Source organism: Neolamprologus multifasciatus, chromosome 17 (genome assembly GCF_963576455.1).
Source record: "Neolamprologus multifasciatus chromosome 17, fNeoMul1.2, whole genome shotgun sequence".
NCBI lineage: Eukaryota > Metazoa > Chordata > Actinopteri > Cichliformes > Cichlidae > Neolamprologus > Neolamprologus multifasciatus.
This window is the reverse complement of record NC_140455.1, coordinates 22,451,319-22,523,407: the sequence shown is the minus strand read 5'-3', so window position 1 is coordinate 22,523,407 and position 72,089 is coordinate 22,451,319. Positions and strand designations below refer to the sequence as shown.

Below are 72,089 nucleotides of genomic sequence, written 5' to 3'. Positions count from 1 at the left end.
AACACGGACTTTCAACTCCCGCCACAGATTTTCTATGGGGTTGAGGTCTGGAGACTGGCTAGGCCACTCCAGGACTTTCAAATGCTTCTTACGGAGCCACTCCTTTGTTGCCCGGGCGGTGTGTTTTGGATCATTGTCATGTTGGAAGACCCAGCCTCGTTTCATCTTCAAAGTTCTCACTGATGGAAGGAGGTTTTGGCTCAAAATCTCACGATACTTGGCCCCATTCATTCTGTCCTTAACACGGATCAGTCGTCCTGTCCCCTTGGCAGAAAAACAGCCCAATAGCATGATGTTTCCACCCCCATGCTTCACAGTAGGTATGGTGTTCTTGGGATGCAACTCAGTATTCTTCTTCCTCCAAACACGACGAGTTGAGTTTATACCAAAAAGTTCTACTTTGGTTTCATCTGACCACATGACATTCTCCCAATCCTCTGCTGTATCATCCATGTGCTCTCTGGCAAACTTCAGACGGGCCTGGACATGCACTGGCTTCAGCAGCGGAACACGTCTGGCACTGCGGGATTTGATTCCCTGCCGTTGTAGTGTGTTACTGATGGTGACCTTTGTTACTTTGGTCCCAGCTCTCTGCAGGTCATTCACCAGGTCCCCCCATGTGGTTCTGGGATCTTTGCTCACCGTTCTCATGATCATTTTGACCCCACGGGATGAGATCTTGCGTGGAGCCCCAGATCGAGGGAGATTATCAGTGGTCTTGTATGTCTTCCATTTTCTGATGATTGCTCCCACAGTTGATTTTTTTCACACCAAGTTGCTTGCCTATTGTAGATTCACTCTTCCCAGTCTGGTGCAGGTCTACAATTCTTTTCCTGGTGTCCTTCGAAAACTCTTTGGTCTTGGCCATGGCGGAGTTTGGAGTCTGACTGGTTGAGGCTGTGGACAGGTGTCTTTTATACAGATGATGAGGTCAAACAGGTGCCATTCATACAGGTAACGAGTGGGGGACAGAAAAGCTTCTTACAGAAGACGTTACAGGTCTGTGAGAGCCAGGGATTTTCCTTGTTTGAGGTGACCAAATACTTATTTTCCACCCTGATTTACGAATAAATTCTTTACAAATCCTACCATGTGAATTCATGGATTTTTTTTTCACATTCTGTCTCTCACAGTTGAAGTGTACCTCTGGTGCAAATTACTGACCTCTGTCATCATTTTAAGTGGGGGAACTTGCACAATCGGTGGCTGACTAAATACTTTTTTGCCCCACTGTAGCACATTTTCCAAAACCTCTCATTTGTTGTTTCAGGAATACTTACAGATAATATCAGACATTTATACGCAGAACAATCCGTGCATGAATGCATGCTGGAATGTTTATAATGATAACAATAAAACAACATTTAGAGATTAAAAAGTTTTTATATTTCAAAATAAAATGTTTCAGAGCTTTTGTAGTTGCTATTAGGTGGCCCTTTCTAGTAAAAGGTTCAGAACTGCTTTAATTTTTATGGCACAGATTCAACAAGGTGCTGAAACATTCCTCATGGATGTTGATTTTGATCTTCTGCTTCCAAAGCTGAGCTGTTGGACTGATATCTGGTGCAGAGAAAGGGCATTTTCCAAATCCTCACTCAATGTCACAGTAGAAATCAAGCCTCTTCAAACCAGACCACCATTTTCCATAGTTCTTTTGATCAGCTCATGTGAAATGTAAGTTTCTTAGTTACTTTTTTATTGCGGTCTTCTGCTGCTGTAGCCCATTTGCTTTGAGGTTCAAAGTGCTGTGAGGTCAGAGATGTTATTCTGCATACCTTGACTGTAAGAAGTGATTATCTAAGTTACTGTTGCCTTCCTATCTGTTCGAAGCAGTGACTTCTGGCATCAATGGCAATGTCTGCATGCATAAATGCATTGAGTTGCTGTGGTACAAATAATATTTAGAATACAACTTCAAATAATCATCTTGACTTGTCATCAAATGCAATCTGTTAACAAAGTGATAAGCTGTGATGGCGAGTGCAGCAGCACTGAAAAATGTTATCAAATATTTTTGCTTTAAAATCATGAGAACATGAATAGAAAAATATTTTATTTTATAATCTTCCTGTAGCAGGAAAAAAACAGAAAAAAAGCCCCAGTCAGTCAAACAGGAGAGCTGTGTCACTGTGGAAGGATTTGTGGGGTCTTTCTGGGTGAAAAGATATATGTGTCCATCACAGCAGGTGCTGTACTTTGCGCCACAGGTGTTATGTAATACAGCACCTATCCACTCTTATGTAACCGCAATCTTAGCCTTTCATTTTATTAATACCCACCCAGCCAGTGTCATGCCTGAATATCTCCTTTAATAACCTTGGGAGTGGGGAAAGGATTGATGCTAAACAACAGGACTCCTTCAAAGGAGGCGTCGTGGCTCTATTTTGTGAGTTGATGAGGGTTTAAGGATAGATCACCCCATTTTTTTCTGTCAGCAGCTGTCAATGTAGATAGACAATAAAGTGGAAGTAGCTTGATAGCACACATTCTCCAGCCCTGTCTGCGTGTGTGTGCTGTTGATTTCTGTCAATTGCACCTCAGGATTCTAATAAAGTCATACAGGCCTTGTGACTTTATTCAGGATTATGTGTTCCTGTCTCGTCTGCTCTCCTCTTATGAGATTTATCCCCAGCTATTCAGGCGAAGGGGCACATGTTATAGCATTTAACAAATGAAGATGTTGTCATCATTTCTCAGTTTTTTTTATTTATTTATTGTTTCTTTTTTATTGAGGATTATTTGAACAAGCAATTTCTGTTCTGAAATGGCTGTCTGTTGTCTGAGCCACATGATTGGAAAATGATTTCTGTCTCATTCATTACATTTTCAATTGAACATGTTTCTTCTGTCTAGCAATACTGAAACTCTGCCACTGATCATTTATTGTTATTACTAATAATGGTGAATTTTAATTCAAACATCTAGAAGGTGCTTTACAAGAAAACGAAACACATTAAAGCTGACTAAAGGACTAAAGGCTAAAACACAGAATGAGCAAGAGACAGAGTCAGCAGCTTTCATTTCCACCACCAATATTTAGAAACTGTGTGTCTCTATTGAATTTGTGCATGAATGGGGACTTTGGAGCAAAGGATCGATGCACCTGATGATTTCGTGGACTGGAATGAGACATCAGGCAATAAAGGTTCTTAAATAACTTCTGGCAAGACCTCTTAAGGCTTTGTGTGAAAATAATCTGGTAAGTCAATAAGTCAATTTAGAAGGCAGAGGATAATCAGTTTGAATAAAGATCAATCAGGGATCAATGTCAGGAGAAAGGATTCTCAACCCCAGTCAAAATCCATGAATACCAAACTCACATTAGTTCTTAAGCCACATACAGCTACATTTGATCACATCTGGGGCCAAACTAAGCATCATAAATACCTCAATTTTTCTCCCCATACTTCAGTGGAAGGAGGTACAATTACCTTCTGACATAAAGCAAATTTAATCAACCATTAATTTCCAAAGTAGATGTTGAGTGGCATAAAATGTTTCAAGAGAAATACCCTAATTTTCAGTCAGTCTACTGTCAACGTGGAGAAGCTCATCCAGCACAGCTCCCCACCACGCCAGGCCATGATGTCAGTTTGTGCACTCGTGGTATGATCCATTCTCGAAAACTTGCAGCCAAAGATTGGAAATAAATGTTTAATGTAGCATCAAAAAAATTGTTAAAAAAAATTATTTTCTTTTTTTAAAAGAAAAAAAAACCCAAAGACAATGAGCAAAACAATTTTAAAATGAACAATATGCTGTGATCAATTGAAGCGTAATCTAGCGACTGAGACCATAAACCCATCACAACAGTGTTTCCTCAGGTCATATATGAACGGAGGTGATGACACAAGAAGAGTCGCTCCCTAGAGGTCATTAAAAAGAAGGCGAGTGCTGATGTTTCCCCTGCACAGCCTTTCAACGGGCCGGGCTGAACCCACTAGTGGACCAATTCTGGCCCCTCGGCTGTATGTTTGACACCCTCCTTCAAATATTTCTAACATTGAAGCAGGATCGAATCATTGATTTCGCTCGCTTGTCTAAACTGAAGTTTTGACCTGAAAGGGCACTGGGATAGATAATGCTGACTTATTCATTGGTACACCAAACAAAGATTGTTGCACTGGTTTAATCTGTTATCAATATTTCTCTCTAGTCTGTCTTTAGCAGCTGGAAATTTTGAACATCAATTTATGGATTGGACAATCTACTGTCACTTTTCCCATGTTAGCATGCCAGCGCTATGTTCCCTTGACCGATCCTGTTGAGCTGGCAGGCACATTCTGCTCTATCCACCAGCACCTCAGCCCCACCACAAGAGATTAACACTGCGGTTTGCTCAAAATTGTGTTTAATTATAGCTCTGTGAGAAGTGGGGAGAGTCTCTCCGGTCCAGCCCGGTATCTATTGAACATCCAGGTAGCCATGACAACAGCTCAATCACAGACAAACACCAATGTATTGAGGATGTCTACACTGAAGTAATCTCTGCACAGTGTGGTGGAAATGATTAAGCGCGTGGTTTCCCCCAACAAATAAAAGATTATACAAGTACGAGTCACTCTGACAAAGAAGAAACCGAGAATAGCAGGAGACAAGCGCAACACCTGCTGCTATTATTGTCCCAATAAACATCCTAAATTAATTATTCATGTTACACAACATTCAAATGAGGATCTTGTAATATTTGGAGACTACCAAGAGAGCAAGAGTAGCGGTAGGTGAATTGAAAATGAAGCCACAGGGGGGAAAAAACTGAATTATACAGTAGCACGTTTCATTCTCATATCCTAGTACGAGTGAAAGTATTCCATCTCCCAAGATTAGTTAATCTGAAAGAGTATTCATTTGATGGAAGGTGCACACTGTGGGAGGAAAGAGCAGGTGTTGTGTCATTAGTCAGAGATGGTCATTAATGAGTATCCGTTGTTAAAGTAAAGTAAGTCTTTGGATTAATTTAATATGAGAAAGAAAAAAGGGAATAATCTACCTTCCCCCTACCTGGTGTCTGGGGAAGAGGCTTGTTGGTGAACACTTGGTGGCTGGGACTTTACTCGTGGGCTCAAGCCTGGGTCTGTGGAGGTTGTGGAGCTGCAGTCAAAGCCTTGATTGAGAGCTGGAGGAGATAATGGCTAAGTATACTTGGGATCACCACAATGCACAAATCTGATCTGACTTGTGTGGATACTCACAGGCCCTTGGTCAACCTACACTTAATGATAGGATAATGAGGAACAGCTGTTTATTCATACACCAGGACACCAGATTGGGGGGTGATGAGAGAGCTAAATGCAAAGTTTTTGATTTTCTGCTCTCTGCATTCATATTATAGCTTATTACCACAAAATGTGAGGTGATACCAAATAAATTGGACTAAACAGTGGTGTCTGGGCTCACTCTCATAAATACCCATTTGCAGGCATGGATGTGGACAGCTGTAAACATTACAGATGAACAGTCATTCCAATTATACTTTTTCCAAATCTGCACGAAGTTTGCCTAAAGGAAGCATATACAGCGCTCAAAACAATTAACTTGTGATGATGAAATGTATGCTTGACCAAAGCACACCTGCAGAGTAGTAATGCCCTTGGTAAAATGTGTGGGGAATGTCCTAACAGGAGTACAATCTGGACTGATAATGTTTCTGGTCTACTGCAGTGGAAGGGTGCTGCAGTCAGAGGGGACAGGTGATTATGATGGGTCTAATGACTGTCTCACCTTTTATAGTGACGGAGGAGACTGGTGAGGGAGGAGTGTGTAGTGGAGGAAGCCACGGAGAGAGCTGGCTCCGAGCTACAAGACAGTACCGAACCTAAAAAGAATGCTTTTAAACCACGCCAGTTTTACACTGTGTGGGTCTGGTGATTTATAGAGATGGTGATGAAAGTCTGGAGGTTTCTATGCAAGGTTTCTCTCTTTGGTTTCTCTCAAAAACACCTGGAGGTAGAGGCCAGAAACAGGAAATTCTCACCCTCTCCTTACACTCCATCCCCTGCAACCTTGACAGTGGAAATCATAAATGTAGTAATGCAACAACAAGAAGTACGACAATTAGACCTCTTTGTGTCAGTAGTCTAAATGAAACACACTTGAAGAGCCACTGCAAACCTCAGCTCACCCTTGCCAATGCCATCTCCACTGCAGTGCTTTTAATCAGAGAGATATGACCACAGACAACGCATTGATTATCGTGATTACATTGTCCTGAGGTCAGACTTGGGTGAATGTACAGTAAGGCGGAAAATCAGTCTGAACTGCAGAAGACAAACATGAAGTGTGATATTTTATGGATGCAATCAGCTTGTAGCGCGTTTGACCTGAACATGCATATGATGAAATAAAAGATGATGGAAAAGAAAACTCTACTTTTCCATAAAAGGAGACACAAAATATACAACCCCATAAAAATACAGCAATCTATTACCATTTAGTGACTATGAATACGCACATTATATCCACATAACCATGAAAATGTTTTGCATCTGACATCTCTCCAGGACGCAGGTTAGAAAAATCCCAGTTCAGAAGCTGTCTGTAAAAATATTCATCACATCTATACACATTTTTCTCATTTGGCATCTCTAAGAAACAACCTTGCTTACATGCTTTGCAATTTAGAAGAATGCATCGCCTTAATTGATATGTCTGCTAGGAGTCAGTGGGATATTTCTGCCTAGTCCATCACCCCGCCTCGCACACAAATGCACACACAACCTCTCCTCCCAATAAAATGTTTAAACAGCACCATACAAGTCGTAAAATTAAATGAAAAATTTTTTTTTTCCAAATTTGTCCATGCCCTCTAGAATGATATACAGAAGCATTTTTGGTTAAACACTCGTATCAGGACAGCATAGTTTCCTGTTACAGATTACTTTTGATAAATGTTTTGGGACTTTATTATGTGATTATAGGATAGTTGTTTGGTTTGATTTATCTCAAAAGACTGCCAGGTTAGTTAAAGGGAATTTAACAACTAGCTTAGCAGAAACAACTTTTTGCTATGCAAATATGCTCTCATCATGCACTTTATTAGGTTTTGTGTCTTTCTGGTTTTGGGCTGGACACATTTTACCTGCAGAACTTCTTTAATTTATACATTTTAGCCTGAGTTTTCTGTTCACAGCTGACAGGTCTGGTCTTCTGCTGCTGTAGCCCACCTGCTTCGAGGTTCACCGTGTTATATGCATTCAGAGATGCTCTTCTGCAAGTGTGAGTAACTGTTACATTCCTATCCGCTTGATTTACATGTGATTGGCTGGTTAGTTATTTACATTTTTTATGAGAAGCTGAACAGGTGTACCTAAAAATTGACGAGCAAGTGTGTAAATAAGCAATAGTGTAGAGAATTAACTCACACTCCCTGAGTGTTGTTTTCAAAGCGCCTCCTCTCTGTGGTTTAGTTGTGCATGCATGTTAGTACATGTGAGTATCTCCCTTTGAAACTGCTGGCCCTCCCCACAAGAGTGACCTCCTGCAGCACAGCGCAGACACTGTTGTTCAGCCCCCAAAACCAAATGTTATTTACTGAATGACGTCAACTCATTCCAGATTGGTGTGAGAGCTTCTGCTGCAGCTTTGCTTTCTTTTCTGTTTCACCATGTATGTGTTTGTATGTGAGTCCTCTCTTCTACTGTTTAACAGTGATGCAGACACAAAGAGCGCAGAGGAGGACAGAAACATCAAGCCAGGTTCACTTGGTACTTGTGTTGATGCCAGGATGACCTTACTAGAAGTATAATAAAACCTTGTAATGTCCTCTGGATTCCCATGCACTTGTTTGCCATACACCTGGGGTCATTTTTGACCCAAGGACAAAACCGAATGTCTGAAATTCATCCTAAAAAAGATCATTAAAAAAAAAACCCCACATCAACCTCTCATTACAAACAGAAAAGTAACATTACACTATTCAATATATTTGACAATGCTAGCATCTGCTAATGGTTGTGGCGTTTTTTGTTTATTTTACTTTATTTAGCCACAAATGAAGTACAATGCTGTTGCTATAAGACATATGGATATGGACATTGTGCTGTTTTGCAGTTAGAGATGACTTGAACACTTTAACACAAGCATAGATCTTTTTGTGGCCCATGGTGAAACAATTCATGCTATTGCTTTTCTTCCTCAAAATATTATCCTTAATATTCCTCGAATATTAAGGATACTTAATAAATATTTCCCATATTCATGGAAATACTTATGTATTTTTTATATGTTTGCACCAGCAAAATATAGAAAGCACCAGGTGATTTCCAAAGAGCTATTAGCTGAAAACTCTGGAAAACTCAGCATGGTGTGCAGTGGCTCCCCAGAACCCAAATCTCAACATTATTGAAGCAGTGTGAGAACAAAAGGCAGCCAACATCCAAAGAAGAGCTTTGAATGTCCTGCTGGAGCCTGGAGAACTATTCCTGAAGACCACTTAAAGAAATGAATGAGAGTTTAGACTGCATTGAAGGATAAAGACAGTCATGCCAAATATTGACTTTCAAGCTTGTTAGAATTGTAAAACCTCTGTTTTGTCTTTTATTGTCCATCCATCCATCCATCTTCATCCGCTTTATCCGGGGCCGGGTCGCGGGGGCAGCAGCCTAAGCAAAGAGGCCCAGACCTCCCTCTCCCCAGCCACCTCCTCCAGCTCATCCGGGGGAACACCAAGGCGTCTTTTATTGTGTATTTTCTTTTTGTATTCGCACATTTCAATAAATCACTGCACCTCTCTTTTTCCTAAATAAATATAAAGAAATGAGGGGCGTCCCAAGACTTTGGCAGAGTACTGTATTTATGGTAGCATAACTTTTTTCATCAACTCTTTTAAATATTTGTCCACTCCAACTGTCTCTTGTCAGCTTGTCACACAACACATATGTACAGCGGTGCAGGAAAAAACACCAGCACTTTGGAGCAGCATAAAGACTTTAGCTTTGTTGCTGATCACCTTGTCAGACACAGCATTAAAGATGAGAGGTGTGGCACGATGGTGGTGAATGCACTAAAAAGTGACCCAAACAATGCTCACCAACTGGTCCAGATGGGCGTAGACACGATTGAGCAGGTATATGATGGCGTCCTAACTTATAGTAAGTTGGTAAGCAAACTGAAGGGGATCTTAATGTGGTCTGACTATAGGTCAGAGCTGGTCACGGATGAGTCGTCCAGGGTCTTCATGATGTGGGAAGTCAATGCCACAGGTCTGTAATCCTACGTGTGTCTTCCTAGTTTCTGCGAGCTGCCCTTGCAGTGTAAATATCAAATATCTTTCCATAACTCCAAAACTCAATTTAAAGAGCTGAACACAGACAATTATACAATGGTTTCTGTCTGGTTTGATGTGAAGGGAAGAAATTGTACTTTAAACTTAAAAAATCAGACTATTTGTCAATACAAAAAAGGGGAGCTACATCGAGTAAAGACCTCATCGGTGCCTAATCTTCTGTGTAGCTCATAAATGACTGAATATGAGGTAATTAACGACCGCACTGTGAAATAAAGTTACTGGTTTGGATCAAAACCACCAGGATGTAAGATATGTGCTCTTTTATGAGGGAAAACAATCATCTCAAAGCTATACTCATCATGAAGTCTGATTTACAGGCCTGGTGGAGTGGAAACTCATTTGTTAAAAAAAAAATCCTCTATCCTTTTTTGAGAGAGCTTTTGAAATTACTCCTTTGAATCCAAAGATTACCCTTCTAACTTCTAGCCAAACACCTAGCATTAAAACTTTACCAACCATTACACTTCTTTTGTACGGCACCCTCCCCAAAAGTGCCCTTCTGCTTTGTAGCGGTTGTGCAAGAGGAATGAAAAGTCCTAATTTTGATAAGCTTGGCTTGTCCAGTAATGAGTATAATTGGAGCCATGAATCCGAATGGCCCTGGTGACCCAAGCTTCACTGCTAATGTGAATTAATTGGGACTGTAGTGAGCAGCCTCTGGTTAAGATAATGACTTCACCTGAGGGGTCCTGAGTGGCAGCGAGGCAGAGGTAATTGTTCCGAACATCCCAGTGAGGCACTCTCAGCGTGATCAGTCACCGCTTACCGGGTGCGTCGGTGTTGAGAGGGTGTGTGCACAGAGGTGAAGATAGTGGGAGACTGACTCCTTATTGCTCTGGTTTGTCATGATAGAGATGCTATAAGGTTTAGGTCAGATTGCTACCCTGGTGAAGTTTCCACCACGTGGAGCTTTCCATCTCTCTCTCTCTTTCTAAAAAATGGATCAACCATAAAACTGTATATGCGCCCCAGTTAGCACACTTAAATGAACACATTCCCATCTCCCAGAAAACAGACAGTAATTTTGACAGCATTGAAAACCTGCTGAAGATATGCAGTAAGAAGGAGCACAACATTGCTGTGCTTGCAACACTGCAGTTTTCATTTGAAGCCATTAATGGAAGGCTAACAAGAAAGACACCATATCTCAACTGGAGTACTTCACTTAGTGAACTACGAACGATAACTATGCAGCAGAGGAACTACTTTCAGCTGCTCCCTCCTTCGCAAGAGGCTACCACAGCAGGATGCGCCACGTGTTTGATTTGGCAGAGTTTTGATGGCGGATGCGAACCCCAAAAAGGATTTGTGTCTCCTCCTGGGATTCAAAGTAGGAATCTATTACTCGTTGTTCAATTCCCTTTTATTTATATAGCGCCAAATTACAACAACAGTTGCCTCAAGATGCTTAATTTTTTTTAAAAGTTTGGGTTTTTTTCTTTATTTTTAAGTTTGGCTCCGTAAACAGAAAGAAAGAGACATGAAGGAGTGGTTCAAGACTTTTCCACAGGACTGTATAAACTTGTGTAGTGTGTGAATTCTGACAGAGTAGTGTCTCAAATCAAACACAGGAAGTGTGCGCTCACCCAAACCTTACACTGTGATTGTAACATTGTAGCAAAATTCTACTAGATCGAATGTGAAAATCAAACACATGTAAAGACTATAAGGACCAAAACACAAGCATGAGAATAAGTTGTGCTGCTGGACCTTGGTGTGGCTTCAGTTTTCAAAACATTCAGCACATTATGAGCACACTTTTTGAAGATTTTTAATCCACTGTGTGGGTACTCGTGAGTTCAAGCATATTAGTACATAGTACATATTTACATCACTGTGGAACAAATAAAGCTTTGCCTCTATAATGCACTGAGCTAATTAATAGCTAGAAAAACCCACACAAAATATAGTAATGCAACCACTTTTGTTCTCCTGGGTCACAGGCGGCTCCACTGCAAGTAAGATGAGCTGTTGTCAATGAATGAGCATGTGAACAAGAAAAAGAGGCTCGACTCCACAGATTTATCGCCTCCCTTAAAATAATTTGTGGGAGAAGAAAATCTCCCCTCTCTCTACAGAGACCTGTGGTGACAAATAATACTGTGCATTTATGAGCAGGGCTACATGGAGTGACTGCATGCTGGGTAATGTTCATTATTTACACAACGATTTGCAGGCAAAACAGGAACCATATTTGTTTTTTTCTTCCTTCACATGTGAAGGTGGAGCTGCAGAGAGTGTCTGATGGTGAAAGATGCCTGACCATTGTGGATGTGGGCGCAGACCTGGCAGTTAACCTTTAAATGGCCTAATTAAACCACAGAGCCATTTAGAAATCCGTGATTAAATCAGACCAGCTCCATGAGCGGAATGACAGATGTCTTTTTACCAGGTTACCTGCAAATCGACCCTCTTTTTTTCCTTCTTTAAACACATGGCTTTTACATTGATTGTCTTCTATTTTGCAATACAGTTGATGAATTTGTGTTGATTTATTTACAGAACCTGAATTTAATCGACGGAAACCACAAAAAGACAATTCCTATCACATAAATGTACGTTTAGTAAAAACAGGCTTCAAATTTCTCCAGCAGACAGCTATTGATTTTTTAAAATTCATGTCTGTGTACTTAACCACTATGGCAGACTCTGGAGCAGTGCAGTCTGTTGCAATGAAAGGCAAAAGTTTGACTATTAGGTTTTTAAGCGGTGTTTATGATACAGACAACAGAGATGATTACTCTATTTGGTAGGTACACCTCGGTACTTGGCAATCAGTCTTCAGAAGATGGGCACTCTCTGGTAAGAAGGCATGGGCATGGTGAACAACAATGTTCAAACAACGCTCCATTAGTAGTAAGGGCCACAAAGTGTGCCAGCAAATTATCCCCCCCACCATTAAACCACCGTCACCAGCCTGAACTACAAGGCATGATGGAGCTGTGGATGCAGATTGTTTAGAGGAAATTCTGACCCTACCATTTGATTGTCACTGGAAAAATGGACAGTCATCAGACCGAGCAACGTTTTTCAAGTCTTTGATTGTCTAATTTTGTTGAGCCTGTGAGAATTGTAGCTTCAGTGTCCTGTTCTTAGCTGATAGTCTGCTTCAAGGTTGGAAGCGATGTGCAGTCAGAGATGCTCTTCTGCATACCTTAATAATTTGGGTAACTGTTTATGTGTGAGTTTGGAGATGGAGTTTTTATTATGAATGAATTATGATTTTTTTTTTTATGAATTATTATGTCTATTTTTTTTTATGTTTATGGACAACAGATGGAAATTAGCCCTTGGCTATAATCTGGTATGTTTACATTCATGTAATTTTTTTTTACATTTATGTTCATTAACATGCACTGTCCTAAATAAATAAATTAAAATTTAATTAAAATTAACTATTGCCTTCTTAGGACTGTTTCCCCTCAAAGCATTCCAACCATTGTCCTCTTACCTCTGGCAGAGGACAATAGTTGGACCACCGCTCACTACAAGTTTTCTCTTTTTCTGACCATATGGCTGTGTGGGAAAATTCCAGTAGATCAGCAGTTTCTAAAACAAACCAGCTTATCTGGCACCAACAACCACCCCACACTTAAATCCCTATTCTTCCACATTTTGATGCTCAGTTTGAACATTAGTTGGCTGCCTAAATGCATTGAGTTCCTGTTGTTTGATTGGCTAATTAGATATTTATATTTACCAGCAGTTGAAGCGTAAGTATCTTGTTTTTTGTTTTTGTTTTTTTAGGTTAAACACACTACGTGTACAAGAGCGAGTGCTTTTGTGCAGTTGCTGTTTATTTGTATGGTTAGTCATTTGTTATTTTATGACACTAATGTCTGATACTACGAGGCTGTTTGTTCAGCCATAGCAGGGGTAGTGTCCATCACTGCTGTTGTAATGAGCTCTGAATTGCTTTAATGGCTACTGATGCTGTTTATGGTGTCCTTTCAGTCATAAAAATAATAACCTGTGGGCAATCCAGAAGGCTGAAAGAATTAAGCTGATGGAAGTTTTTTCCTTTAAAATATGGCAGTAAAGTGGTCTACTTTACTCGTTTTAGAGACATCAGTTAAAGGTGATGCTGTGTCATATGTGAAGCTCAAACTCATGACCCTGATAGTGTCATGCTCCAGCAACAGTGCTTGCTGTCTGTAAGCTATTTTTCGATTTGTAGCAGTCATTCCACAAAGCAGTGTTTTTTCTTTTGAGAGAAGTGGAATTGGTAGGAAGTATTTTGTTTTCTTTGGCGCCTTAAAACAAGCTCATGGAAGCTGTTTGAATGAAAGGTCCAAAGCTCACCCCCATACCTGTGATCTGCTTTGTTCACATAGACATTTACTGTAACAGTTGGAGCATGTTTTAGTCTGATAAAGCTGTGACCTCACCAAAACATTGGAAGAGAATATGCAACAAAATAAAGTCTATTTTGGTCAGTTAAGGCTAACAAGGAATGACATGACACTTAGAGATGTGAGCGGAGAAAGTGATATGAGTAGATCTCAGATGTAACAGCGTTCATGATTTTTTTTCATGTTTAGTGCTCCTTTTAATGAAGCTCATAACATGTTTCTATCAGACAAAATAGAGCTTTAATTAAAGGTCTGACCAAACAGTTGAACATCGTAAATAATTATTAATGAATAAAAAAATCTTCCTCTCAGTGGTTTGTGTTACATGACTCTTTTATATGTTCAAGGCAAATACACTTTATCTTTGTTATTGCACTTGCAAGTAGTACACCGTGCACTTTGTCAGAAGTGTTACATCAAACACAGCAAGCTCAGAACTTAACAGAAACAACAGTTGCAGCGATTCATTCTCTAGCTGCCACATTTCGCAAGCATTTATAACTTGTTGAGCCTCTGAATGTTGTGTTTGGTGGAAAACAGACCCAAATCTGGGACTCCCAACGTTTTTTGATTTGGGAGAAGACAAAAAAAGAAGCTGCAAACTGCAAATCCAAACACTTCCGTAAAATGTCAAAAAAAGGAAAAGAAAAAACAATCACAGGAAAAATAAAAGGCAACAAAGACTGAGGGGTAGGACAAGGACACGACTATATGAACACATGAGGGTAATCAGGAAGGTGGAAACATGTAGGTAACAAGACACAACTGAAGAAAATCAAGACAAGAGATGAGCAGGGAAGTAAAACTAATCCCTAGCTCAATAGGTAGAGTGGTCGCCCCCATGATTGCAAGGTTGGGGGCTTGGATCCACTGAACGGCTACCCTGAGATACCCCTGAGCAAGGTACCGTCCTACACACTGCTACCCGAGTGCTGGATTGGTGGATGCCCACTGCTTCACTGAGTGAATGGGTTAAACGCAGAGGAGTAATTTCCCTACAGGGATTAATAAAGTAGACATTACATTACATTACAAAGGCAAATGACTACCAAAGTAAAACAGGAAGTGGGAAACAATAATTAAACTGATAATAACAGAGGCCACAACTGATAGTGTTCCACTGTGTTCATCTATCCAGGTATGCTTTGGGATCATTGTTATGATCTTTACGAAGTTCTTGCAAATCTGATACTTTCCAGATGGTATTGCATGGTGGATCAAAATCTGATGGTGTGGCGGACCACTAGAGGGCTCCACTCACACCCACTGTTGAGGAAGGTGTTCCTGTGTTTTGTGGCGCGATATGTTCAGTTGATGTTGGAGACTAATAAAGAAGGAGTGAGAACTGAGAGCTCTGTGTCGTTGATGCTTACCTCCACATTGGTGACCCCTGACTCGAGCATGCAACGGGCCGCAGATAACGCAGACTCCGCTATGGATGCATCAGCGGCCGCCGGACCTCCGCCTCCTGTTGCAGCCACGTTCGCTGTGGCGCTGAAACTGCCGGACTTTTGGCTCCATGACCCCCCGTCATGGTTCGTACACGTGGAGGCTCAGTTCGCCCTTCGCGGCATCTCAGCTGACGACACAAAGTATCACCATGTGGTGGCCTCGCTCGACCCGCTGGCCACCCGTCGCGCGATGACGCTCCTCCGGGACCCACCCGCCCAAGGGAAATACGCCGCCCTCAAAGAGCTGCTTCTTCGGCGCTATGCCCTCTCCGATGCTGAACGAGCCGAAAAGCTCCTCAACCTGTCGGGCTTGGGTGGCGGTACCGCGCTCGAGCTCATGGAGAACATGCTATCGTTGCTCGGGCCGGATGACGGTGGATTCCTCTTCGCCCACCTCTTCCTCCGCCAACTACCGGCCGCCGTGAGAGCTGTCCTCGCAAACTCCCCGCTTCTGCCTGCAAAGGATTATCGCTCCCTGGCTGAAGAAGCGGATCGCATTCTCCTGGCTAGCCGCACTTTCGACGTTCACGCCCTGGCTATGGACTCGCCGGCGGCACCTTCCACGCCTCCACCTGCCTCCCCCGGAGCATCCGCCTCCTTGCTGACGGCAGGGGTTGCTACACGCCGGCACCGCGGAAAGAGCATCTGTTTCTACCATCAGCGTTTTGGCGACAGAGCGCGTCGCTGCCTGCCGCCTTGCGCTTTCACGGCCCAGGGAAACGGACCCGCCAGCGCGCCGTAGCAGCCGCGACCGCTGGCAATACAGAAAGGCTGCTCTTCATAGAAGACTCGCGCTCCGGGAGACGTTTTCTCGTGGACTCCGGCTCCCAGAAGAGCCTCCTTCCCCCTACCGATGCCGACGGACTAGCAGCGACCTGTGGGCCGCAGCTCATCGCAGCTAATGGCTCTCCCATCAAAACGTTTGGGGAAAGGTTGGTGACTGTTTGTTTTCATGGCCGGGATTTCCAGTGGAACTTTGTTGTTGCCGCTAGCTCTGTACCCATTTTAGGTGCTGATTTTCTGTGTGCTCATGGACTGCTTGTCGATGTTGCTAACAGACGTTTAATTGATGCTCTCTCGTTTTCTTCGCTACCCTGTTTTACTCGGGCCGCCGAGCCCCTGATTCGGGCTAATGTAGTGACCTCCGGGGATGCTTTTCAGCGTTTGCTTTTAGAGTTTCCATCGCTGTCTGTCCCTAATTTCTCTAGCACGGTAACGAAGCATGGGGTTGAGCATTATATTCCCACGGTCGGGCCCCCGGTGTTCGCGCGCGCGCGCCGCCTCGACCCCGCGAAACTGTCCGTCGCTCGGGAAGAGTTTGCAGCCATGGAGCGGCTTGGCATTGTACAGCGTTCGAACAGTGCATGGGCCTCTCCACTTCACATGGTGCCCAAATCGGACGGTCGGTGGCGGCCATGCGGAGATTTCCGCCGTTTAAATAATGCCACGGAGAATGACCGTTACCCCATCCCCCACATTCAGGATTTTTCTGCCAATCTCGCCGGAACGTCGATTTTTTCTAAAATTGACTTGGTGCGGGGGTATCACCAAGTTCCCGTGCGCGCCGAAGACGTTCCTAAAACCGCTGTCATTACCCCCTTCGGCTTGTTCGAGTTTTTGCGCATGCCGTTTGGCCTGAAAGGTGCCGCCCAGACCTTTCAGCGGCTGATGGACTCCGTTTTGCGTGGGCTGCCGTTCGTTTTTGTTTATCTGGACGATATATTGGTGGCCAGCTGCTCAGCGAGCCAGCACGAGTCCCATCTGCGCCAGGTTTTCCAACGTTTGGCAGCGCACGGCCTGATTATCAACCCTTCCAAGTGCCAGTTTGGGTTGCCTGTTCTGGATTTCCTCGGGCACCGCATTTCCGCTGAAGGTGTGGTTCCGTTGCCCGACAGAGTCCAGGCTGTTTCGGCTTTTCCGCGTCCCACGTCGGTTAAAGCGTTGCAGGAGTTCTTGGGGATGATAAATTTTTACAACCGCTTTCTCCCCAGAGCTGCCCACCTGCTACAGCCACTCTATGCTGCTTTAAAAGGTAAAACAGCCAAAGATCCGGTTGACTGGCTGCCGGAACGCGTCCATGCATTTTCCGCAGCCAAGTCTGCGCTGGCTGACGCCGCCCTGCTGGCCCACCCGTTTCCGTCGGCGGAGATCGCGTTGACCACCGATGCGTCCGACGTGGCAGTGGGTGGGGTGTTGGAACAGCGGGTTTCAGGTCTCTGGCAACCGCTCACCTTTTTCAGTCGTACGCTCCGGGATGCTGAACGCAAGTACAGTGTTTTTGACAGGGAGTTGCTGGCCCTGCACCTCGCGACACGACATTTTCGTTTTTTCCTCGAGGGTCGCAACTTTACTGCGTACGTTGACCACAAACCCTTGACATTTGCAATGTCCAAGGTCTCTGACCCATGGAGCGCACGCCAGCAGCGCCAGTTGGCGGCTATTTCAGAATTTACCACAGACATTCAGCATGTGGCTGGTAAGTCCAACCACGTCGCTGACTGTCTCTCACGTGTGCTGGTTTCTCCGGTGTATGTCGGCGTCGACTACGCTGCCATGGCCGCCGAGCAACGTGCTGACCCGGACGTCCTTGCCCTTCAGTCAGCAAAAACGGGCCTCGTGCTGGAGGACACCCCGGTGTGGAACGGCGGTCCGCACCTTCTTTGCGACGTTTCCACCGGCCGCCCCCGCCCGGTGGTTCCCCTTTCGTGGCGTCATCGTGTTTTTGACTCGGTGCATGCCCTCTCTCATCCCGGCGTCCGGGCCTCAGTCAAGCTGATCAGCGCCAGGTTCGTTTGGCCGGGCCTTCGCAAGACGGTGAAAGAATGGGCAGCGGTTTGTATCCCATGCCAACGCTCGAAAATCCACCGGCACACACAGGCGCCCCTCGAACCTTTCCGTGTCCCGGGTAGGCGTTTCGATCACGTTCATGTGGACCTGGTTGGTCCCTTACCGCAGTCACAGGGTTTCACGCACCTTTTGACTGTGGTGGACCGCACGACCAGGTGGCCGGAGGCGGTACCCCTGGCGTCCACGACAGCGGTGACGGTGGCCAGGGCATTTTTGTCAACGTGGGTTTCACGTTTCGGTCCCCCGGCTGACATTACCTCGGACAGGGGCCCCCAGTTTGTTTCTGAGCTTTGGTCTGCTATGGCTGACGGCCTGGGGGTCAAGGTCCACCGCACCACAGCATACCACCCGCAAGCTAACGGGATGTGCGAACGGTTTCACCGGTCACTTAAGGCCGCGCTCCGGGCTTCCTTAACAGGTGGCGACTGGGTCGATCGTCTTCCGTGGGTTTTGCTGGGATTGCGTAGCGCGGTTAAAGAAGACCTCGGGGTTTCCCCGGCCGAACTGGTCCTCGGCCAGCCTCTCCGGGTCCCCGGGGAATTCTTACCTGAGACACCTCCCCCATGTTTCGATACCTCTTTGTTGCCTTTTCGCCCCCCAAGAGACTCATTTCCTGTTCCTGGTCCTGTGCACCACTGCCTGCCTGACACTTTTGTTCCGAGTTCGTTGGACTCTGCTCGTTTTGTTTTCGTCAGGCACGATGCTCATAGGACTCCGCTGTGTCCACCATATGACGGGCCATACAGGGTTCTTAAACCAGGCAACAAACATTTCATTTTGGACTTTGGCGGTCGGCAGGAGGTTGTCTCTGTTGACAGACTTAAGCCTGCACATGTTATGCAGGAGGATCAGGTGGTCCCGGCCCAGGCCCCTCGCCGCGCCCGCCCACCTGCCACCGGGCTGATGGATTCTGTTTTTTCCCCCAGGAGCGACCCGAAATCAACGGAGTCCGAGTCGTCTACAGCTTTTTCTGACCGCCAGTGCCAGCCTCGCTCTCGGGCTGGGTTGCCCTCTGTCAGTTCCCCACCCCCCCGGTTCAGCCGTTCCGGCCGTTTACTTAAGCGCCGGGTCCTGGACTAGTTCTGCTGGGTGTTCGGGGGGGGGGCATGTGTGGCGGACCACTAGAGGGCTCCACTCACACCCACTGTTGAGGAAGGTGTTCCTGTGTTTTGTGGCGCGATATGTTCAGTTGATGTTGGAGACTAATAAAGAAGGAGTGAGAACTGAGAGCTCTGTGTCGTTGATGCTTACCTCCACAATGGTACTTTTTTGTGTTCATAACTCATCGGTTTTGATAAGACCCCTAACAGCTGGCATGCAGCTCCAAAACACGGCAGAGCCTCCACCCTGCTTTACAGATGGCTGACGACAGTCACTGTTGTAGCTCTCTCCTGAACTCATCCTGACAATGAACAAGACATTTCAAGAAATCACAAGGTCTTGCTCCTTAGAAGCAAAATAAAAAGACCTGAGGGGTGGCTTGAGACCTTTGCACAGTACTATAGACAACAATCACTTGATCTCAGTGCATGAGATGCTAACGAGCAAAGAGTGCTCAGTCCAGTAACAACTATCCAGCTATGCTATCACAACATTAAAGCTCTACAAACACCTGCAAAAAGAAAGAAAGTATGAACAACTAGGGGCTTCTCCCCGTACTTGTTCCCAGAGAAGAAACACACAGCAAAACCCTTTTTTCCTGCAAAGATTCTGAACAGTTTTGATGCATTTTGAATGGCTTTGTGCTCAAATTTAAACTGGATTATAAAAGAAAGATCTTCTCTGTGTCCAGCAAAAAGTCAACACATAACATTTGAGGTCCAACACTGCTCATAGTTTCCATGAAAGCAAATGACGGTAAGGGTATTTTCACAGCGGGCAGTATTTCAGATTAGCAAGAAGTTAAAACTCTTAATTTTCCCTTTTAGTCATCTACTGTTGTGGCAGAAAACTTCTGAGACTTCAACACTTTGCTCCCTGTGTGCTTTCGTATTTAAACAGCTCAGTGTCTTCTCATTTCACAAATATATTGAGCATGGAGGCGCCGCTCTCAAGGGTGTGTAAACATAAGAAAATAATCCCCGTCATGTTGCCGGGACTTTAAATCTGCCAAATGGCGCTCACGGGCAAGACTTCCCAGCTTCAGCGGCTTCAAGTGTTGTGAGAATAATTAACACAGCACAAGCTTTTTACGAGCGTGCTGCAGGGGCGACCAGGGTGTCATTAAACTGTTCTATAACAAATTGATCCGGCCTCACTGATTGCACTCTCATGACTGTGGCGGTAAGATCACTCAGGAAAAAATTAAAAGTCCCTGCAAGCAGGAGCATCATCACACTCCATCCACACAACTTTAAAAAAAAAACCCAGAGAGCTACACAGCTCTTGAGACATAAATACTTTGCAAGTGTTTTTGATTATTGTCTTTCCCACAATCAGAGTGCTTGACATTCACAGAGGACTCTCTCTCATATTCTGTGCTTACGCATTCGTATTTCTAATGATGATCTGTCTCTAAAATAATTTGGGCTGTATCTTCTGTGTTGTGCTGTCTGTGTTTTGTTTTAGGCCTCAGCGCAGCGTGCTGGAAACCACCCATGTCCCTACTCATGAATGTTAATGATTAAATCATTTCTCACTTGCAGACTCTCTTAATGTCAGCCAATGTAACAGACCATGTTCTAAAAGCTTGTCTGTCGCCACAAGACTCCTCTGCCTCCAAAGCCAGAGATGGTGAACCGGTTTCCCTTTAATTCGATATAAGTTTGTTTGTTAGTGACAAAAGTCCGCCTTCTTATCTTACAAAATCTGAAACAAACGTGGAGAGACTCCACTGTACTCCGGGCTTGTTTGTAGGCTAGAGGAGTGGAACATTTTGTACCCTATGTCAAGAATAAAGACACTCTCACACTGCTGTGTTATTGGCCATTTTGCTGACATTTACCATGACATTTGACATTCTCAGACTCTGTCGCCCTGCAATTCAACACAATGTAACAACCAAAGACTAGAAATTACCATAACAGTCACAAAACACACATTTTTCCCTGCTGGAAACTGCACTGTGTGAATTTTTTTTTAAAGATTTGATATTTTTTTACATTTAAGAGCTTGGCCACAATGAAAACACCATTCCTAACAATGTGACATTACATGCTAATTCATGTTTTGTATTGCTGACTTGCACTTGTTTCCTAATCTCATTTTGTAACCTGTTATTTGCTGATATGTAATAACTCTATGAATGAGTTATACAGCTGCTGTATGAGCTGCTGTAACTTCTGTATTTCTGACTTTTACACATCTAAAATAATATTGCTGAACAAAATTAAGTGCTATGCTGAATGAACATGTGGCACAGAGAGGAATGGTATGTCTGTGCAAGATAATCTGCCCTCCCAGGGGTTAATTATGCAAGAAAATGCACAAGTACTTTAATGTAATCCATCATCTATCCACAGAAACATGATGCCTTCAAAGCCTTCGATACAGACTACAAAAGTTTTAGAGAACTAATAAATCCATGAGCCATGAAGAACAGCCATCGGATGAAAAACTTCTAATGTTATTTCAGAAAAAGTCTCCAGAAGAAGAAGGCACACTCATAAAGCCTTTTCACTGCTGCACAAGCATAATGACAATTTCCAAAGGAATTATCCACGAGTGAACAACAGCACAGATTGTTTGAAAATAGACCTCTCGGTAGCAAAAGCCCTTTAGTGTGATGTTTTACAGCTACAAAAAGACAGCGGTCTCAGGTGGTGTTCCCATCTTGTGAAAAACCAACATGTACTCCAGATCAAATGACAAAATATGTCATTTATAATTGCCCTGCAGAGACATAAGTGTTTTCTGATCCAATGCTGCTGGCAGGATGCCATCACTTGTCAGCACCTAAGAGAACTGCAAGAAATCATCTGTGTAAAACAAAAGTATCTGATCTGACACAGCTATGGCTGGAGTCTGGTTACTGCTGGGCACAGAAACAACCTCCTCTGGGTTTAGGTAAAGTAAAGTACAATACACTCCTCCTGTCACTTTATCAGGTCTACCTATTTAACAGCATTAAAGCTGGTTTACGGAGAATGTTAAAAAAAAAAAAAAGAGAATATCCATTGGGCCACAACTCTCTGGGAGAAAAAAAGTAACTTCAGCAATGCTATGGCTAATATAAATATAGTACAACTGCTCCTCTTCAGATATTATTCTCCTGCTAGGTTAAAATTATTGCCACCATCTAGAAATCAACACTGACAGTGTCTAACTCTTTTACAATCTTCACCCTTTTCATAACACCTGCACTGATCAGCAGCCTTAGTCCCTTAAATGGAAACAAATGAATTTGCTGGACATTTAACTATTTTGTTTTTTGTTTTTTCCTCCAGGGAAGGTCTTGTGCCACCAGGCTGTGCTTTTATTTATGAGCGCAGCCATTAGCTGAAAGCTTCTGATTAAAGACAGTGGATAAATTAATAAGGTGTGTTCCTGAATGCATTTGTGTAATAAAAATTACACAGCAAATAATATTTGCCTGGTGTAAAACACAGCTTTCAGTAATACATTGTTATTAAAAAAAAAAAAAAAAGATGCATGAGTCTAATGAGTCACAAGCCGGTCAAGCATGTTACTCTACTGCTGGAGACCACAGTTCATAGACTTATAACGTGAGTCACACATCTTTCTCTAACGTTACAGGATTTTGTGTAGTTGCAGATCAGAAAATATCAAAATTAATGTTTTGTAACAATCGCATAATTTGACCTGTTATTGTGTGACCAGATCACAACAAAGTAAATGTGATGGAGACAATATGTTTTTGTGGGCCTCTGTGAAAAGCGTGAAAAGTCTGTATCTCAAATAAAAACACGAACACACAAATTAGGCGCAAATCATGCAGAAAAAATACATAATCAAATTGCTCCCTTGCTAAGAAAAAACAAATAGCATAAATGCATTACATTTTTATTCTGTTTTTTCTGCGAAGGTTCAGGAAAGTCCTGAGGAGTCAGCTGAATGGGAAGAACAACATCTGTGCCATTAAACGCCTACGCCCTGCTGGTGATCAGGTACCCTGCTGGGATATTAAGCTGCCTAAAGGAGGAGATAGAAACCACTGACATCAGGCAAGATATGCATGAAGGATTTCACCCTAAATCCAGCACCGTGAGACTGTACACTAAGCAAAATACAGGAGGCTCAAGACCAGTGAGTGTTAGAACCACTGTACAGGATGAGGCAGCAAAGGTACATGTGTACATCATGAAGATGGCCACAGCTGACCACATGTTTGATGAATACCTCAGGCAGAAGAAGCCCAAAAAAGTGAGAAGCAAGGAGAAGAGCCATCACGGAAGGACAGGCCCCAGAAGTCATACCAGTGTTTGGGCAAAGTCGGACTGAAAGACAGCACAGAGGCACTAATCATGGAGGCACATGAACAAGCTCTGAGCACAAGGTCCATAGAGGCTGGGGTCTATCACACCAGACAAGACTCCAGGTGCAGACTGTGTAAAGATGCCCCTGAGACAATCCAGCACATAACAGGAGGGTGCAAGATGCTGGCAGGAAGGGCATACATGGAACTCCATGACCAAGTGGTGTAACCAACCATGAATGACAGCAACATCAGGAAGAAGGAACACGAGAAGCTGGAGAAGTACCAAGGGCTCCAAGAAGAACTTGAGAAGATATGGAGGTAACAGTGGTAATCGAAGTGCTAGGTCCAGTGACCCCCAAGCTAGGCGAGGTGAGGAACAGCATCGGAGATCTCTGTCCAGAAGAGCGCAGTTCTAAGTGCAGGACTTTCAAGTTCCTAGGTCTTTGGTAGAGGACCCGAGCTTGAAGGATAGACCGCCTACAGGGACAAGATAAATTGATAGATATTAGATTAGTTGCTAAAGCCATTGGCCCACTACTCTTACAACACCCAACACCATTAGATGTGACCATTTCATTTCATCAGATTCCTTAAAATGTAAAATTTTATTTTTAAATAAATAAAACAAAAAAAGTCCAAAATCACATGGAAACTTTTATTCCTATAGTAATAAACTTTAAATGTTATGGTTTCCTGCGGGGCCCTGTGACTCACCTTTCACTGTACCAACCCACTTAACAGTTCTTGGAAGTGCCAGAGACAAGGACATTTATTCACTAATCATTAATATTTTGTTTCTAAAAAACCCTGACACTCCTATGTACTGTTAAAACATTTTCTTCTCAGCAAGCCCTGTGCTCCTTTCAGGGGTTGACAAAAACACATTGCTAAATGTTAGAGAAGGATTTGCTCGCCTTTGTCCTCTCCAAAATCCTCTTACACTCATATATACAATATAAGAAATATTTTTTATATATGCAGTCACATTAAATGTTCCTTTACTTTCTATTTTGTCCAGTAGTCATTTTCTTGTGTGTGTGTTTAGTAAGCTGCAAAGTGCTGAAACGCATAGAACAAAGTACTGTGTGAATGGGTGAATGAAGCTTGTAGTAAAAATTGCTTTGGGGCCTCATTTAAAGGACAAAGCAGTGTGTAAGTACCAGTCCATTTACCATGTGGACTTTTGTACACAAGATCCAATCAAAATGACGGACACTGTATGAACACACAGGACTAAGGGTATAAAAATGCTGTGCAGTCCCTCATTAGAAGCCTGTTATGGCGTTATGAGGTCTTTTTGCTCTTAAGTTGTAAAATAGCAATAAAACCATAACATTCATTCTTACAACTCATATTTTCTCCTAGCCAACCTTGTTTTGACAGAATCGAGCGCAGATGTAATTATAATATAAATCACCTTTGATAAGATATCTAAAACTTGAAGAGGCACAGTCTGTGTTCTCTCTCTCTTTTCCTGCTCCTGTCTTTGTGTTTGAGAGCCTAATGCAAATGCCAATGGGGGGAAATGATGTGCGCAGTGATTACTTTTGTGTTTTCAAGTTAGCACTGACATAATCACGCACTAACCCTTCATCATCCAGTGTTCCCTCTTTTCTGTGTACCAATTAGTTACCAACAAGTGCCTTTGAAATGCAGTTTAAAGCACAGCTGATTTTCCATCTATACGCCAGTGTCCCAGCAGGCTTAGCTGCAGAACAAATACTGATTATTTCTCTCCACAATGCTACACTAGACATAAACTGAAAGACAAAGACAATCTCGCAGACAGTTTACTGATGTTGTGTGCGCTGTTGTCTTGGAGACAGCCCCTTTGGTATTTACATCCCTGATGTCAGAAGATTTGCGGTTGGAAATGGGAAATGAATGGAGGCAATAGATGGCCCTATTTTATTGAATACACAAAAGCGTATGGCAAAGGATTGCTTAACAAATTTGGCACTGTCCAGTGTAATGATTACACTAAAGGCCATGTAATTGCTGGCTGTATGCATGCGGTTTATATCAATTTAATGATACTGAATCGAATCGGCTTAGACAACTGCAGCTCAGTGCAGCAGCTGATTATTTTGCCCTCCTGTTGGTTAATTCCCAGTTATAGAGGTCTGCCAAACAGCTTTCTGCTCTGGGCACGATGCTCAAACATCTGATACATCTCTCTTATGGGGGAGTGGAGACCATTTTTAACAGGGAATGTTTTTCTACAATCAGCAACAAGTTTGAGTGGAAAGGAGTGACAACTCTCTCAAAATCATCTGGTATTTCAAGCTGTGACAGGGGGAAAAAAAGACTCTCAAACAGCCACACTAACAGCTCTGTGAGGCCTTGATGCTCAGTATGAAGAGAGCCAATCTGATGTCCAGATAATCCAAAGAGATGGATTTTATTGAACATTTAATCTGATGCTGCTGCTCAAAAAGACCTTTAAATAGCATTCAAAGGAAAAAAATTATGATTGGTTCAGGACCTCGAAGCTTCGATCAGTTGATAGTTTTACGCTTCCATCTGGCAAATTTAAACTATGTCTTTCAATTTCGATTGCTTAAGCCTGCCAACAGTTACAGCTGCACCTGCAAGCTGCTTTGCAACCCATACTGTCTTTTGATCCATGTTGCACGTCAATTGAGGTGGTAATATAACTTCTATATATAAAATATATCTGTGCCAGATATTTGTTAGCAGGAGGTCCAACCTGGCACTAGCAAAGAGTACCTAATAAAGTGGCTGGTGAGAGCATAGTAATAATGAATCAGCAGCTGTTTTGCTGGAGGTATCACTTCAAAGAATCAAATTAATAAAACTGAATTAATTTGAATTTCTAAAACACATGAACACAAGTGATGACCTGTTTATATAGTAAGGTTTACAGTAGCACTCAATCAAGTATCCTTTTTCCAATTTTTTAATGTTTACATCCATTTACGTATATATATATCAGCTTAAATGAATGAAGATACTATATTCTACACTATATGGGCAAAAATATCAGGCCTCCTAGATGTTCCACTACCAACTCTAAGCAGTATAATTGCAAAGTGGAAGCTTTAGGAACCACAGCAACTCAGTGAGGAAGTGGCAGATCACATAAATGTACAGTGTGCAATGGAGTGCTGATGAGCATAGTTGTCAACATAAACTATAGAACTTCAAACCTCCTCTTGCATTAACGTCAGCACAAAGAGTCTGCACGTCAAGGGAGCTTCAAGGCATGAGTTTCCATGGCCGAGCATCTCCTGTAGGTGTAACGTGTAGGTGGCCTGGCACTTTTGTCCATATGTTGTATGTAATCATTTTCTCCGTTCACTAGTTTAAATTATATGCTATAATGGAAGTACATATAAAGAGAGGGGGCTGCTTCAGATGTGTGTCATGTTTATACATTTTCAACTTTTCATGTGTCATGTTATGTTGCAATGCACATAAAAGAAAATGGTTAGGATGAGGCCTGAGGTGTCATTAGTTGTCACTTTATGGGAAGGGAAAAAGCTGATAAAATTGTTGCCTCTTTCATGTCACCGGGCTGGGTTAAAACGTTCAGTGTTCCTTTTCTCATTTGTAAAGATATTAAATCCCGAACTTGAATTTCCTCTCAGTCCTGTATATATGACATGTCTTAATTATCACATGGCTCTGGCTGGATGGTGAAGAGGTTTGGAATCTCTTTCCTGTTCTGGTTCATTTCCTTTGTTGATACCATCCCTTCAGGACAGCTACACCATAGTAACCATGGCTCCAAATTTCTAAATCACCCTCAGCTGTATTTGTCACTCTTTCATTACATCTGTTATTCTTCACTTCTTTCCACTGCAATTTCCCTTGGCTACAGTCTTGTGCCCCCCACTGGCATGTGAATACAGGCTCAACCTTGACTTTGCAGTGCTTTTGATGAAGATCCTTGAACATTTTCACTATTTGAATGACATGTAAATTTTATTCTGTGCCCTTTTTTTCCCCTCCAACTACTTGCGGATGAGAAAAGTGAATTTAATGGTAATTTTTCTTCATACACATGCACAACAAATAATTCAATTAAAGACTAATAACTGAGTAACTGGTCGCACTGGTAAAATTACATAACACCGCTTTTTCAATAGGTAATCTGCAATTTGAGAGTTAACTTAAAATAAATTGTAAAGAGAATAACCGGTTAGATGGTAACACTTTCTAATAAGAGTACAAATATATACTCAAGTAGCGCTAAACTAATGCGTGACTCATGCTAAAGTATGATTTAATGATTTCCTGTTGCTTACCAGTAGCAAATAAAAAAGTCTCCATATCTATATGTGAATGTTTCACACCTCAAAGGTCATCAGTTATGAGACATTAATTTACACTCAATTCACACAAGTTGATAAGCGACAACAGTATCTGGATTTCAGTTATAAAACTTTTATTTCAGACTGTATGAATTTGTCATAGACTGTATATAAAAGATGGATGGTATGGCTACGATGACATCATTAATTAGTTTTCTTGGCTTCCTTGCATTTTGAAGCCTCATTTTTAGGGTTTGAGCCACTGCCATGTTGCTCCATACTGTTGTTTTTGTTTTTTTGTTTTTTAGTAAAAAGACACAGTTCACCTTAAATTAATCTCGATCAGCCATTCCAGAAGCCAATAAAACTGCAGCCCCCTTAAAAACCAGAAAGACCCCACAGGGCCCTACCAAATCATAAATCTTCACTCTAAACAAAATACAATGGAAAGTCATGTGTTTTCTTGACAATTTTATTCAAAAAACACAGAAATTACAGGCTGTTGGCTATGAATTGCAGATGCTACCCAGTCATATTCAAAGTGATAAAGCCAACTTGTGACCTGCCTGCCACAGCAACACAAACTTCAATACAAGAGCAATACATTTAGGTTGGAGTAATGAGTAATATCAAAAACTAACCACCTCATATTGCCAGTTTTAATTGTTTTTTTATATAAATCCAGTGAGGAAGTTCAAAAATGAATTTCTCTTATTACATCGGCCCAACTGCAGTACCTTTGTGTCCCCAAATATCTTCTAGAGCATTTCTATGCCATGAAAAAGGAACTACAGCACAAACATAGTCAAGAGGTCCATTTCAGTGTGATTAATTAGTGGAGATGAGGCCGAGAGACAGACAGCTATCAGCCACGATTGCCCGTGTCAGCACACATACCAGTCAAATTGATAAATTAAACTTTAAGCTTTGATGGTACATGTTGTACTCGGCTGCAAACATGCTGTAACATGGATGTGGATGGAGTTTAATTCACCTTTAGAGTCAGCCTCATGTGGCCATTAGAGGAACTGCAACATATGGGACTTCTGCAGCTTCAGTTTTAGGGCAGATGAATGTATGTTTTTATAGAAGAGTCATGTTTTTAATCAAATTCAAGATATACACAGTAACATAAATAAACTGGGATGTACTGAGAAGGTGCTAACATGCTCACATGTCAGTCCACATTTGAGGTAACAGTGGATCATTTCTTAATGGATGATCTAAATTTGCACTTCACATTTGTTAATGGCTAGAAAATTAATGACACATCTTAGATTAATCATCATCATGAGTCGATCATTACTCAAGCATTACTGAGTATATGATACTGAATGGTTCATAGAAAAAAAAAACTACAACATGCTGTGAACAATCACAGTGCAAGTCTCAGGTGTACTAGAAGTAGTACTGATTAGAATGATTTTACAAGAAACTTAGGTTTTGAAATTAGTCAGTAGTTTAACTGACTGAATAATTGGAATAACCATAAGAACGCAAACTGGCTTTGGTGACACACACTTTTTCAAAAAATATGAATTTGATGACTGACTGGAAAAACTTTTCTGACCTTCTAATCTGTGCAAATATTCATATAAATATATAACAAAACACAAATTTTCTGTAGGTATGGGGCAGTTTGTATGTAAGCCTATTTTTCTAGCTCTGTGATGCTTTTTGAAAAGTGTTACTTTTCTTTGGCTTTGACTTAAATCTGCTGCATCTTTATAACCACAGACCGAGGGCCACAGGGGACCGGGAAGCCAACATGCGTTGGCCGAAAAGGCGGGGACATAGCGAGGTCGTCTGTCCCTCATAGAGAACACTCCAGTCATTACTCGAAAAAGTAATCCCGTTACAAACCCCGACCAACAGGACTGAGTATCAAACCGAAGCGCATCGCTATTGGACGCAGTGAGGGTTGGACTCGAGCACCCCGTTTGCTGTTATTCAAACGCAGGGAGCGCGTGCGGCCAGTCGCTCCTCGTTGCGCGCTGGATATGGATCAGGACTCTGCGCGCTTCCCCACTGTCTCCCGCGGACAGGCTGCACTCTGCGGCGCATAAAAGGTGTCCAAATGAACCGCCGCCCTCCCGGCTCCTCCGGCGTGCAATGGCTTAACAGGAGAGACATGAATGTTCGGACGGATGACAGCGTCACTCTGTGCCAAAGGGCTCTCCAAATCGTTACGGAACTTTGTCTCGCGGGACACGTAGACCGGGAGAAATGTTCGGATATATTCCCCCTTGAGAGCAACATACCAGGTAAAGGACACGCAGGTAAATAGAATAAAGTCATTATTTTATTCTCCCCAATTCTCTTAATTAATCACTTCTTTCTCTAAAGTCATGGCGCCCAGTACTTGCAGAGTTTCGAGGGGGGGTGGATGAACTAATCACCAACTACTTAAAAGTTTATTAGTCCACTATTATCCTTATTTTTACTGCGTTTTTTTAAAAACGAAAATTGTTCTGAAAGTGTCTAACTGTTACGCATCTCAGTCCACACTGACTGAAACAGCAACAGGTGGGAAACAGACCGAGAGGACGAAATGATTCTCCTCCCTTCAGCTATGTTTCCTTTGTAAATTTGCAGTATGTGAAATTTCACTCTAGTGTCAGCTTGATTGAAAAGCTGAATTTTTAAGCTGAATTAAGCTTCCTTGCATACTGTTGCACAGCGGGTGCAAACTTTGCTTTTAAATAGAAGCCAGAAGGGGAGATGTGAGTGCCAGATGTTTTTCTTTTCGTGCTGTTTTCCTGATGCTGAGTCTCCTCACTAAACTGTGGTTTTATGACCTTTATATGATCTTTCTATATCAAACAGGTGCATTTGCTGCCCCCTCTTTCTTACAGCTTGCTTTCTCTCCCTTTTTCTCCTTCTCCCTTGCATGTTTGTTGGTCATATTTTGTCTTTCGCCTGCTTCTCTCCTCCTTTCTACGTGTCACCTGTCTTTGTCCTTTGGTTGTATGTAGACATCTCTATTAGTCTCCTTGCTGTGGTCGTGGGTTTCTGTGGCCTCGCCCTGTTGGTAGTCTCTCTCTTTGTCTTTTGGAAGCTGTGTTGGCCCATCTGGAGGAGCAAGGCTCTGTCAGCCCACGCTGAAAATGTGCTCCGTGGGGGTTTCCCCGAGGCACCCCCACCCAACTCCCCGCCGGTTACTGAGTTTAAAGTGGCGGAGGTGGAAAAGAAGCAGCCGCCGGAAGTGAAGGTGAATGGACGGAGCTCTGTCAAGCTACTGGAGGCAGCCATGAAGATCAGCCAAACATCTCCAGACATTCCTGCCGAGGTCCAGACAGCTCTGAGGGAGAAGCTCAGCCAGCAGGCTAAAATCCAGAGGCAGACCACCGAGCCAACCTCCTCCTCCAGGTACCGTCACATGAACCAGTCCCTCCCTAGTCTGCTTCTGCACTCAGGCCACTTGTGCTTACAGCTAAGTGTAGCATATTAAAGATCTCTTGTTTTGTCCATCTCCCCACCCGTGTTGCAAGAAATACATTTAAAAAAACAAAAACTCACATAGAGCACAAACTGTCCTGACAGTTCGTGACAGGGCTGCTGCTGCTGTCCTCGAGGTAGTGTGGCACATGTCAGTGACTGGTTGGTGACCTTGAATAGCTGCTGCTGCTGTTGTACATCACAAAAATGAGATTCTGCAGCATTTCTGACACATCTCCTTGCTGCACTTTGAACCCTATAATCACTTGTACATGTGAGTCAAGCTGCTCTGGTAAAGACCTCAGTCATTAAACAATCAGCTCTTTCTTCTCTTTGTTTTCCAGTACTGTGTTTAAACTAGAAGGTCCATAATTAGCATGGCTGTGGGGTGGGAGCTGTCATGGTGGAAGGTTGGGTTTTTGTCAGACGCACCAGGCAGCTGTGCTCAGTTTCTCGGAGGAAGCTGGTATTGACATGCGCTTTGATTTGTTGTTAGGGCTTGTTAATTAAATGATATTGTGGCGTAGGCCTCCATGAATTATACACCCACCAGTTATGCAGACAGGACAGGTTAAAGATTACAACACCTACCTTCTCAATTCCTCTGCCTACTTTTTTGACAGCAAAAGCTAAAAGGAGCATAAAGCAAAACTAATGTTTTAGAGTTAATCGTGGCCTAAAAGAAAAGCCTAGCAGCATATACCATAATCAAGTTATAACACCAGAAAAATAGTAGATATAGTCTTGGAAAACCAGGAAATCTAACTACTGACATCTGCAAACAGTTTTATGGAAACCCAACAGTCCAAAACTGGGATTTTATTTCAGTGTCACAAAGAAAAGAAACAAATCCTCAGAGCTGAAAAGCTGGAACCAAAAAATAGAAAACAATTTGACATTTGAAACAATGACTAATTATTAAAATTATTCTAAGAATTTATGACTAACTTGGTTCAGCATCCACAATTAACATTTGCCAAGCACCAAAAGCATTTTTAGTTTGGAGATTCAGTCTTAGAAACCTTCCCTTCACACTGGCAGGTAAATGTTTAAACTAAAATAGTCACATAATAGAAACTCTACAGAGTTTCCACCGTGTTTCGGTGACCTTTACAGACGCACTTTTTTCTGTCCTCAGCTGTCGCTGTTAAAATTTGACATCCACATTATGCAAAGACCACCACCAACTCTTCCTCTGATTGACTCTGACCCTGACATTTATGTGTAACTGTGCATCTGTAACCAAGCCAAACAGTGGCAGAGCACAGGTGAAACTCTGTGGAATAAGGGTGGAAATGCAAAACAGAGGGATGAAGTTTAAGTCAAACATATATGTTTAATTTTCAACTATACTCATTAGTAAAGACAATTTTTAAAAACTATTTTTCATATTTTGCTTTGGCCTCTTTGTCTCAAGACAGCACACAGAGTTAAAAACTGAGAAATTGCAATTCTTCAAATGACCACTAGACCAAATGACCACTAATGACCACCCGTTCCAAAAGCGAGTCCGTCCCCAAAATAACAAAATACACCCTGTTACAGAAATGTTTTCGTCACTCCAAATGCTTTTTCTCCCCCATAACTATACAGAGGGTCTTTTTAATACATTTTTTTAAGGCTTACACTTATGGGCGCGAAGGCCCTAGCATGATTAGTGGTCAAAGAAAGAGAAAAAGGTATACTGGGGACAATTCTGCTATATTTGGTGTGCAGGGAAAAATGATCAATATGCTTTTTGTGACATTTTTGTTGGGTTGTTTTCTAATGTGAAATATGTGCTGTGGCTCCAAAGGGTTGGGAAACACTGATCTAAATGACACTCGAGTCTGGTTCTAAAAGGGAGTCCAATACAGGTGGCTGCAACTGACCATGATCTGCTAGATCTCAACCATGACTTTGAGTCATAAACCTCAAAGTCATGATGGATTATCCCACTAATCAAATGGCTGGATGTGTGAGCAGCGAGGAAGTTTGTGCCTCAGTTTTCACAAGTGGAATTTTAGTATTGAATGGTACTTAATAAGCCAATAAGTGTACAGTTTATATGTAGCATGCTTAGAGTTAGCTGATAACCTAGCCGTCTACTTTTTATAAGTTCACTTCTGGCTTCAAAGAAACAAAATGATGCTAGACAAAATTCTAACTGACATTATAGTGTTTGGTTTCTAGACAACTAATGAGACACAAAATACAACTTTTATCTATTGTGTGACAAACCATACACTGCAAAAGCTTGGAGTCCAAAGGTTGTTAAACTTTTTCAGGGTATTGTAGATGTTTGTAACTTTAACACTTAGGAAAACAGAGAAAGAGGAAGACAAAGGAAATGTCAATAAGCTCATATGGATTGAGTGTGTGTTGGGGGATTCAAAGAGAGATTAAGGTTGATAATACACAAAAATCATAAAGGAGAAAACAAATCTTGCTAATCAGTGTTCAGTTGGTGAATCAGGCACACTTTCCTTTTCCTCTGAGATTTGTGCTGGCGATGCTCCCCCTCTGTGCTGTTTACAATATTTCAGTGTAGTATTTAATCTTCAGCTGTGCTTCCTGTGCCACGGCTGTCAGGCTGCTGTGATTGTCTTACGGTCAGAAAGGAGGAGGGCCAGTTGCTAGGTGACAAGATCGGCGAGTCAAAGACAGACGTGGTTTTCTCAAAAGATGTCAACTTCACTGAAATTTGCAGCATTCAGGTAATTGGAATGAGGGCTCAAATCTGAGTGCTGGTGATGTGTTTTCATTTCCCCAAACCAATGCCAGTAGTGGCAAAAATCAATTTGTCACTTTGATCACTGGTGATTTAGTATCACCTGTTACCATATGGATGATAAAACCAGCTATTTTCAGCTAGGGAGTTTACTGGGATTTAAAATATGCAATATAGGGCGCTGCTTTATAGGCTGAGAGCGCCTGGCCTGGGTTCAAGTCTGACCTGCGGCCCTTTGCCACATGTCTTCCTCTCGCTCTGCCCACGCTTTCCTGTCCTTTACTCACTGTATCTGTCAAATAAAGCTGGAAAAACTGATCATCTGTCTAAAACAAGCTCCCTTTAAGCAAACCTCTGATTGGCTGCTCCTCATAAACAAAACAAAATTTAAACTGCAGGTGGGTGGGGCTTCTGCTCCAGAGCAAGACCGGGTCACAGACTTGAAATGAGCTTCAAAAGATGCTAGCACATGAGTCATACATGGAAAGCCATAACCAAGTCGCTGAACATCTGTGCCAAGTATGGCCTAGAAGTATCAAGCGCAACGCCCCCTAGGGTAGTTTGAAAATGGCCAAGCTGTTTGACTTCCAGATACAAACAGACAAACTGGTGACTGTGGTGGACCTCTACTGTGTCTGCTACCAACCAGACAAAGTAACGGTTGACAAGCAGAGGAAGCAATATAAACACCAGTAGGGATGCACCGATCGGCCTCGATACCACATTCTCTAAAGTACTCGTACTCGTTAAAAGTCCCCCGATACTGAGGACCGATACCACGGTCTGAGACCTGTCTATGTTTGAGCGGCATGTAAGGGGTTAATCACAGGCGCCGAGCGCCCGCCCCCAGGCCCCCAGTGCCCGCCCCCAGGCCCTGGCTGCAGCTCAGAGCGGGGAGAAGGCAAAGCGAGACATATCAGCCGTGTGGAACTATTTCAAAGTGAACGAAGATGCGAAAACAAAGGCAGACTGCAAATTATGCTCAGCGAAATTGTCCAGAGGAGGCTCTAAAGGTAGCGCATTTAACACAAGCAATTTAATCAAGCACCTAAAATCCCAACACAACAACGAGTACAAAGAGTTTACCCACGCTTATTTACCCACGCTTATTAGCACAGAGGAGCATAGCTGATGCTATAGCAGTGGGACGGAAAATAGTTGGGCATTTTAAACATTCCGCCTTAGCCTACTCCCGCCTCGAGGACATTCAGGGACAGCTCAACCAGCCAATAAAGAGACTGCAGCAGGACGTACAGACGCGCTGGAACAGCACGTATTACATGCTCCAGTCCCTCATTGAGCAAAAGCGAGTGCTGGGCGTGTCCGAGCATGAACTCCCTGACTATCTCAATGCTCACCAATGGGCTCTTATGGAGACGACTGTTGCCATCCTCGCCCCCTTTGAGGAACTAACTAAAAAAGTGAGCAGCTACGACGCACTAGCCTCTGATGTCATCCCAGCTGTGACTGTGCTAGTGAGACGTCTAAACAGAGAAACAGACGAACAAATTTAAAATGAAATTTTGTTTTTTTTTATAATTATTTATTCTGTAATATGTTGCATACAACATGCTTTTCATTTTAAATAAATGTTCTTAATTCCAAACCAGTCCCTTGTTTGTTTTTTGTTAAATTATAGGACTAAAGCTGTTACCTGCAAATTTAAATATTGTTTTTATTAAGTACTCGGTATCGGTATTGGCGAGTACTGAAATGCAAGTACTCGTACTCGTTTCCAAAAAAGTGGTATTGGTGCATCCCTAAACACCAGTAACACAAGAAGCTTGAGAATACCAAGGGTTGAAAGAGGAGGTAGAGAAGATGTGGAGCTTGAAGGATAAAGACCTCCCACAGGGAGATTTAAAAAAACAAAGCATATATATCTCTGGACAATATTTAGAATATCGCCATTTTGGTTCCTAGTTAATTATGCACTATTGTGAGCATCTGGTGGTAGTTTATTAAACATTTAAAGGTTTCGACACTAGATATTGTTTTTAGACTTTTTCCTGAATAGTAATAAAAACAATAACCAGCTTTTATTTCTGTGATATTTTGCTCTGATAAACCTTTTGTTCCATAAAAAAGCTGCTCTTTCATGACGCCAAACACACAACAAATGAGACATTTACCTGATGCTCTGTGATGCTCTTTTCAACAGGCACAATTCATTCAGGCGCCACCTGCCTCGTCAAAAGAATGTCACCAGTGTTGACTTCACCATGGACACAGTGCCTCTCCGCCAGTCCTCTACTGTCAGCATTGGAAGAATAAAACCTGAACTCTACAAGCAGAAGTCTGTGGACTCAGAAGAGGCCAAAGAGCCCGTAGAGACTTGTGGAAAGCTAAGCTTTTCGCTTCGTTACGACTATGAGGACCAGGCTTTGGTGGTGAGGATCCTGAAAGCTTTGGATCTGCCTGCCAAAGACTTCACAGGCACCTCTGACCCGTATGTGAAGATCTACCTGCTACCCGAGAGAAAGAAGAAGTTCCAGACTCGAGTTCATCGCAAGAATCTAAACCCCACATTCGACGAGACCTTCTGTTTCCCCGTAGTATACGATGAGCTTTGCAACCGCAAGCTGCATTTCAGCGTCTACGACTTTGACCGATTCACCAGCCATGATATGATTGGGGAGGTGGTTGTGGACAACCTCTTTGAACTCTCTGATCTTTCCAGGGAGGCGGTTGTTTGGAAGGATATTCATGCAGCAACCACAGTGAGTTGGCGTTCACACTAAAACACTGCCAAATCCTCGCATATGTGTATGTTGTTGCTATTTAAGAAATGTTGCACCAGGCCTCTGTGCTGTTACTGTGGTAGTAGTGAATGGGATTTTATACTGTTGTCAGAAATGTCTAATCAAGAAATATTATGGCAGGTGCAATGCATTGCATAATTCAAATGCTTTGGGAAATGGATTTCGCAGCCAAACACCCACACAGCATTTTCCAGAAAATGCTGGGTATTCTGCAGATGTAATTATAGAAACAGAGTAAAAATATCCAAGACCATATTTATGCAATGACTAAAACTCTATAGGTAAACAAAAAGGGTTTGCAGGCTTTGCAGCATACTGCAGATAACCTGTCCTCATATGAACTCTTTTCTAAAAATTTGTGGTTATTTAGCCCCCGAATGCATTTACTCCAGCATAACCACTTATCACAATTTGCTCAAGAGGCTGGGCTTTATTAATGAATGTGTTCCTGGTGAGAAACACTGAGCCTTTGCTTTCAGGTTCACTTTAGTGTCTGTGGGCTAAATTAGCAGCAACAGAAGAACAATAAATCTAGTTTTGCATAAAGAATTATTTAACTGGCTATTCTCTCGCTTCCTTAATATATTATAATTTTTATATTGATGCTTTCTAAAAGCACAGGCATCAAGAGCTGATAAAATTTGTTTACTTAAAACTACATTTGTTGCATCAATTTAATTTTACCCTTACCTATGAGAACTGCATGGAGACTGTGCAAGAGAAAACTGCAGTCGGGTGTGATTTCAGTGCTCATTACTTTCAACTCCAGAGGAATGCTACACTGTGTCTGCACTATCATAGACTCATAAGACGGACTAATGTAACTCTATAGACAACTTCATGTAGAGTTTGGTAATATAAATGGCATGGAGAAATTTTATATTTATATTTTTCCTCCTGTGCACATCTCATCATAGTCACTTGGATTGTGGGATTTCTTTTTTTATATTCCTATTTCTGTGTTGACACAACCAAAGGCAGCTTGGTAACTTTGGACCTGTACTAATCTTAAGGTATCTATCTGACATTTTTTATGGCACAAGTAGTATTTATAAACATTTGTGGTTATAAGGTATTGTCTAACTTCAACTCCCTTCCTATTGGTTTCTCTTAACTTTTCTGCAAGCACTTGCCAACTATTCTCCAACCGGTGCACAAACTGTGAAAAGTGCAGCTTGCTGAAACCAAAGCATATGGGAAAACATAGGTGAAATGTTTACTTTCAAAATTTCACTACAACTTGGAGAGTAGTTGCTGAGCGTTCGCAGATGAGTTTATCATGTAAACTATGGGCAGCTGCAACGGCTCGCTAACAACCAGAGCAATCTCAGTGAGGTTTTGAGTGTAGCACCTTATACCTCTTTGTGATCAATTTTGGGGAACACACGTCTCCCCCTATTTCAAGATGGTTACAGACCAGTCTATAGGTCTGTGTGACAGAGGCTTACAATAATTGAACATTTAAGCCAAACTCCAATGTTCATTCAATAGTAAGATGTAGCGTATGGGATTTCACTGGCTATAAATGTGTAGCTGCAGAGACTTGTCTAGGGCTACGTCCACACGTACCCGGGTATTTTTGAAAACGCAGATTTTTCTATGCGTTTGCACCTTTCGTCCACACGCAAACGGCGTTTTCGGTCACTGAAAACAGAGATTTCTAAAAATGCCTGCCAGGGTGGATATTTTCGAAAACTCAGTTTATGCATTTACATGTGTACGAGAAAAACGGAGAAAACGGAGAAAACGCAGCGTCAAAGGTGTGCGCCTTTTTTGACGTCACACTGTGCGCCACGTTATTGTTTCAGTGAAATTAATTTCTGCAATACTGTTACTGTTAATTGTACTCTCTGCAGTGTTTAAATGCTTACATATACAGTTACTGTCCCTCCACACATACGACTCGGTTCTGCTTCTATGCCCCATCTTTGTTTACTATTTCCCGGCGAGGCTTCTAGACTTCTGATTGGCCAACATTTCTGCATGGTTAGGAATATATCGCCACCTGTTGCTTTGGCATGTTCCTAGCAGCGTTTTCCTTTATTTCTGCGTTTACGTGTGGACGGGATCATTTTTTAAAAACAAAAACGGAAAATCTCCATTTTCAAAAATACCCGTGTACGTGTGGACTTAGCCTAAATTACACAATTAACAACTATAATGTTAAATTTCAGCAGAAAAAACAGTCTACACTTCTCTTTTTAGTAGTTATAGATAATTCATTGTGTAATCTATGACAGAATAAACAAACAAACTTAATTTTAAGAACTTCTACAAACTAACAATTAAATGAGCTGCAAAATATGTTCCTATTCCTATATCATGTTGTTACATTTTGAAATGAAAACATACGCTACTGGTATTCATTTTGCTAGCAAACAAATTGAGCCAACAACAAACGCAGCTACAATGAATCAAATAATATTGCATATACAATAGTTATTTAAAAAACATGCTAACAGGTCTATAAAGCCATCATGCCCATAATGATAAGATCATTTAGATGTTTAGCAGCTATACATTTTGCAGTCTTGATTATCTATTATTTGCTAAATAAACTGTATTGTCTATTACCAACAACAGTTGACAGATTTGTGAATGACTTTCATTTCATTGATACTTGGTCATAAACCGAAGTTTCTGAATAACTGAAATATTGGCCTGATGATGGTAAAGTCTAATACAAAGAAGATGTTGTAATGTTGATCTTGTGGTTTCTCAAGTCATTGCAAAACATGATAGTTTAATGCCGTCTATCTGTTTAAAAAAGATACTTTCCCATCAATTACCAATAAAAAAGTTAATTCTAAAGATAAATATAGTGACATATCACACTATGTATGATTTAACCTCTCCTGGCTATGATTGCCTGTATTAGAATTTTTGACCAACCACCAAAGTATTCTTGAGATGGTTTTCTTAGGACTGTTACCAAAGCCTGCAAACCGTACATTAGTACTATTTACTACTAGATTAATGCTTTAAGGTTATTGGATGAAGAAACAGTAACAAATCTGAACAGTTAATTGTTAGTTAAGTTTACCACCATAAAGAATTGAAGGACTGAGATAAATGTCAAATAGCCTGCAGAGCCATGCTAATTAAACTCTCACTATCAGCTCAATGCATATGATCTCTTTTAAAAACTGACCTGTTTACTCCTTTGCTTTGGCATTTTGTTTCACAGAATGTGGCAAATCATTTAAATTTGGTTCAATACATTCTGCTCTCTTTTCTTTTTATGCCCTCCAGGAGAGTATCGATTTGGGAGAGATCATGTACTCGTTGTGCTACCTCCCCACAGCAGGGAGAATGACCCTAACAGTCATCAAATGCAGAAACCTCAAAGCCATGGACATCACAGGCTCCTCAGGTAATCAAATAGCAAAATAGTCTTCACATCAAAAGCAAAACGTAGGAATTAATTAAATATAGTTAAGCTGAGAGAGCAAAAAGTAATAGAGAAGATATATATCCTTTATTTTTCCAGGTAAAAGTCTCTTTTATAAAAGATTCTAAGAACATAGGACACATTGGTTGTGGCTTTTAGAAATAGAGACACACACACAAGAAGAAACTAGCCCAAGCAGTGATTTATTTGCAAAAACTAATCCATGGGAAGGTCTGGGATATACAGAGACGGTCATGTAGCAGCAGCATTCAGAAGAGAGTGATGTACAAGTTTTCCAAGGTCTGTACTAAATGTAAAGAACAATGATAAATGGCATCCGGCCTCTTTAAGTATTGGCCAGGTGTGTTCATAATGAGAAGTTCCCCTGTAGGTCGCCTGACTTAGAGCACAATAAAAAATTTATTCCTGAAAAGAAACCTAATTTATTTTTTTATCTTGGACACAGGTTTTTCAATATAAAGTTTAAATGGGAAAATTCTGACCGATAATGATACCTAAATACAAGTTTCAGCCCTTTGATTATTTATGAATAAAATGAACGTAGATTTGTCTGCATTTAACAGCAACTTATGTAAAGTTAAATGATACTAAGCATCATAATAGGCAAACTACTGAAATCTGAGGGTTTTAACAAATGAAAAACACAAACAACAGAAGATTGTATCATCTGCATAAAAATGGGAGGAGGCATTTGATAAATCATTGACAGAGAAGAGTAGTGGGCCCAATATGAAGCCCTGAGGAGCACCGAGGGATACCAGGAGAAAAACCAGAAAGGCAAAAACAATGCACAAGAAACTGAAACATAAAGAGCTTAATGAAGTTTAATGTCAGAAGCCATGAAAGCTTTTGACACAATTGCAAATTATTTAATATATTTGTCTCTCAGATCCATATGTGAAGGTCTACTTGATGTGTGATGGACGGCGGTTAAAGAAACGAAAAACAACAATTAAGAAAAGCACACTTAATCCGGTGTACAACGAGGCTATCATCTTTGATATTCCCCCGGAGAATGTGGAACAAGTCAGTCTGTCCATTATGGTCATGGATTATGATCGGTGAGTTAAATACTCACTAAATACTGTTTATGTTCACATGCTTACATTAAAACGATAAAGTGAGCAGAGTAGAAGTAGCTCAAAACATATTTTTAATTTAGTCACGATCCAAAGCACATGTGTCAATGTGTGTGTTTTATGACTACCAGTGTTGGACACAATGAGGTGATTGGCGTGTGTCGTACGGGGCCAGATGCTGAAGGGCTCGGACGAGATCACTGGAACGAAATGTTGGCTTATCCACGGAAGCCCATCACGCACTGGCATGCTCTAGGAGAGGTACAAGCATGTTCTTTTCCTTACGAGTCTTACAAAGCCCGATTAAAACTTCTGAATGTGAGACTGAACTGTATAGGTGTTATAAACCATAACACAAAGCAAAGAAACCACACAGTAGACTGTCACATTTTCTAAATGTCAATCTATTCCATCTCTACAGGGAGCACATTATTTATGTCTTTTTATTTTTTATTTTATATTAGTTTAATTGAATCTTTCCAACATTGTGAAACTATAAAATCATCTGGAACGTGTAATTGTTGCTTCCCAATTTAGGGTTTACTTTTCTGATTAATTTCCAAAGTTTTAGGGAGCCTAGACGCAGCTGCAATGTTAATGAGCAGCTGTTTTCTCTTAAATTACTAATACTGCAGATTGAAAGTGCCCTCTTTGATATCTGCAAGGAAAAAGGGTTCTTATTGCATGGGGATATCTGCATCCAGGGAAAAAGGGATTGTAAACAAATACATTTTGTCTTAAAATTAGTCTTCTGTCTGTAAAAACAAACAAAGAAACAAGAAAACATAAACAACAACCTTGAAGGGATTTTGAAAAGTTTATTAGCTATTTTTCCCAAAATCTCATTGAGATGCTTAACATCTATTTCTTTGCAATACTAAGACACCAAATTTGTTTTCTAAGTGAAAACAGATGGCTTCACTTCATGAAAGCTGATCACCAAACCATTGTTACTTACATGTTGCATGTGTTCATTTAAGTCATGCAGCAAAAGGCACATGTAGTCCTTTTAATGGGGCCTGTTTTTCAGATAAGGAGTAGCTAATCCTGTACTCATAGAGAAGTTGTCAGTTTTATAGACTAGAAGGCTTTTTTTCCTTTTTACAGAGGACAGCTGTTTCACTACAGTAAATTAATATTTTACATGTTATCAATTCTTTCCCTCTTTTGTCACACCCACTCCCCACCTGGAGAATAGGAAAACACAGGTGATTACCTATTTTCAGTGGTAAACCTACATTATGATTTGGTGAAAGCTGTGATCATAGGCAAAATATATGCATTATCTATAAAGGACCTTTCTACAGGTGGTAGTTTGCACAAGCAACAAAGCAAGCAGATTTTACAATCAAGAAAATAAGAAAACTAAAGGTTAAATAACCATTTAAACAGAGAAATACAAGTGGATTAATAAAATTTTGTAACTTCAGGAAAGGCTCTTAAATAATAGAGGAAGGTATTTAAAAGACGTCACTGACTCAACTGACCTGATTTTCTCAGGCAGCTTGTTCCATTGCCCCGAGACTCTTACTGCGAAAGCTCTGCCACCTCAAGTTTTCCTCTCTCTCTCTCTCTCTCTCTCTCTCTCTCTCTATATATATATATATATATATATATAAAACATACTGAAGGTTAAAACAGGTGTAATGCGGTCACTTCTCTAGGTTCTTGTTAAAACGTCTGGTAGCTAGGCTTTGGACAGTCTGATAAATTGATTTTTTTTGTTGAAGCAGGGAAGAGGCTATTGAAATGTTGAAATAGTCGAGGTCTGAGGAGTCTTGAGTTGTGGGAAAGCCTGAAAGGATCATGTGTCAAAGCAAAAAATGGATACACAAGACTGATGTACAGTTGAGTCTATAAATATTTGGAAGGTGAAAGAGTTTTTGTATTTCCTCTGTACGCCAACTATTAAAGTGCAGGCTTTCAGCTTTAATTTAAGGGGTTTAAGAAAAGTATTCCATTAATTACAGAAATACAAAGTGTGCCATTTTCAGAGGCTAAGAAATAAATTAGAATTATTTCCATGGTTCGGAAAAGCTAAAAGCAACCAACACCTAACTAAGTCAAGAACATTCTAAAGGATGTCATGATCAAAGTCTACAGTCGAGAGAATCCTTCATAAATGAAAATACTGAGAGTTTGTGACAAGATCAAAATCATTAGTTACACTCACGATGACGGTAAAGGAACGATCCTTACATTTAAAATATTTTTTTTACTGGCCAGATTCATTTTGAGCTTCTAAAAATGAGGAATTATGTATAAAAAAAGGCTTTAAATCCTTCAGGTTAAGCTGGAAGTCTGAACATCTTGTCAGCATTTCAGTCCAAATTATAAAAATATATTTATTGTGCAAATTCTTATGGACTTCACTGTAGCCATTGAGCACCCAGTATTTTCTTTAGTAATTGCATCTTGAATTATCACATCACAATCAAGTAGCATATGTGACTAAATTGATTCTTTACATTTCTATTTAATTTGAGTTATAATCCGACATACCCTATATGTAACAAGACAAGCGAAATGATATACACTGCTTAAGGTCCAATTGCTCCAAAATGCCTATGATCACAGTGTATTTGTAGGACTAGAGAAAATACCTTCTTACCAGAGAAAGACTGGATAGCTCTTTAATGTTGCTTGTTTTGTGATGCTTTACCTTTCAGTGGCCTGGAAGAGCAGCAAGCTTTGAGAGTCAAGGTTCATGTCCTTCACCCAAACCTCCACATACACCCTGATGATCACAGGTGGAGTGCCAGCATCACCTCTGTAAGAAGCCAGATGCTTGTTTGCCGACAAGCTATGTTGCCTATCACCCTTTTGAGCGGATTGAATTCATGTTTCTATGTTTGTACTGAAATTTATTCATTTGAATGCAAGTTCTTCAAGTGCTCTACAGAGATGGCTATGCACAGCACTCACAGTCATTCAAAGTTTGTTTTTCGTACGTGTGCTTTGGAAACGTATTTGACTAACATTTACACAGACCACATGAATGGTAGGCCTCACTGCAACAAGTTGTGGTGGTTAACTTGCAGCGTTATCAGTTTTTTCAGTATCAGAGCAACATTTTTCCAGCCCTCAAGCTCTTTAGTGCGTTACCATTTTAGTTTGAAATGGCACAAAGTTTAAGGGCTATGCTGCTCAGTACCACAAAAATATTTACTTGATGAAAAACACTGAATGAATCAAGCGAGTCATGCTCTAGGTTTTATTGGGGAATGCAGGTAACTGAGCCTCTACAAGGGCTGAGAAATCTCAGTAAATATATCAGTCACAGCTGTCACAGATGTGTAAAACAGAATAGCCATCACTCTGCAGGACTCTCATATTTGGAGAAACAGTAGCTGGTTCATGTAGCATAGGTACGGAAAGATCAAATTAAAGTGTGTCTAAATGAACTTCAGACTAAATTGGTTTCTTAAAATTTGGCCACAATGAAATGACAAATTCAGCTTTATTTTTGTACACACAGAACAACCTTATTTCGTAACTGCAAACACAAGCAGCAGTATTATTTATAAACAATTAAACTTACCCTCTAATTAGTCCAGTAACACTGATATTGAAACTCCCACGTTCATTATTGTAGGGTGTTCACTTCAGAACGCATGGAGATGACCGTTGTCGTGGACTGTGAGATTTGGCAGTTCGTTCCCACTTGAATGCTCATTTTCATGCAACCACAGGCAGGTTTTGTAAACACATCTGTTTGTCCTCTGTGTAAACTTTTGATGTGCAACATTAAAAATAAAACTGTTGTTCTTTTTAAACATACAAAATGAAGCATAGTGAACAGAATAAAAAAAGTAGTGACATCTGAGGCTTCTTATATTAACAGTGATAATTAGGCAAATTAACCTATACTGGAGTACAAGAATACTGCCGCATTGTCTCCATATATCATTAATTTATAAGGTTGCTAAATTTTTCTTTGGGAGACGGTGCTTTAGCTGCAATCTTTTAGCATTTGATTGCGCTTTTAGGATCCCTGCATTATATTGACATTTTAAATCAAGTCAGTGGGAAACATTAAAGAGTTAGTATTTTAAATACTCAGACAGCTAGCATAGTTAATAAGCTAGCTGCAGCCGCTAATAGTATAAAAGATCGACATAGCTGCTGTGACTGGTTAGGAAAGTCCTGCTGTGAAGCCTCGAGGTTCACAGTATCCGGTGTTACACAGTCGCTGAGATTGCCGTTGCATTAGCCAAGGAGCATACCCTGGTTAACCTGCCTTTTTAATTAATAATTTATCAAACTATAATTTACCAAATGAACTTCATGTTTTATTCACTAAAGCTTGAAACTAGTTACTGGTCAATCAGTTGAGAAGGGCTCAGCTTAAATCCACTACTGCTCATCAAAAGAAAAGACTAGATGCATTTTGGCCATGTCCATGTTTGGGTCGGACCAAGGACACATGACAATCTGGGTAAGTGTCAGAGGATGGATATGAAGCCTGAAAAATAGTTCTGAGACTTAGAATAACCATAAATTACAGATACAATTCTAAATTCCATTTATGGGTCGGATTGTTTGGTTAAGGTCATTCTAAACAGCTGCACCTTGGCTGAACTTGTCAGAGAAACGAGGCCACTGTGGAGCTGCCTTGGCCTTACTTCTACATTCATGGTTTATACTGTCTACGGCTCCAGCTGATAAAGTCTGCAGCTGTGTCTGCAGGTGGCAGCTGTGTTTCAGGTGATAAGAAAAAAGAAAATCTTGTAAATTTAAATGGCTTGACAGGCATAATAGTCAGCAAGGAGTAGGTGTTATTGAACAGTTAATTTTAAAAAGCGCAGAAGATTAATACAAACAGTGGCTAACACACACACACACACACACACACACACACACACACACACACACACTCAAATATGTCCATGTATTATGAATATTTTTACAATATTTTATATTTTTAAGCCACATGAAATAAACCACAGAACATCATCTCAGATTTTCCTGTGAGTAATAACTAATAAGAACCCAACATAGCAAATAGAAAAAGGCTATGTACTGTTATCTTACTTGCAAATGCAGTTAATGATGCTCTTTTCCCCTTGCTCTGTCCTCAGTGTTAAAAAAAAAAGAAAGAATATTTTTACTTGTAGCATGCCTCTCACCACTACAAAAAAAAAATTAAGCACTTATCGGGGGAAATGCAAATATGTCAGAGTATTTCAGATTAAAAAGTTTGTGTTTACAGTTGTATATATCCATACTTGTCAATGGCACATTTGTTTGTATATATTGAAAAGTGAATTCTAAAAAGCTGTCGTAAACTTATGGAAATAGAGACATCACAATGTATTTCTATTGTTTGGTGATACTTTGAAGCGCTCCAACCTGTAAACGAGTGCAATTTCAACACGTTCTGTAATAGTTGTGAACAATTAGTCAAACTGGAGACCAGTGAAGCCAATTCTACCTTACCGAGTTATTCCATGTTTAGGACCTTAGAGCTTTGACCTGTAATTGTTTGAGTATATATGGACCGAGAACAACTTCGACTACTGTCATGATGTGTACAGTTTGTGATAACTTTTGTAACAATTTAAAGTAAATATTTGGGATATAATTTATTGTATCTGTTTCATATGTATTTTAAACACATAAATAAAAAAATATCAGTAAATAACAGTATGTCTCACTCTGTCTGGGCAGGAATTATATTAGTCTTCTAATGGCTAAAGAAATCAAAGTTTATAAAAGGTGTCTAAAGTAAAAGGGGGCATTCATAAAAACCATAGCCTACTTGATTTAAATTTGGAAAATCCCAATGTGCACTGTGCTCCTTGAAGTACCATTCTGACTAGAATGGAGGAGCGAGTGCAGATCGAATCTTTAAGTAACCAGAATGTGTTACAGAGAGGCATGCATATATAGCAAAAGTACTGGAGAGATTCACAAGGAAACAACCTTGAAGGGGATAGTGACCAAAGTGAAATCAGGTAGATTTATTTTTTATAATCATAGTTTTTTGTGTGTGTGAGAAAAGAAAGTTTTAAGAGGACTTTTTAAGGTCCTGTGGAAAAATGAAGTACAGCCTTCTATAAAAGCAGCAATTCTAGTTATTTGATGGTCTGGAGCATTCAGGTGTGTGTTAATACAATTCTAAGGATGAAAGACCTCAGTGAGGATCTTAGCGAAGCAGCTGTTAATGGCCATCAGTCAATGAAGGGTTATAATTTCCAAACAATTTCAGCTCCATCATTTTACAGCAAAAAAGATTATTCACAAGTGGAAAACATTCAAGACAGCTCCCAATTTTCCCAAGAGTGGACATCCCAGCAAATTCACACCAAGGTCAGGCCATGCAGTGCTCAGAGAAATTGCAAAAATCCGAAGAGCTACGTTTCAGACCCTATAGTCCATAGTTAGCATGTTAAACGTTACATTTAACCTTAGCGTGGCTTAGGTTTGCAAAGCTGCATCTGAACAAACCACCAGACCTCTGGAGCAATATCCTTTGGATACACAAGACAAAAATGGTGATATCTGTAAATTAAATAAAGCACGGTACCTTATGTGGCAAAAAAATGGAGCATATCAGCACAAACTCTTTTAACTCTATTAACTGCCAGGCACAGTAGTGGAGGGGTAATGATTTGGGCTTGCTCTGGGTTTGATTGTTCTGCAACCACAGGAGCCAGGCACCTCGCAGTCATGGAGCAGACCACGAACTCCAGTCAGATGTCGAGTCCTCTGTCCAGCAGCTAAAGCTTAGCTGAATCTGGGCCATGCAGCAGGACAATGAACCCAAACACAGCAGCAAATATACAACAGAATGTCTGAAAAAGAAAAGAATCAAGGTGTAGCAGTGACCCAGTCAAAGTCCAGAACACAGCCCGATTGAAATGTTGTGGTCTAGACCCTAAGAGAGCTGTGCATAAATGAATTCCTGCAAACTGAAACAATACTGTAAAGAAGAGTTGGCAAAACTCCTTCACAACAATGTGAGAACCTGACAGTCATACAGAGAAGAATTACTTAATAAAGTTGTTCTACAAGCTATTGCATAACAGGGTGTTGTTCTTCACTTTTTGTTTTTCACAAGACTACAGAGTGAATGCCCTCTTTGGCCTGACTGTATTTTGAGAATTCATCTTTGGAAAGAAAAGGTTCTGCAGGAACTGTGAGTTTATTGATATGTTTGCTAGAATGTAGGAATTTCAACCTGAGCTCTAAACAAGTTTTTGAAACGTTTCAAAACTGGGTCACAACTACATCACATACATACAAGACCACACACTGTCTTTATACACAGGACCAACGAGTATAGAAATTACATCTATATTGTTGCTGCATTGACTGGTAACACTAAAGTGGTCAAATTAAACTTGCTGAAGTAAATAAAGCAGAAGAAAATCTCTGAAGCCTTTGAATGATGACAGTCACGTTGCTAAGTGCTTCTCATACATAATGGACAGAGGTCATACGCACAGTACTAACTGGCACACAATGTTTGCTGACGCAAACCTGTGGCTTTCAGTGTTTCTGTTAAGGCAAAAATAAAAGCAGCTTCTTATTTTCCAGGAGTAAAAAGCAAACAGCACTGTCTACATTTAAAATGGGATGAATACACAGGATAAAATGGCTGAGTTGTTCAGAGTGCTGAACAGCATGAATAGTAGCAGTAATAGTAGTAACAGTGAATCAAAGGTTGAGAGAATAGGGGCCCTGTATCCAAACACCTGCTATTTGTGTCTGAGGTAAGTTGTGAATCACTGCTCTAATAAGAAATAATAGATAAGCACTCCAGTGAGGGATAGACGATTCTTGCCCTTAACATCTTTAAGCAAATATAAAAAGGCCTGTGAGAAAGCTGGGTCCCTCTTCCTCATGTTACTTTCGTTTGATGGTAAAACATGAAGGGGACATTTTGAGCTCTCGTGCAGCGTGACATGCAGCGCAACTTCCTTTTGATCCATAATATTAGACAGAATCAGACAAAAGGGGGTTGTTGCATTAGTTTCCTTGGCAATGAAAGCTGCCCACTCTCTGTATGCTAAACCCACATTTAGAGTGGAGTTGTAGCTTTAGTTAGCAATGCCTAATTGCTCCATGTGCTGATGCATGTAATTAAAGCTTCGCTATTTCCTGAATACTTATTTGTGCCGGGTATTTAACACCAGTGCACTATGAAGACTTAGGAGGAGATTGGACAGGCCTTGTGGCCAGCGCCAACAGTGCATCTGGAGGATTAGTCATTATTTGGGGTGAATTATCCGTCACAGTTTCATGTAGTCGGCATGGACCTTGAAAAATATAGATGAAAGCTTCTTGTTGAACTAGCACAATGCATACCTTTCCTAATATTGGTCCCTTGTGAGCGAATAATTGCCAGTGCTGAGGTTCTTCGTTAAACGTACTGAGGCTGCTTACAAAAAGCCTCCGAACTGGCAATAAAATCTCCATTTAATGAACACAATGCAACAAATTGCTGTGAAAATGTTCTGCCCAATTTTACGATTTCACTTTGTCAAGTAAGTCACATTTAGTCTCACCCTGTCCACCCATGAGTCATCTGAGAAAAACCATGTTGCATAAAACAGCCCCCCCCACCTCATTTGCAATACAACAAGAAAACAGGCAGTCAGGTCTATAAGTATGTGAGCAAATATCTCTAGTAATTTTGCTTGTGTGCACTATCACAGTGATTTCCAATTAAACTGACATGTGACACTTAAATATGATTGTTTTGGGGTGGCATAGAGGTGAAGTGGTTAGCATCGTCACTTTACAGCAAGAAGGTTCCAGGTTTGAATCCTTTGGATGGCTGGGGCTATGCAGAGCGTACATCTGTACCACTGTGGGTTCTATCCAAGTTCTCCAGCTTCCTCTTGCAGTCCAGAAACATGCATGCTAGCTTAATTGATCATTGTAAACTGGTTATTCTCTGTTAGCCCTGCAATAGATGAGATGAGATAGCCTTTATTTGTCATTTGCAGTTGCCTTGCCAACCGTACATACAATACACAAACATCACATTGGGGAGACAGGTCAGGCTAGGTAGCAAGGGGAAAAAAACATTACACAAATGTGTAACACAAAATGATAATACAGGAATGCACAGATATCAACACAACATAGCACAATAAAACACAGACTAGCAACATGGGAGAGTATTCCATTGTGTACAGCTGATCTGGGACCGCTGCAATCTTCGACTGCGCCTCCAGCTGATCCGGTGTCCACATCGGATGGGAGGTAAGCATGGGAGGAGGCGTTGGATTCGGGGTAGGGAGGGTGATAGTGAGGGCGTATCGGTGTACGTGCTTCGTGCATGTGTGTGTGTGCGCGCGGGGGTGCGTGCGTGTGTGCGCGCGTGCGTGTGTGTGTGTGTTTGTATCCCGTTTTCAGCTGAGAGAAAGTGTTACCACGCCCGGTTAAGCGTCAGTCAACAGTCTCCAGTGGACCCAGGTGGCCTGGAGGAGGTACAAAGAGTTCTGACATCATGGGAAGAAGTTGTTGTTCCAGTCAGCTTCAACCTTGGCAGGCCTTCAGCTGGCGCCAGGGGGGCCAACTGCATCCAATTTTCCAGTTGGTCTAATGTCCATCACTGGTCACCAGTTCTCTCAATTCCCATTGTTCTTCTCCAAGATGTTATCCATATTGCAGAGCCATGAGCTTCTCCAAGATCTTATCCATATTGCGTTCAAAATGCAGTCTGAGTACACAGCCCTGCCAATCATCTATCATGTCGGCCAGCCTTATGGGATTTTGAACAGCTGTAGCCGCTTCTTGTTCTTCGATAAGCTAGGTCCGAACCAGCTCCAATCAGCCCGAACTCTCTTATCATGGTTCCAAATTGATAGATGTCGTTCACTGTCCTCCATCGAGAGTGTTGCCAGACACACGACGCAACCGACCATCGAGTATCCGGCAGCAAACGTCTCCGCAGGACAATTGGGCTCTCGCAAGCCTAGCAGGGTGTCAATTCCATTACGGGACCAGTTGATCAAATCCATAATTCTTTAGGTTTTAGAGAACAAGACTGTAAAACTCTTTGAGGGTTAGAGTTAGACGAGACTAGACAAACACATAGAAGCAGCAGCAGGGAAGATAAGGGAGGGAGGGGGGAAAGATGCGTCCGCCTCCTCCAAGAGCCAAAGAGGGAGATTAATGAAGTGTCCAGGTGTACCCCACATCTGGCTCCATGACTGAAGAAAATGGATGGATGCCTATTTTTTAATACTTTGATGAAAATCCTTTGCAGTCAATGACTGTATGAAGTCTAGGGCCAGTGGACTCCAAGGAAGGCTGTATTTTGTCCATTGAGAAACCCTCTGCATTTCACGAAGGCATCTCTTAATCTAAAACTTTGATGAGGATATGCAACGTCCTAGAGAGCGTTCTTGACTTGAACAGATGTTTAAGTGGTTTTAATTAACTATGAACATAGTTCTGTCATCATGTACTTTAGTTGTCTTGTGTGGTCTTCCAGATTTTTGGTGTTGCATTGCTGGCCAGTGGATTACTTCTTTTTTTACCGGATTGATAATTTGGCCACTTCTAAAGTTTTTGCTGTCTTTCCGATTTATTTAGGTTTATTTTATTTTTTATTTTTAGCCTAATGACAGCATCCCTCACTTTACAGTACAGTGAGAAGCTGTAAAATGTAAATGTATCCATTTGAATCAACTTCATATTATGTTAGCTTCATTTGTCATGACGTAACAAGGAAACAGACCTCACTTTATCTTCATGATTACAATTCATCCAAAAACAAAAAACAAAAAACAAAACCAAAATAATACAGCAGCGTTCAGTGCCAACACATGAATAGTTATCAAAACGAATACATTTTCAGATTGTAAGAGAGACAACAAAAGTTTTGTATGGCATATGTCTGACTGTAAAAACAATCTATAATAAAAAGTGTATACAGTACAACACAGTACTGCAAAGTTATTGTGAAATCTAATATTTGTTAAGTAACAACCGGTTGTTAGAGAGTCGGGAAGGTTGACACTGTTGCTTTATATAAAATGTGGCTGGTATCACAGTCGCTGGTATTTATCTAATTTCCCACCCAGCTGAAGAAATCACTGCTCTGCTTTATACTGGTGCAATTTTCCACAGGGCATTGGATACAAAAGGTCAAAGGTTAACTCATTAATGGCAGGGTAGAGGGGGGTGCTTCTATTATAAGAACAATTACAGTTAAAGGGGTAAGTAGGCAGACAGTTATGTAATGCCACCACCCATTATAGCCTAACAGGCATTTTTATAGCTTTCGGTGCCTCCATTAAAAAATGCATGGCTCTCTGATCAGACATGTAATCCTCTCTGTAATGCATATGGTAGGAAATAATATAATTCAGGTATTAAATTGATGGTGTGAAAGAGTTCCGGCAAATTATCTATAACAATATTACAAACAAGAAGGCACGAAAGGCATCAACACAAAGCAGCAGCATTCTTGTCTGGGTATGGAGGATGTTAAGTGTTTAATTGAAGGATCACAGACATAAACTCATACTTAGCGTATTTGAGTGAATGTTGTTTCTCTTCCTCTGTTGATGATTTTTCTGTGCTGTCAAGGTTAAAGGTTTTTGTTTAATTTTTTAAAAAGAAAACACCCCACATGTCTTTTGTTTAATTAATACCTTATTTAAAATATCAAAAGCCATCTCTGATCAGAGAGGAAGGCTTGTGAAGCTTGCTTTATGATGCATTAGACGGAGGCTGCATAGAGGGAAATATATTGATGTAGGTGACTATAAATAGATGTTTTACCCCGTGGATAAAAGCAAAGGAATCTTCTCTCATTAGTCTTCCTCCTTCAGTTGATGTGTCTTGACACAAACATTCATCTCATGAATAACTGTGATGTGGATTAATATGTGGACCAGCAGTGGAACCTTTTACCCTAAACGTATGAATGTGAACGAGCCCAAAGGATAAATCTTTTACTTGTTGTGTTTTCAGAGAATACTCAAGGATAATAGACAGACTGAAAAAATATGAAGTATGAAGTCCTTGTTAACATTCACTGGTGATCTTGAGCAACAGCTCTCCAGACTACAACAGAAAAAAAATAGTTGTCGTTTCAAGTCAAACATCTGCCAAGTCTTCTTTACCCTCTACAAAATGCTGCCAATAATTGAGACCAGGGGGCACCTGGTGTCTGTGAACATCTGGAGACTGGTCACAGACTGCCTTGCAACCACCGGTCACCAGTACAAAGTGTGTATGTGGTTCATGCCCTGTCAAGGTGCGAGTGGTTGGTGGAGATTACTGGTGGAGATTACAGTATATATGGTGCTCCACCATAAATCTCTTTGTGATTGTTTTTATAGCTAGCAGATTGCTGTTGTTCTAAGACGCCGATTTGTCTGCAAACAATTGCCAACGTCTCTCCGAGTGGTTGTGAAACTGGGAAAACTGCAAAACAAACCTGTAACAGACACCATTCACCTAGAAAGTAAGGCAAAGCTTTTACTTTGAAGGTGAACATTCTTCAGCTGTGACCTCTATTGGTCAAGACCAGGGGTGGGGGAACTCCAGGCCTCAAGGTCCAGTGTTCTGCAAGCTTTAGATGTCTACTTGATGCAACACAGCTGATTTAAACAGCTTAATTACCTCCTCAACATGTCTTGAAGTTCTCCAGAGGCCTGGTAATAAATTAGTCATTTGATTCAGGTGTATTGACCCAAGGTGATATCTAAAACCTGCAGGACACCAGCTCTTGAGGCCTGGAGTTCCTTAACCCTGGTCTAGACATTGCAACAAAAATCTGCTGCTGAACCAAGAGGCTTGCAAAGTAAGACCTACCTTTACAGGCCATATTGTTATTTCAATATTTAATATATTTCATGTGTTATTCATTTGTTTTGCTGGCATTTCTTTTACAGTTTGATGTCCTCGTTTTGTAAATGGAGGGTTCGTTCACTTGAGCACACGTTTTGTGACAAACAAGGTAACACAGAGTGGCTTTGCTGTATGTGAACAGATTGTGCCCCTCAAAGGTCCATTAAATTCAACTTAGTTCAGAAAATATTGTTGCAATATCCACCTTAATGATTGTTATTAGCATTATAAGTGGAAAACAGCAGGTTGGTGTGGGTTGGGGAATAAAATGCACTCTTAGAGCTCCATCATTGTTGAGGGGCCAGAGGACCTGGCTCAAAGACAAGCATGCAAGCCCTTATGTGTATTAATAAAAAATAATGTACCTCTGTTTAAATAATACACCACCAACAGCCCATGATTTATTATTACACGGTACAAGAACACTTTTTATGAGACTGCTAAATGCTGCTTCTGTCACAGTGGGGATCGCTGGTGTGTTTGAGGTGTGGACAAAAACGCAGACACGGGAGAAAAATTAAGTATAACAGAAAGTGAGCAGTTTATTTGGGCTGATGTTAAAACAAAAAAATAAGGCAAAACAAACTGGAGAAAAACTAACCTGAAACCTAAACTGGGCAAAACTAAAACATGAAAACTGTGACATTAACATGGCCTGAACAGGAACATGAAAAACTAAGACATAAGATAAACATGAACCTGAACCAGAGTCTGCGGGAAAAACCCGAGACATGAAGAGCCGAAACTCACAGAACCATGTAGCCAGATAAACAGACAACCCAACACAGAACAGAGGAAGACGGAGGACTTAAACACACAGAAGGGTAATGAGAGGATGGGGAACAGGTGGGAACACAGCTGGGACAAATCAGACCTAACGAGACAAGGGGAAGCAAAAGTAGACACGCTGCAAACAGGACAGGGACTTTCACAATAAAACGGGAAACAGCATGGAACGTAGACATGACAACACGAACGTGACAATTAGAATGTGGAACACGCAGACATGAAATACCTGAGGAGACATGGAAAATGGGAAGAGACTAAAGCACTGACATAACAGAAAGAAAAACACAGAGGACAAGACAGGCTATACAGAGGACAGGAAAAGAGTCATAAATCACAGAGACATGGATTAAACTAAAACCTAGAATAAAAACTCAACTAAACCCAAATTAAATAATACCAAAGAACCTAATATTATGGCAATGTAACATAAAAAAAAAAAAAATCAAAAATACAAAATAAACTCAAAACGTTGGGTCGTAGACCCAACCCTGACAGCTTCAGTTTACAAATTTTTGGTTCAGATTTAAAGAAATTAATCCCAGCGAGCACACTGCCTGAGAAGGAACTAAAGAGCTTCTCTCCAATGAGATCATCTCTCCTGCTCTGCTCATATCTGATACCCTTTGGCACTGACTCCTATTATGCTATCTGTTACAGAATTAGTCTGGGAATAGTAACAAAGACATTGTGAGAAGCCACAAAAGAGACTCTAACAGGTGTGCGGCGGTACTATCATCAGCACTGCTACAGTGGCAGGAAGATGAGGTAATAACAGGTTAGGAGCAGAAGGTTCTGTGCGATCAGGCTGCTCCAGCTGCTCTGCTGATTTACATCGTGAGCAGAGGTGGAGGAGTCAGCATGAATCACCCGACGGAGGACACAGCGGAGGACGTGATCTTGAATCTAAATGCAGCTGTTTATCAAATGCCGCTCATTCCATCACAGGTACGGCTCATGCGGCAGTACAGCAATTCATAACCAGAGACGCATCCAATGTCAACATCAAACAGATGGTACAGGGATACATTTGCCAGAAAAAGATGAATAACTAGATTTACTGCCATGCGGCTGTATGCCTCCGGCAGCCAATCAAGTTGCAGTTTATATCCATGCCTGTCTAGACTCACGTTATAAAAGTCTGCTGAACGTCTGTGAAGGTATTTAACTAGTGGGAGCTACGGGTTGGCATGATAACTGACAATAACCCAGATAAAAGGAAGTTGTGTCAAACATGCAAGTATTTTTGCATTTTTCTGCATTATCTTTGCACTCTTCCAAACAATTAAGGGGTGTTACTTAGGTTACAAAGGTTGTCCCCTATCCCCACCAATGATGAAATCTTGAAGGTTGGTCTTGAATGATTCGCTGGTTTCACGAGTCACTGGTAAGTTCAAAACAATAATCTGATGAGGAAACAAATGTTGTTGAATTCCATGCCACTTTCTACATAAAAGTATTGCCCAACCGTGTTGGTTAACACAGCTCTCTCCTGCAGTGCCGCCATCTGTTGGGACTGTAGCCCCAGTTAGTGGCAGGTGGTGTTTTAATATCTCAGAATCAATTGGTGATTTACATTATATATTAATAAAATAAGAATAAATTACTTTACGGACTAATATTTATGGTGCTGGCTAGTGAGGGCAGCACATTTGAATCTTAGTTGGCTAGTTGTGCACATAATGACCCAAGTGACAATCTTTTCCTAACTCTAAGTAGGTTAAAGCTCCTAAAACTACCCAGCAGATGAAAGTAAAATGAGGGTGTACATGAAACAAAACAATGAGACAAAAGAAGCTAAACTAAGTACCTGACACTGACACCCCTCCAATTTCCTGAGGCAGATTTTGCAGAGCTTTAAAATGAGGTTTTCATCTCTTAGCGACCAAAGTTGCCAGGGACACAGCATCAAGCCCCTGATGCCAAAAGAAATGTTGCTCTTAATGGTGGCATTTTGCAAAGCAGGATTATGTGACACCTCAGCATGAGAACGCACTGGTTTGTTGTCTCCTGCCTACACCTGCCAACCATACTTTGTCACTTCACCGATGTTGGCTTAGCCTCCCGGTCCCAGATTTTCTCAACAGCTTCAAAGATCAAACTGTATTATTGTCCTTGATAATACGAGTCTCTCAAGCCATCACACTTACAATGACACGAGGAGAAGATGACTTTTGACCTGGTCCAACATTTGTACCAAATTTGAATACATTTTCTCAAGGTATTCAAGAGAACAAGATGCAGGTACGGGTGGAATACCTGAAAACATAATGAATCCACCCACGGTTTGTGCCAGCGCTACACCTACACTAGCTATTACTGCAAGCAGACAAACACAATAATGTCTGCAGGGATGGTGTTTGGTATGCTTCCTCTTGCTCAGAGTTTGCACATTGCATAACTCCCACTACACCACAATTAGGAATAATTGGCAATGTCATAATACTTAATGCAAAAAAATCAAGTAGAGCTCTGAAGCTTTTTGGATCTGTTGGAGTCTTACTAAAGAAAAGCAAATGTAAAACTGATGTGGTTCTCGTGCTGATGTTAAAGCAGTCATGAGCCAAAATAAACCAATCTTTCAATTGTGAGTCAGTGTCTCTGCTAACACTGACGAGTTGATGTGTGACTTCGGTATTATATCATGAATGAACAACCAGCTCCTACAATCCAGCGGTGAGTCACAGTTTTGACCCATGTCCTTATAAATGTGCTCGTGGGAGTTGCCACCAGGAGCTGTTAAGTAACGACATGGGTTTATATCATTAGTGTTTCATCACAATACATGCGGACAGAAGTAGGACACACAGAAGGGCACATAATACCACCACACTTTCAGTTCCCACACTTTCATTCTGTCATGTTGTGCAAGCAGTGATCTAAATGTAGACTCTCAGGTAGGCAGACGGAACAAATACTTGACCTGTATTTCGTCCACAAAGTTAATAACAAAATCCAACACTGGCTGATGCAAAGCAGGGATAGTTAACAGAAGCAACTAGCCAGCAAAACACAAGGCAGGATAAAAGATGTCACCACAAAAGATGAGGAGAGAAGTGAGACTATAAATATACAAAGGCTCATGAGGCTGATTAGGAGAACGTGTAACAGGTGGGTAAACAAACAGGAGTGAACAATCAAGGGACGACAAAAAAAGGAAGTAAAACTAAATACACACAAGGGAGAAAAGACTACCAAAATAAAACAGAAAGTCATTTAGAAAAACACACAACACAGAAACACAGAGGAAGCAGGATTTTCAATTCAAGCAATAAAATATAAACCAAAGTCTAACAATGAACAGATACTAGATTTCTAAACTAAAATCAGAAAATGAAACCAGCCAGGACATTATCTGTTGCAGAAAAAACACTCAAAACACCAAAAACAAAGATCTAACTCTGGCTCTATGATGCTGTGAACATGATTGGTGTCATAAAAAATGAAGAAGAACATGATCCAGGAGGATCAACTTTCTTGTAAAGTTTGGTAAGCAGCATTAAGCTTTTAGGGTGTTTTCTACTTGATGGAAAGCTTGCACTAAAGTACTGAAGCTTTAAAAGAAGGGTATCTTGCCATGATGTCATAAAAACAACTGAACTCAGCATGGAACGCCTCAAAACATCTTTTTAACATGGCCATGCCTCTGGTAATGCATATTACAGGACATTATGTTATTCTCTACCAGCCATGGTAAAGCTAAACTCATGAGCTGTTGTGAGTCTGTGAATTGTAGGCTCGGTTTTTTGTTCTTAGCTAACAGGAGTGGCACCTGCTGTGCTTTTCTGCTGCAGTAGCTCATTTGCTTCAACATGGTGTACCTTCAGAGATGCTATTCTACATACCTTAGTAGTAAAAAGTGGTTATTTGAGTTGCTTTTGGCTTCCTATCAGCTCAAATAAGTCCCCATTCTGATGCTCAGTTTGAACTTCAGCAGATCACCTACACTAGGTCAAGATGCCTAAATACACTGAGTTGCTACCATGTGATTGGCTAATTAGATATTTGGTTTAAGAAGCAGTTGAATAGCTTTCCCTAATAAAGTGGGCAGTGAGTGGATATATGTATATTACAGTTAGTCTTTAAAAGAGTGCTTCAAATGTGATGACCCCATATGAGCATGCGCTTTGGCAACAGTAGGAAGGAAAAATTCCCTTTTAACAGAAAGAAACCTTCGGCAGAACCAGGCTCAGTCTTCAGGAGAAAGACAAACTGTGTTAATTATTAACCATTTTCAGTGGACATGTTAAGCTCAAGAGGAGGTAGAAAGACAAGAAAAGACCAAACAAACATGGTAAAAACCAAGGGTTTTTGATATTTCTTTTTGGCAAACACACAGGACCTGCCAGACTCTGTGGCTGCACCCTGGCAGCCATGTTGAAAAGAGTCGGAGATTAAAAAAAAAACAATAATTGAATGCAAAGAGGTGTGTAAACACACAGTGAGTGAAAAAGAGGATCATGGGAAGCTCCCAGCAGCCTAGATCTACTGCAAATAGGTACAGACATAGCAAGGTATATTTAATAAAACCTTCAGTTAAACTAAAGGCAGTAGTAAAAACAAGAAAGGACTACAACAGAGGAAAGCAAACAGTGTTTGCTTTTATAAGACTGGCCATATCCTTTGAGCTTTGTGCTTTTGTTCTTCCTCTTTTTTCCTCTGTTGTATATATATGAAACCCTCTCATTATTGGCTTATATTGTATGTCATAGGAAGGTGTTTATTTACAGCAGAGCTTTTAGCCTGTAAGTGTAATAGTTATTGAATAAAACAGCCGTTTATGTTAATCAACTCCAAAAGGGCTCTTTCATTAGAAGTCTTGAGAGCCAACACATTTCTGAACAACTAGACAACCTGTAATTACTGAGAACATCATCAGTGTTCTTCAGAGACATACAGTCACAGAAATTGTCATAAAATAGAAAAATATGTTTAATTGGATATCAGCAGTGGTCAGAATACAAACAGCTACATGATAGCTGAGCCTCTCTCTCTATGAGCAATTAAGGCTCCATTCTTATTATTCCCTTACAAGCTCTACCAGAGACAGACCCTAAAGCCATATACTTATGAACTCACTGTGCAATGAAGTGCTGATAGGATGCATGGTGACATCAAATCTTTACGTGGCCAGAGGGATACAGCCGCTCGAAAACTTGCAGGATGCTGAGGAGGTACGGAGATTAATGCCCTGTCGGACAGGCTAAATCTCCTTTATACCTCTGGCTGCTACTAACTCCCACCTCAATTTGGAGGAAGCTGGAGATAAGCCCAAACTGCACTGTCTCCAGGGCAGGCTAATTTATCCACAGGCTAAAGGCATCCGGAGACCTGGAACTTGAGCAGCCAGTCCCCCTCTGGTACTCTGTTTGTGTTTGTGTGTGTGTGTGTGTGTGTGTGTGTGTGTGTGTGTGTGTGTGTGTGTGTGTGTGTGTGTGTGTTTATAACAGAATGATGAAGTGTGTTTTACCAAAAATGTAACAAAAAACCCCAACATCAACCTTCATGACCTGCACTGTTTTCTTTAAGTATGCCTAGCATGTGAAATTGCCCATGATTTTGTGAGGTGTAGGTAAGATAAGTATCCAATTCTCTGCTAATTAATAATAGACCAACCACTAAATCAACCAGCAAACTGAGGTGACTAAGGGGCTAATTTAAGTCGAGCCAGTGGATAGAACTGTTCAGAAGTTAGAACAACAAATACACTATTAAACGTAGTGCTGCATTTGAAATCAAAAAGAAATATACAATAAAACAATGAATGTAATAAAGAAACCATGTTGGACTTGCATTAGGTGGGCATAAAAAGTCCACTTTATTGGGTACATCAGTTCAACTGCTTGTTAATGCAAGTATCTAATCACCCAACCACACATAAGCAGTTCAGTTTAAGTATATACACACAATAAAGATGACCTGCTGAAGTTTAAACTGAGCATCAAAATAGGAAAGAAATCTGATTTAAATTTATACTGTGTAAAACTTTCAACCACTATATGTCGATAGATTGGAGACTGCAGTCAACTGAGTTCTGCTTTCTAACTCTTCAAAATTCAGGTGCATAATCCTAGCTACAGTGGACACTGTAGGGCAAACATGTTTTAGGCAGCTAAGAGAAATCATGAAATCGTTTTTTATAATGACTCATAAAAAAACTCATAATGGCCACAGCTAGCTGACATGTTTCTACAACTGTTTGGACCGGGTCCATATCTACCCCAGAGTTTTTCCCTCTGGAATTCTGTCAGTTCACTCTTTACCTCAGCTGTTAATGCCGAGCGAGAAGCATCCACCATTATTAACTGTGTCTTGAAGAGGCTGTTAAATTTTGTGAAAGGAATGTGACACTGGTGAATGAGTCAGAGTAGCTCACTTCTCTCTGATGATGGTGATGCTAACGTGAGTTGTTGAGGATATGCTGGACTTTTCTGTCAGTAAGACTGCTCTTCTTGCCACTGTTAGCGAGTGTTAACTGCTGTTAGCCTGTGTTAGCTTCTGTTAGCCTGTGTTAGCTGCTGTTAGCCTGTGTTAGCTGCTGTTAGCCTGTGTTAGCTGCTGTGAAGCCTGTGTTAATGAAACTGGCTTTGAAGTGGATTTAACTTTGTTTCATTCTTACAAGGTGAATGTAAGCTTATAACCAGCTGTTGTTTTGTGCCAGCTCACTGTTTGCTGTCATGAGATGGAAAACTTGCATGTCTAATTTCCTGACAATTAGTATTTGCAACAATATTGGGACTAAATAAGCATGTTTATGCAAGTTTTCCTGTTTTAGCGCACTGAGGTTAGTTCGGAAGATGAGACTTGAGGTGAGGAAGAAGGGGATAACATTTTATCCAGATGCCAGTAGCATTGTCTCTTTGATTTGTGTTTTTGTTTCTTTGGTGAAGGGAGCCCTTATACATAGGTCTGAAGGTGCAGAGACAAATTTAAATGTCCTTCCATGAAGCGTGAATGCCTTTGGCTTTTCTTTTCCTCCACCTTTGGTCTTTTACATATGTGGCTGATCTCTAGCCACATATGTAAAACGCGATTAGTCAGAAGGATGATGTCCTTCTCTGCTACTGTATTCAAATATGGTGGTGGGGGAACATGGCAGCTTAACACAAACTGCAAACCTGCTCCTATGTATTTCAATGATTAAGTATAAGTGTATTAGAATGCATACATTTGTTAGAAGACATAATCCTTTTTTCTATTAAATAGCTTCAAAAACCCAGGTTCATCCCTTCATGACCACATTGTACCCATCTTCTGAAGATGTGTGTTATCCACCAGGATAACACATCACATACCAAGATAGACTCCACAGTCATCAGTTCTTAGTCCATTTGAGATGTAGTGGAATATCCCACATTTGTTGGCTACACACAAACCTGCAGCAATTGTGTGACGCTATCATGCCAGTATAAACCAAAATCTAAAATCAAAATCTTCCAGCACTTTGTTGAATCTGTGCCACGAAGAATCATTTGTGGCATTTCTGAGGGGAAAATGGGTTTATGCATGAAACTAGTGAGGTGTATCTAAGAAAGTGTCCGATGAGTGTAAATAGCAGCGTTTCCCCTTAGCTGACATATATAAGACAAGCAACTCTTTGCTAAGAAGTTCACTACATCTGCAAGTACTTACTGTACAGAACGAAGTAGTTTTTCCTTTACTGGTACATACAGTACATTTTACAGCAGTCAGCTGTAACAGTTGATCGCCAGAGAGCATAACATTATCTTGTTATAAAACCATGCTCTCCTGGGAAGCCGTGGGTACTAGTATTCATGTGGTTGTTTGACATTGACATTCATCTTAACACTGATACTAAAGCACAAACAGTGGCCTTGGAAGAAATGGTTCAAACATCAAGTGCTCAAGAAACACAATAAAGACAAATGTTTTTTTTCCTTTGGCTTCAGCTTATGAAACATAGCTGTGACGTATGCAACACACACACACACACACACTCCGTTTTTTGCTCACGATCACGTTTTATTTATAATAACAATGCGCTGTGACAGCTCGTCCCGGTCCAGCCCGCCTCCCGCTCAACTCTGCCGTCACAGACACACAGAAGGAAAACACTCATGACACAATCGCCACCACCTGTGGCTCACCTGTCTCCCGGTACCACCCCCCTGAGCTCACCGCTCCACCCCTCCCCTGCAGCTACGCCAGGGACCACATCTCCGCCACAATAGCTATTCTCTATTTGCTGTGTTTGAATACTAAAATTATACATACACTGGTACATTAACTCTAGACTTCTTGAGCAAATTTAGATAATGCAAAAAGATGCTGTAGTTTGGTTTGTGGCCTGCATCGGGCTCCTATTACACCCAACATCTTAAATAAGAAAGAGCAGAAAAAAATAGAAAACAACCAGTCATATTCACCCACATACATACACACCAATGAGGCATCAATAAGACATGTGAGCATGTGGTTTCAAATCAGTCATTATCACTGGCTACAGGGCATAACCAAAAAACCTGTGTGTCACAATAATTGGTCAATAAACTCTCTAAATTGCACCTCCTTGCTTACTCTGTCCTGCTGCCTGTGACCTGGAATTTAGTCCCAATACGACATGCTGAAGGATGCATCAATTCGTAAAATGCACCGAGAGGACAGAGGAGAGGAGAGATGACCATGGATGGACAGGTGTTTTACCTACAGCATGTAAAAGCAGTGTGGCACACACTTTATTCACACGCTTGTCATATTTTGCCACATTATGAATATAATGAAAAATGCCCCTAAATATAAAGAAGTCAAGAACGCTGTTGCATCTAAGATCATAAATATCTCAGAGCAGCAGAAGGCTATAAGAAAACAATTTATGATCCATCTGTAACACGCATCACATTTAATTGACATCACTTAAAATTAGGCTACAAAGCGAGGACGTCTCATTTCATTAAATACCCATTACCTCGCCTTCTCTCGCCTCAAGTGGGAAGGACTAACACATGAGGAGAACAACCGAGGATCTACAAACTGTGGAAGTGCTGTTTTCTGGTGGTGTTTATGTATAGCCTCGTGCAGTGTCACCCATATCTGTTTTCCATAAAAACTTTAAAGATGTAAATAAAAGGTGAAGGTATTTTTTTAATTAAGGAAAACAAAAATGCTAGGAGAAAATTAATAAATAAAAAAGATTAAATATAATACATTAATATTGTATTTTTACCCTTATCATAAACCAACGTTCCTCTTTCTTCTCACTGCATGTAACAAGCGCATACACGTCAAAGTAACAGAAACTTTCAAAACACAGTAAAAAACAGATGATTTTTATTGCATGAAAGACTCTAAAATTGTCTTTTTATCTTTTGTGGTATTTACCAAGAAGCATAATTTAATACTCATTAACAAGTTACAGTAATGACGAGCCACTACATTACACAGGCTTTATGGCAGCATTTCTGCAGACACTGCTGGGCTAAATGCAGAAGCACAAAGACATTATGACTGCATTTAAGAAAGCATTTAATATATTTTTATGTCACTATTATAGAAAAATTAACTAATTAATCTGAAAGGCAATGTCTACTAATGTCCTTTGTTAACAAGATGAAAAAAAATTCTTTAATGTGTAAATAAAGTAAAAAATACTATACTACATACTATAGTAACAAGCTTTTCTTTATCTTTTCTAATAAACTAGACCAATAAACTCAGAAACACACTGAAATATTAGCTTGACGAGTAACAGACTTGTAAATACTGATGTCTGGGTGCGTGAATGTTTTATTGTTTTACTTTTTATGCGGTACTTTTGTGATCTAAGCAATTGATTTAAAAGAATTTGTTGAATGAAACAATGTCTGATAAGAAACTGGGTCATTTCCACACATACTGTAGGTACAGAAATCTTCACAAAAACCTGAGTAATCACTGATGCCAACATGTTGCTGCTTAACAGTATAGAAGTAAGCATTTGCTCTGTTTTTAATCCCTTAGATATTGCAATATAAGAAAAAGAAGCGCAACAGCACATCTCAGTTTTTTCTGCTGCTGTACTAACTGAATGAAATCTGTCCGCACAAAGTGTCCTGTCATTACAAAACAGGAAGTTTTTGTTAAGTCACAGAAAATGTCCTTTTTTCTTGTTTGTTTTAATTGTGGCCCAGTTGTAAAAGAAATACAATTTCTAGAGTAGATAATGAAGAATCAACTTTTCTATCATTTAATTGATAATCTATTACTTAATTATCTTGTTGTAGTATGAATGGTTGTAGAGGAGCTCTTAACGAGATCTTTGCATTAAAAGTCCAAAACGTGTGTCCTCCTTCACATCTTCCAAAACTATCCAGTGGGCCAGACTGGTGTCTGATTCTGGCCCCCAGGCCTTATGTTTGACATCCCTGATCTAATGGGACACAAATAGTATGCAACATGCATACTATTTAGTAATATTTTAGTAATACAGTAATATTTTGCATTAAAAAAAAAACAAGCTACATTTTCCAACAGAGAATCTTTACGCTACTAAATAATTTAAATTGAGTGATCAGTGCTGCAGGTAAAAGTGATTCTTGTGTACTGTGCTCAGATCAGAATGAAACCTCCAGCTAGTAAAGTGAGCTAATAACTAAACTTAAACTTCTGAAATGGCTAAATCAGGTAAATGCTGCAAAATATTGCTTTTGTTGGTCAGACTCCAGTTAGTGTGTAAAGTGCGCATTATAACCACATAGAGGTACAAGAATAAACTGTATGCTACCGGAGCCCAGATAATATTGGATTTTTGGATTTCCAGGCAGTTAATTCAAATACAGCCATGATTGCCAATATTGGCTATCTGGTATCATTCAGCTACACATACATCATATTACATGTCTTTCCATTTTCTGTTTTATAGCTGCCAGGAAAACAAAAAAAATAATACTTATGGATGAACAGAAAAACATCAATGAGGAGTATTCAAAGCATTACTAAATAGTGTCACATCAAACCAAAAAAAACATATCACGTCTGATGACAGCGCTCTTAAACCGTCATCTCGAGCAATTTGCTTGCTAAAAATGTCTTTCATCTGTCAGTGATTTTTGACAAGTAAGAAAGCTTTGATGTCTTATTTCCTCAGACCATGACATGCAAAACAAAATAGCCCCAAATAAAACAAACCTACACCAGATATTCTATTCTTACCAGATAATAGGATTCTGGTCAGGATAGAATATGTGGCCCAGGAGCTGCCAATCATGCAGCACTCCTCTTTTCTAAAAAGGTACTAATGAGCACAGAACAGCCCCCCCCCTTGATGACCTTGCAGTTGCTGTGAACACACACACACACACACACACACACACACACACACACACACACACACACACACACACACACACACACACACAGCCTTTTTGATATGAGTAGACACGTTTCAACTCCTTCCTTGCAAGCTTTCCTTCAAATCTAAAGGAAACTCAGCACTACAAAGCTGCCACCATCAGAAAACGACTTGTTACCAACTTCAGCAGCAGAACTTCTGGGAACTTCTTGTTCCCTGGTGAGATGCAGGTGTTTGATTGGTGCTCTGGGGCTTCCCGATGCTGTCAGGTCAGGCATTTGTCACAATACCATCAATATACGCACCATACCTTTAGCTGGTGTGTATGAAAGAGTGGGCATAGTGAGGCTGGAGGGGGGTATAGAGACCTGATTGTGCAGACAGGTCCTCCCCGTGTCTATGGTAACCTGTGGGTATACCGCCGTGTCTGGAAAGCTTTAATGGCTTGTCAGCGCCGTGACAGCAAAACAGCAGTAAGGCAATCTAAGCCTGAATGACAATCAAAAACCACAGGGGGTGAGAAATTTCCCCACAGCTTGGTCTAATGATAATTTATGTTGCACTGCAGTTAACTGTTGGTAAAGAGGATGTTTTCCATGCTGGACAATCAGAAAGCTGGTTTACACAGAAGCAAATAGACACAGAAAAAAAGTCTGAATCTACAAATCATCTGCTATCATTTATCTGCATTTCACTTTACCTCATTTCCTTTAAACTACACCGAAGGAATAAGTGCAAACAATAAAAGCTCGAAACTTTTAACGTTTGTGAATTTAATCAGGATCATGTGTCGTAATTGCAAACCCTATACATGCATAGCTACATAAAATGGAGCCATCTTACTATAATTATTGCCAATTATATGCAATAATTCCACAGACTACATCGTCCAGTTGTGTGAGGTATATGATCTGAACATTTTATGCTTCTTTAAGCTGTCTTCAATAAACCTGAATGCAACCAGGTAATTATTATAACCCTTTATGGTGCAGATGTGAACATTTTGTTATGTAATGTCTCCTGGGTGTGTTTTTCACATTACCTTAAAGCTTAAATGCTTCAAACTGGTTTTCTAGTGCCATCTAGTGGAATTACCATGTCACTGCTAAAAGTTCTGACATTCATTTAACCTGTAACAGGACTGCAGTGGACACAAACTGGACTATAATGTTGCAAAGAGATCGCCACAATGTGACAGATAATAATTAAAGAGAAGCGGGATGACAGTGGGCATCAATCTTCTAGTCAATACAAAATAACATATGCTACTAAATCTGGATTTGTACAGCACTTTTTATAACACAGATTGAAGGGAAGTGTACACGTCCCAGCATTCAAACACAGATTCAAATAAAAGGTCTTACTCTCATTCCTTCATGCATTCTTTCATAAACACCTTAGATGTGTGTTATAGCCCCCACAATGGGTGAAAGATTAAGGAAAAGTAAATAAGCCACCGATCCAGCTGACCTAACAGGTTCAGGAAGGCTGCTCCAAAGTTCAAAAGCCACAACCTCAAAAGTTGTTGCCTCTGAATTTAAAATAAGAGCATGGAGTAGTTCAAACACTCTATTCAGTTTATCTTGGAGGCCCTCTGCTGTTACAAGGTCTCAGTAGCTCTGGTATGTGTGCAGGACCTTGGCCATGTAGGGCTTTCTATGCTATTATTTAAAAAAAAAAAAAAAACTTAAATGAATTCTGAGTGTCTCTTGTCAAAAGAAGCTTACTTTAATCCAATGAAACCCTTCATGGTCAAAAAAAAAGAGAAAATGTTTTACTTAAGAATCTGGTTGGGTAAGGGAGAAAACTGAAGACAAAAACATGATTATTTTTATTTTCTCAAAAAAACGACTGACTGCACCTTTAAATACACAACTTACAAGGTTAAGTCATTGGACTTTTTAGCACTGAGCCTTTTATTGGAATGAGCTAAAAGAAAGCTCTTTGCTCGTATTCTACTGGAACATTTGAAAAGTTGGATATGATGCGTCTGTGCGCTGCATCGTCTTCTTTGTTGGTTATTTCTTTCCTGGTTACTTCCTGTTGTATTTTGAAGGTTTGAAGGTTGGCTTTCTTATGTCTCATATTATGTCTCATATTTTGGTTTTGTTCCTTTCCCTGCTTTGCACTTGTCTGTGTGATGAACATATAGTCAGGTCAGCTGTTTGTGCTTCCGCTGCTCTTTTGTTTGTCTTTTTTATTTTAAGAGGTCATATTTTCCTCCCTCTGCTGCTCACATTTGGCTTCACTCTCCGGTGGATCATCAGTTTTCTTGCTTGTCTACTTTAAAACTGTAATCAGTCTCAATGATACAACCTGATAAAGTCACATATTTGATGAGAAGTATATGAGTAAAATCCTATGCTATCTTTTTCTTGTGTCCTGTCATTTTGACTTGAATCATTAAATAAAGACGTGTTTAGGAAACAGAAAAAAATAGTCTAACAGCCAATCATTATTCCATGTGGATTTGTACATATACACTTATTTTATTTTACCTCATTATGTGATTTCAGCTGATACAGGAGCACGTTTTAAATAACTGACACTGTGATTTACACCCATGATCATAAAGAAGAATTTGTTACTTGTACATTCAAACAATTTTCTGTACTTTTTAAGATCAAACCTAAAACTGCTATCAGTCAACATTTAGTGGCCTTTTTGCTCTAAGTGCTGCAAGAGCTTCAGAGACTAAATTAGCTACATAAAACTCAGCTGTGCAGCACCTGTTTGACTTTACAGCTATCATCCACCACCTAACTAGTGCCACTTTTGCCCATTTTTCTTGTATTGTGACAAGAAAAACTTTCTTTTCTTATAATAAAAGGTATAGTTTTCTGAGGGGAAGATTCAACACTATTCGATGACTTTTTACAGCTTCACTTGTGAAAAATGAAACATGAGACTTCCTCTTGTGGCGTCGTAAAATAAAACCACCACACATTCATATTGAGTTAAATCAGACAAATTAACTTCTTCAATCTCAATAGAACATTCACAGATATCATTCAACCTTAACTTTATTTTGCTTGAATCATTGCAGTCCAACTCAATCTACGCACAGCTGCTTGGATAGCTTTTATCATACAATTTGGTGACCAAATAGTCCAGCAGGAACGTGGTGCGCTTCCACAAGGTGCTTACTTCCAAGCGCCAGACTTGCCCTTGGCCCCACGGGAGGTCTTCGATGTTTTTGACCACCTCTGATGGTCGTTGACACGATTTCGTAGCACGTGGATGTCATACTTCTGCCTCTTGAGCTTTTCTGCCAGCTCAAACTTCTCGGCGTGCAGCTGGTGGAGCCACTGCCAGAGCTCCTGTGCCTTCTCCACCAACTTCTCCTGGCTCAGGTGGTCGATGTTGAGCGGCTTCCTGCGCTCCATCAGGGCCTTCTTCTTCTCCTCACGAGCTGTTAGCTTCTTGCCCTTCTTCTGGTCCACCTTCTGCAGGTAGCCACCGAATGACTTGTTGGAGAAAGCCATCTTTTTCTTGGCTTCCTCCTCAGCACGCAGTTTGGCTGCCTCCTCTTCACGCCTTGCTTTTTCCTCGGCAACCCGCGTCTGGCGCTCACGCTCCTGCTCTGCACGGACACGCTGTTGTTCGGCCCTGTCAGCGCGGCGGCATTCAATGCGGTTACGCAGCGCTATCAGTTCTTCTTCCTCTTTCTGACGGCTGGTGAAATGCAGCTCAATCAGTGTCTGGAGGTCATTGTAATCTTTCTCCAGCCTCTTGCGATGCAGGTCATCAAAATCCACCTTTTCTCCATCTGGGATCTTTGGAGGAGCCATATTAGGCACATAAGTTGCTTTAGGTCGAGGTTTGGTCTCTTCTTCATGCTCCGCTTGCCTCTGTTCGTTGTCATCCTCTTCCTCTTCTTCCACCTCCTCCTCGTATTCCTCCACAATTTCCTCTGTGTCTGACATGATGGTGTCTCAGAGAAAGCAGTGTGAGCACCAAGACCAGCTGGTGTCTGGAGATAGTTGGAGTCCTGGATGAGCATGTTGGGAGTTTTTAAAGGTTTGGTTACCATGTGACCACCATCTCCTGGGTGTGGGTCAGCAGCAGGGCAGATTCTGAGACAGATGGAATAATCTATTTTCTCCTTCAACAAGTCCACACAGCCACACACCCACCCATTTATCCCCTGCAGACCCCCCTACTGCCTTCTCTGACCCTGCACAGCTCCTCATTCCTTTGTAAGGACAAGATGAGGGACTATTTTGGATACACAGCAGATGCATACACAGACACACTTGTGCTTTCCAGTCTCACAAAGCCAAAGGCACATATGTAAAGAACTACTGAGCCACTGGCACAGATTAAAGAAAGAAATGTGGAAGCAAATAAAGGTGATGACAGAATAATGTACCAAGAGTCTCTGCAAATATGACCCATCCCACTAGCTTTAGATATTTCACAGTGTACACAATTCAGGGAACTTACTCATACATCACTGGAGTTTGAAAACATGAAGTGCTCAAGTCACTATGGGAATTTCTCTTACAAAGTGCTCCAGTGTGCTGCTTATATAGAGAAACCAGGGGGAAATAATAACAAGAGCAAGTGAGTACTCGTGAAGCATGCAAACATACCTACAAAAGGAACATTTACACAGGCTCAAAAATATATATGCATGCACCCCAACCAATACTTTGTTGATGTGCCGCTTAGTAAGTTGCATCTCGACCAGATTTTTTTAGTTTGTTAAGTTTGTTAATGTAGCCATTAACAAACTTCTGCATTAATTCTGGTGGATATCTGACCATGCTTCTTGGCAGAATTGGTAGAGCTTCCTCGCAAAGCCCTGCCTTTTAAGTATATTCCACAATTTTTCAATAGGGTTGAAGGTGGGGCTTTAATAGTCCTTATGTTTGGAATCATTGTCCTGATGGAAAACTGGGTTGAATTATTCTATCCCTTTTGAGTAATGTACGTGTTCCAGAACATGTCTTTGTCCTGCCTTCATCCACTCACCCCCAACCAGTTGCATGTGTCGTGATCATTCCACACTGGAATGATCAGTTGATTAAAAACAACTGTTTAAAGTAATAATCATAAGCCCCAAATTACCATGACAGTCATACTTCATTCATACTCATACCACACAGGTCAAAACGAATAATCGTACTAAACTTTAAATAGTGTTATAATGTAAGTTTTCATTTCATTTTCATATGGGAGTTTATGGCTACGTTCAATCAAATCATCAAATCCGACTTTTCTGACCCTATGCGACCCATATCCGATCATGTTACGACAGCACAAATCTGATATTTTCAAATCCGACCCAGGTCACTTTCATATGTGGTACTGAATCCGATACATATCTGATGTTTTAGAAAGCGACTGCTGTTTGAATGGTCATGTCGCATTGAATCCGTCTTTTACGTCACTGACATCCAATGTAGATGTCAGTGAAACTGTTGGGAAGACAACGTTGGAGAAACGTGAACATTTTGTTTGTACTGTATCATCTGCAGATTCTGACAGAAATCTGCAAGGATCCTTTGAAGTACCGCTCCTCTCTAAAACAGCAATAAGGATCATTATTAGGCCATATGTAAATAACTAAATAACTTAAAGCAAAATTGGGGAACGTAAAGTCCGAAACAACTATTAATATTAAGGGCCATCAGTCAAACAATACTGTTTGCTCAGGGTCTGAACGGAGCTTCTTTTGCGCATGCGGGCCGCTTTGAGGGTTCACGTTAGAGCCCGTTTGCTGTTACATTTTATTTGTAGTGTGAACAAGCAGACAAAAAAAATCGGATTTGATCAAAAAATCGGAACTGAGCATTAAGACCTGCAGATTTGACTCGCCTTTAAAGACAGCCTCAAGTGGCCATTCGAGGAATTGCAGTCTTTTCGCCACTTCTGTGTTTACTTAATTTTTCATCTCCAGAGATTGAAGCTTGATCTGTTATTTTATTAGCTTGAGCTTTTATATTTGTGTTGAAAAAAATAAAATAAAGAACTTCTGCAGAAAGACAGACCCAACAAACAGCCTTTACTAAGAACAATGTGGTGTAAGATGAGCTTTTCAGCCCTGCCTTGTCTCCTCTGGAATGTAATTAAAACATTCTTGCTATTAAAGGCTCTCTGCTGTCAGCGCAGAGTGGATTAAAGCGTAATTGCTCCCGCACGACAACATTTATATATGGCTATCACGAATTTATGTTCCCAAGTCTTGAGTTATCAGT

General features: G+C 40.9%; 2 protein-coding genes across 4 annotated transcripts; one reads left to right on the top strand and one right to left on the bottom strand.

Moving 5' to 3' along the window:
• Positions 1-29,297: 29,297 nt before the first annotated feature.
• On the top strand, positions 29,298-48,365 carry syt10 (synaptotagmin X). 3 transcript variants are annotated; one of them, XM_085137398.1, is made up of 7 exons: positions 29,298-29,869; positions 30,566-30,959; positions 35,900-36,458; positions 39,753-39,873; positions 40,802-40,973; positions 41,123-41,262; positions 43,661-48,365. In XM_085137398.1, exons 1-7 carry the CDS (start codon positions 29,668-29,670, stop codon positions 43,684-43,686), a joined length of 1,614 nt encoding a protein of 537 aa, XP_084993524.1. In that variant the 5' UTR covers positions 29,298-29,667; the 3' UTR covers positions 43,687-48,365. The 3 variants fall into 3 exon arrangements, with proteins under 3 accessions (XP_084993524.1, XP_084993523.1, XP_084993522.1); XM_085137397.1 differs by having other exon boundaries at positions 29,310-29,854; positions 41,123-41,252; XM_085137396.1 differs by having other exon boundaries at positions 29,325-29,869; positions 41,123-41,252.
• A 20,526-nt stretch (positions 48,366-68,891) lies between these two features.
• tnnt2c (troponin T2c, cardiac) lies at positions 68,892-69,995 on the bottom strand. Its single transcript, XM_085137399.1, has one exon. It carries the CDS (start codon positions 69,810-69,812, stop codon positions 69,030-69,032), a length of 783 nt encoding a protein of 260 aa, XP_084993525.1. The 5' UTR covers positions 69,813-69,995; the 3' UTR covers positions 68,892-69,029.
• Positions 69,996-72,089: the final 2,094 nt, after the last annotated feature.

Bases quoted from the DNA above. Each gene is read 5' to 3' on its own strand.
- syt10 (XM_085137396.1), top strand. From the start codon at position 29,668: ATGAACCGCCGCCCTCCCGGCTCCTCCGGCGTGCAATGGCTTAACAGG. The intron at 29,870-30,565 runs GTAAATAGAATA...GGTTGTATGTAG, and splicing joins ACCAGGTAAAGGACACGCAG to ACATCTCTATTAGTCTCCTT. The intron at 30,960-35,899 runs GTACCGTCACAT...TCTTTTCAACAG, and splicing joins GAGCCAACCTCCTCCTCCAG to GCACAATTCATTCAGGCGCC.
- tnnt2c (XM_085137399.1), bottom strand. From the start codon at position 69,812: ATGTCAGACACAGAGGAAATTGTGGAGGAATACGAGGAGGAGGTGGAA.